Here is a 63,851-nt window from a genome sequence, read left to right on the forward strand (position 1 = left end):
AGGTATCCTGCTCGCCTTTGAAAAAACGGAAGCTCAGGCGCGCTGATTTGGAATGTGGCCCCATATGTCGTCATAAGGGGCCAGGTTACCTCCCCTTTCTCTGCCTTGCCCGGCCAGAGAATTTGGCCCGCCAATGAGACAATGAGCTACAACCGTGTGAGCGCCACATGTGTGTGTGTGTGTGTGTGTGTGTGTGTGTGTGTGTGTGTGTGTGATTACACACACTGTAAAGCAAGTGATGTACACTTCTTTGTTATTTGGATAACCGTCTCTTTGACGTCTCTGGTATTTCCACAACGAGACTGTAGTTGGGGTTACCTCAGCCATGGTTGAGAAGGAATTGGGGGAAAGGAACTTTGGCTTTGACTCCCAGAAGTACATGAACTGCGGCATGCTGCCCGCCACCCGCTGCCGCAAGGCACCACCGCCACGAAGAACCACCACCCGGCAGCAGGCAGCCGGCAGCAGGCAGCCGGCAGCAGGCAGCGCGTGGTTCAGTTTACTTCAGATTGATGTGGAAGTGGAAGAACCAGAGACGTCGGAGAACCCGACAAAGTCGTTTGTGATTCATAATATCTTCTGGAGGCGCACACAGCTTTTGGCCGTGATAATATGTACTATATGATATAGATATCTGTGTATTATATGATATTATTTAGATATAGAGCTCCAGGACTGTAACGCAAGTGTTGTAAACTTCCTTGCTATTTGGATAACCGTTCTGCTGTTGGTGTTATGGCGCATAACACGTCGGATTCTCTGACGTCTCTGGTATTTCTACAACTAGACTCGTAGTGGGTGTTACTCAGCCATGGTTGAGAAGGAATTGGGGGAAAGGAACTTTGGCTTTGACTCCCTGAAGTACATGAACCAAGACATGGAGGAGAAAGGGATTGTTGCCCGCGATTGTCTCCCGCTTGAGCCCCGCTTCCCGCTGCCTGTTGCCCGCTGCTGAGGCGGTGGTCCCTCGGGAGCGAGGCTCCGTCGGGAGAAAATCGTGTTCAACAATTGCGGCCAACAATCCCTTTCTCCTCCATTTCGTGGTTCAGTCTACTTCAGATAGATGTGAACGTGGACGAACCAGAGACGTCGGAGAACGTCTCTCGTTCTCCAGCGCAGTCTTTTGAGATTCATAATTTCGTCTGGTAGCGTACACAGCTTTTTGCCGTGATAAGACATATTATATGATATTGATACTTATGTATGATATATTATTTAGATATAGAGCTCCAGGACTCCCGCCGGAGCACCCAGAGTGCTCTAGAATATTTACAGAACACGGCCAAAGGCTGTGTGCGCCTCGCCATTGCGATACATCCACTGTAAACAGGAGCGCATGGTACCGTGGCCGCAAGCTGCTCAGGGCCACACCCCCACCCTCCACCTTGACCCACCTCACTCCTCCTCATTTGCAATAAAGCTACAGACACTGAAACGTGCGACTGGCTCATAGTAGCTTTAATTCTGCACCACGGCTTAAAGGCGGGGGGGGGCACTAATATCTATATTAAAGCCTCCATAAAGTAGCATGCCATGGGACCTTTAAGAATACCAGTTCCTCATTTCACTTTCCCTCTTTTGGTTGATAAAGTCTCACTGGAGAGTACCTTCCATAGTGGACCTCCATGTTACCTTAAGATACCTTATGTCTCAGAAATGTAAGAGAAGAGTTAAACCGTTGAAAGATATGAAAAAGTATTGTTTTTAATATTGTCATTGAAGTATGAAAACAGCTTGTTTTCAAAGAAAGGTCAGGAGAGTGTCGATTCATAACCGCCACCGCCTCAACTTCAGCTTCTGGAAACGGCTACATACATAATAACTAGGGAATAAAAACATGGTAATAACATCCACCATACAGTACCTGAGAAAGTAAAAGTCATGTTAAAATCATACATCGGACCCAAAGACTAATAAAAACCTTCAGATTTTCATGTTTCACATTTTCATACGTCAATAACCAGCGATTTTTCATAGTTGTTTCTTCATTTTCTGAAACACAGACGTCCCCTTTGATTGATTGAGAACAAAACAATCGGATTGAATACTAACATTGAAAGGCAGTTGGATATCGTATTTTGAATTCCCACTGGTGGTACAGAGCACTCTTACTACAGAGTTTACACTGGCCACATTACTTCCTCCTGCCTGACATCGCTCATAAAGACACCACGAGCGTACTGAAAACAACCCATAAACATGGGAGACGTTTTAACAGCGATAGTGGCATAACAATGATCAATTAGTTGGATTGTTTGCCAGATGACTTGATAAGGCTAATCAAAGAAAGTACAAATAAATGATTATATGAAAAAGAATAAAATACATATAATCAATAACATATATTTAAAAGAAGAACCACCATATTAAGTTGATAGAGCAACCGTTTTTAAAAAAATCTCAGACGAAGCCTAGGAAATATGGCCACCGTAAGAAAATCAATTCTTTATTCTCTGATCAGGAAATGTGCCCAATTTTTGCACAAAATACATGAAATATCAACCGTGATAGAAAACCAACAGAGCACATAACATTAGTGGTCATCAGACATTCAGAAACTAGACTGGTACTTCTCTCAAAAGTCTTTTCTCTTACTTTTGAACTGATAAATAAACATTTTATGAAGGCTGCATACGTTAAACCATATGATGAGTCCGCCCATCACAGCTTTTCTCCATCCCAGCTCGCTCAGACTGGTGTAGAACACCACACACGAGGACAATTAGAGTATTATGTATTACAGATCTAGTGTCTTTCCCAACACAAAGGTCTGCATTTTGTATAACATGTCATGTTGTGTATTTTACCTGGCCATACAACCAGTGAGACCCAAGTATTTTCCAGAACAAACCAAGCCTTACCCCAGATTTAAAATACAAAACCAAACAGATATTAGAATGTTGTCTTCAGACTGACACACTTTTAACCTCGTCAACTGGGAACCGATCACAGAAATCTCCTTCAACATAAACAGACAGCGAACAGGACCCAGCGAGACATCAGTGTAGAAAACCTCAAAAGGTAAAAAAATTATCTGCATCTAAAAAAGTGCACTTTGAAGTTACCTAGAGAAGACAGGAAAGACCATATTTGGAACGAGTAAAAATGCAAGCCTTTAATGTCAAAATGTGACATTAAATGTGTTTTTACAATAGAGGAAGTGACTGAGGCCACATGAACAGCCTGCTGTTTCTCTCTGGTGATTTAATAGATTGAGCAATAGCTGTTAGCTGTTGAGTAAGCCTCTTGCTTACTTTACAGGCAGACTGCTCTAATGACGTCAAATGACGTGTTCGTACATTAGTGTTCTTCATCTGCCACTACCTTGGCAATAATAAAGTTTGGGGAAAAGATTTTCTTCCATTTCCACCAAGTTTTTAAATGTTTGTCCAACTGACATGAGATAAAAGAAAAAGACTGACAGGTTCCATGGGCATATGAGCCACTGAAAAAAGCCAGACCTCTGCACCAATCGGAGCACTCTGACCCCAGGATGAGAGACCGGACCAATAGCTGGGGTCCTAGAGGGAAGGTGGAAGCACCGCCCACCTGTAGTGTCATCCTCCCTGGGAACCTGTCCTGAGACATGTGGTCACATGACTGGTAATGGAGTCCAGGACCGGGGGTTTGATGAGGAAGCCACGAGCGACCAGAGTACGAGTCCGTCGTACAAAAAATAATGGAGGCATCCCAACACTGTAGAGAATAAATAAAGGCACTACGGTTCTTCAATGTCTCTCTGTTCCAGAACTCCCAGATTGTCCTCGTATCAAGCTCCTAGTTCACCCACCTGAGAGAAAACCAGCCATACAAAACCAGTCACACAAACCCAGCCACACACAAAGCAGGATAAGGAGAAAGGATTGAAGAACACCAAAACAAACGAGCCCCAACGTAAACACAAGTGCAAACGATTTCCCCACAATCCTTATAAACTCCATTGGAAGCAGATATACTCATAACTCTCCCTCCCCGAGGGGAACAGCCTCCCTTCCTCCCTTCCTCCCTTCCTGCTCCGCCGCGCGTCAGGAAGTGGGATTAGACCGATTAAACAAACACACACACAGTGACACACAAGGTGACTTCACCCCCAGCCCCAGGATCTCCTCCACGGATCGCGTGTGAAGCCTTTATGTGGTGCGGTCCTGTCCTGTGTCTCAGAGTCCCGGGCCGGGAGACACAGGACAGATGTGTGTGTTTAGGCCAGAGACTGTATTTCAACCCCCAGTCTAGAGACATCGGGTTGAGATCCACCCCCAAAGAGAGGGGTTTGAGGTGGGAGGCTCCTTCTCAACACAATGTCTCTAGACTGGGGTTTGACGGGGAATGTCTGAAGGATCTCGGGGTCACGATTATTCTGATTTCCTATTATCCTGCCACTATTATTAGGACTGATTGGTATATTGTATCTAAAGAAAGGCACCCTTTGTAAGATCAAGATTTTGTTCTAACTGTAATGGTCCACCTCATAAGACTAGCATACTTATGGTATTTCTCTAAAAGAAAGGTCATCTTTGTAAGGTTGTGACACATTTCAGCTTTAGTGTGCACCCCCGACAGTCCTCGCCCCCTCCCCAATAGAGGCCCCCTCAACCTCAACCTCATTGTAATCACACGCCCTGCTCCTCGTGACTGATGGTGCTCCTGTTGAAGGGGTTGCTAGGGCTGTGATGGTTACCGCGGTGACGTGGCCCTAATCCCTGTTTTTAGACTCATTTTTGAATAAGTGATATTATATTTGACCCTAACGAACAAAAAAAATCATTGTTTACTTATCATCCATTGATTAGAGAGGGAGTAGGAGCCGGTGACTCTGGTCCCCACATGGACATAGTGGGACAAAGTAACCTTTAATTCACATTGATTCATCCAATCAACAGTTTGGAAACGGCAGCCAAGTGATGATTGGCTGTGAAGCCTGCCGGAGCCTGCGCACTCAACATTACAAACTAAAGCAATGATGAATGCTAAGCCTCATTACAGCCAGCTGATGGTATCAGCGGCAATAGCAATCGGTTCGATTAGCGTAGAGCAGGCTTAAAGGCCGTGGGCTATGGGCTATCTGATGCTCCCGGGGACACCGGATCACCGCCGCTCCTCGGAACAATACAATGTGGGCGTGTCTGCGGACGACAACATCAGGTGGGTCGTAGCGACCGTCTGAGGATGTAGCGGACTCCGTTTCGGACCAGGGGATGGTTCTGCCTTAACAACTCTCGCTGGAGTACACAGGAGAACAGCCGGCTCATTGGCTGATGGGTGGGAGGGCAGGAGCGAGTGGGGAGGGTCGAGTTGAGGAACCACAGGCCGGGAGGGAGGGAACGGGGGGTGTGGATAGGGCGGCGGGAGTGTTTGAGTGAGTGAGGACAGGTCCGTCGGGTCCGTCAAGCCAGGCTTACCAGGGATGGTAACAACCAGGTACGATGCACCTCCTTATCACGCCCGGACCGCATCAAACACGTGTAGCGATGTCAACGGTTAACCGTTAACCGGCTAACCGCCCAGAATACTTTTACCCGGTTACACATGACGGTCAATCGGTTAATCTGCATGTACACAGCCTCCGTAGCTGGCGGTCTGAGGAACAATGAAGCGCGCTATACGAAGCTAAGTGCGGGACCGTTTCCCACAGAATGCTACTCTTCAGTTCAGTAGTAGTACTGGCACTATGCTGTACCAAATTGAGAACAGGTCAGTAGTAGTACTAGCACTATGCTGTACCACACTGAGAACAGTTCAGTAGTAGTACAAGCACTATGCTGTACCACACTGAGAACAGTTCAGTAGTAGTATTAGCACTATGATGTACCACACTGAGAACAGTTCAGTAGTAGTACTAGCTCTATGCTGTACCACACGGAGAACAGTTCAGTAGTAGTATTAGCACTATGATGTACCACACTGAGAACAGTTCAGTAGTAGTATTAGCATTATGCTGCAGCTGTACCACACTGAGAACAGTTCAGTAGTAGTATTAGCACTATGCTGTACCACACTGAGAACAGTTCAGTAGTAGTATTAGCACTATGCTGTACCACACTGAGAACAGTTCAGTAGTAGTACTGGCACTATGCTGTACCAAATTGAGAACAGTTCAGTAGTAGTACTAGCACTATGCTGTACCACACTGAGAACAGTTCAGTAGTAGTACTAGCACTATGCTGTACCACATTGAGAACAGTTCAGTAGTAGTATTAGCAATATGCTGCAGCTGTACCACATTGAGAACAGTTCAGTAGTAGTATTAGCACTATGCTGTACCACACTGAGAACAGTTCAGTAGTAGTATTAGCACTATGCTGTACCACACTGAGAACAGTTCAGTAGTAGTATTAGCACTATGCTGTACCACATTAAGAACAGTTCAGTAGTAGTATTAGCACTATGCTGTACCACATAGAGAACAGGCTCCCGGCAACGCAATGCGGCCCCAAAGCTCATTTAGTCATTAGAGCGCCGAACTAAAAGGAAAGCGCAACTTTCTTGTAAGTAATATTACAAATGAAATAACTGATAACTGAGGCCACACATTCATGAACAGGACAAGAGAAGCAGAGAAGTGTGTTGACAATGAGCTTCACCTGGAGTGGCTGTTGAACAGGCTGGATGGGGGGGAGCAGTGAGCAGACTGCTCACACTGCTTTAAAATATCTAATTATCAAAGCATGCAACCTAAAAGCTGACAATTCCTTCCAAATATGGTCTTTGGTCTCGGGAAAGACCAATGGCAGAAATGGCAGAAAATGGACCCCAACTCTGACAACATGGGGTACTATAGTAACTCGTTTGGGGCATACCACAGTAAGTAACGGTACTTGGTTTAAAAGGGGGCATTAGCTCAACGTAGTGGCAACATCACCGTGGTGATATCTAGTTCCTCAGCAGCGTTCTCATTCATTAGTCTCTCTCCAGGTGAACTGCAGCCCGAGGTTTGTTATTCTGTTTTTTGATGAGGCTTCAGGACAGCGAAAGCCCCCCAGTCTGTGTGGCCGTTAGACAGTCACAGACTGCTTCCCATCGCTGCTCCTTCCAGCACCCAGGGTTCGACGGTATCTTGTGATTCTTGTGCAAGCGGTCACCAGTCTTTAAGCAGACTGGTCGGAGAACTTTGATCTGAATGGGCGTACGTTAAGGCCGTAAGGGAGGTTCTGGCCAACAAAAGCCTGGTTGTACTGAAAACTGTTTTGATCTCCCTTTTCGACCCTCTCTTCCACACACTCAGCAGTACAAAATGAATACCTACCGATTGTGAGTTCAGGCCACTTGTCGACGTTCTGATTGGTCAGGAGAAGCCGTCGCTGTCCTCGTGGTCGTGGCCGACAGTGTGCAGTGGAATGAGGCTCTCACACTGCTCACTGTCTCCAGGTAACCTGAGAAAGGGTTATCGTCACGCACGCCGTCTTGACAACAATCGTTACAGTAATCATCCGTTTCTGGGAAGGTAGCATACGTCCACAGAGTGTGTGCAGAGCTTCCTCTCAGAGGGCGGGCAGTCAAGCAAGACGTCTGATAACAGGACCAAATAATGAAGGCCATAAGCCTTAAATGAAACCTATTGTCCTTGGTACAATGTCAATTGAGGACATTGGTGTGTGTGTGTGTGTGTGTGTGTGTGTGTGTGTGTGTGTGTGTGTGTGTGTGTGTGTGTGTGTGTGTGTGTGTGTGTGTGTGTGTGTGTGTGTGTGTGCGCGTGCGTGCGTGTGTGCGTGTGTCGATCCATTGCAAGAGTAAATCATGAAGTGAACCCCTCAATTCTTAACCAATCTTTTACTATTCAATGTGTATTCAATGCTGGCTATGCAAACCATTTAAAAACAAACGGCCGTTCCTCTACCACATACAGTCGATAATTAACTAATCATGCCGCCCTAATGTGAAAGGTAATGCATCATTTGCATGTCTTCTATATGCGCTGTGGCCTGCGCGGTGTCAATGCCTCTGCCCGCAGTACCAGACAGTAGAAAGCAGAGGTACACAAACCTTCAGACGCTGTTAGCCATTGGCCACCCGCAATGTTTAACTTCTTCCACTGGGTTTTTTGATGTCGGTGCCATTGATAATTGTTTACTACTTTAACGGCACCGACAATCCAAAAACCCAGTCGGAACTAGATGGAAAAGGTGTGTCGTTCAAAACGTGACGCAGCTTTTACTTCCCGCCGTCTACAGAGTTTGTTATGTACGATCATGGTGTTATTTCCCATAGACATTCGACAAAGGGAACCGGAGCCTTGGAGGCAAGACTTATTCTTCAGAGGTCTAATCGCAACAGAGTGGGCATGCTGACCAATCACAGCAGACTGGACCAGTGAGGGGAGGGGGAGTGGGAGAGGGGCCAAAGCAACATAATAAAAATCAGTTTTTGAAAGACACTGAAATTGGTTTTGCGTAAATGAACAGTGTGAGAATAATAAGGGGCATTTCTAACACACACACATATAACCCTATTCTAGTAGTACCCCAAATGTAATCATTAACCCAAAAAAAGCATGATATGGGATCTTTAAGAAGACGTAGCATCACTGATATGGCGCTGGCGTTACCGCTCTGATGGTGGTGGTTAAGATATCGGATCGTTACCATATCCGGCGGTTAACATGATCGCAATATTCCGATATCCACCATTACGATGTTGGACGGCGCGATGTCCAACAGTCAAGGTGTCGAAAAGGTGTGGGGAGTAGAAATTACCTCTAGTGGTCATAACATCTCCTAACATCTCCCCTGCCAACAACAGGAGGAGGAGTTACAGTGGCCTGTACTGGCCTGTGAGTGGCCGGACGGTGCTTCTTAAATGATCGTCTTTGACAGATTACTTGATGGATTTACAAATTTAATTGAGTTATTTAGTCTGTAAATGTAAAACTGTAGGTTACATCTAACAAGTAGGATAGTGATTAGTTCAACCGGTGGCGTGGTGTGAGAGGTGTGTGCGAGGGGTGTGTGGATGTACAGAGCTCATTTTGGCCGTGGTTGATGTTTATGGCAGAATCAGAGGGGGTTGAGCTTCTCTGACTAATAATAACTAATAAGCCCAATTCACATCGCTCCTTATGAAGCCCATACACAACGGGGCTACGTTCCAAAAACACTTAGCCTAAAATAATATCTTTATATCTCATAGTGCTCGAATTCAAGCTGAACCAGGGGCTTCGCCCACAGTTTACTTGAAAATATTGAATAAAAAACGTATTTTCTCTAGAGTCGTTTGTGTGTTCTACTGTACAAACATGGCGGTGCAACATGGCGGCCTCCGTGGAAGAGGACCTACCTACGTAGACAAAAAGGGCTCTTTCTAAGAATACGAAAACACACCTATTCTTATTTAATGGGATTATACACTAATTAAAACAACCTAATGAATATTATATCCCATTTCTGTCCAGTCTGTTACACTAGATGTTACTAGATTCTACATGCCGCAGCTTTAACGGTTACAATGTTGTCTAGCGGTTGTGATGTGTAGCTGACGTGATGTGTAGTGGTTGTGATGTGTAGTGGTTGTGTCGGTATCGATTGTGTCGGTATCGGTTGTGAGGTCTAGCGGTTGGGAGGTCTAGCGGTTGTGAGGTCTAGCGGTAGTGATGTGTAGTGGTTGTGATGTGTAGTGGTTGCGATGTGTTGCGGTTGTGATGTGTAGTGGTTGTGATGTGAAGCGGTTGTGATGTGTAGTGGTTGTGATGGGTAGCGGTTGTGTAGCGGTTGTGAGGTCTAGCGGTTGTGAGGTCTAGTGGTTGTGAGGTCTAGCGGTTGTGATGTTTAGTGGTTGTGATGTTGAGTGGTTGTGATGTGTAGTGGTTGTGATGTGTAGTGGTTGTGATGTGTAGCGGTTGTGAGGTCTAGCGGTTGTGAGGTCTAGCGGTTGTGTCGGTAGCGGTAGGAGGTCTAGTGGTTGTGAGGTCTAGTGGTTGTGTCGGTAGCGGTAGGAGGTCTAGTGGTTGTGAGGTCTAGCGGTTGTGTCGGTAGCGGTAGGAGGTCTAGTGGTTGTGAGGTCTAGTGGTTGTGAGGTATGGCGGTTGGGAGGTCTAGCGGTTGTGATGTGTAGTGGTTGTGAGGTCTAGCGGTTGCGTCGGTAGCGGTTGTGAGGTCTAGCGGTTGTGAGGTCTAGCGGTTGGAGGACTAGCGGTTTTGTTGGTAGCGGTTGGGAGTCTAGCGGTTGTGAGGTCTAGCGGTTGGAGGACTAGCGGTTTTGTTGGTAGCGGTTGGGAGTCTAGCGGTTGGGAGGTCTAGCGGTTGGGAGGACTAGCAGTTGTGTTGGTAGCGGTTGGGAGTCTAGCGGTTGGGAGGTCTGGCGGTTGTGAGGTCTAGCGGTTGTGAGGTCTAGCGGTTGGGAGGACTAGCAGTTGTGTTGGTAGCAGTTGGGAGTCTAGCGGTTGGGAGGTCTGGCGGTTGTGAGGTCTAGCGGTTGTGAGGTCTAGCGGTTGGGAGGACTAGCAGTTGTGTTGGTAGCGGTTGGGAGTCTAGCGGTTGGGAGGTCTGGCGGTTGGGAGGTCTAGCGGTTGGGAGGTCTAGCGGTTATGTCGGTAGCGGTTGTGTCGGTAGCGGTTGGGAGGTCTAGCGGTTGTGTCGGTAGCGGTTGGGAGGTCTGGCGGTTGTGAGGTCTAGCGGTTTCCATACCTGTGGATCCGGGGCTTGCGGCAGATGAAGGCGAACAGCCTCCTCAGACCCACCATGACGGGGTCCCAGTTGTTGTAGTGGCACAGCAGGGTGGCGATGAAGAAGGAGAGGAACACGGGGACGGCCCCCATGAAGAACAGCCAGGAGAACCGCACCTGTTGGGGGAGGGGGAGGAACGGGAGGAGGGGGGTGTTTAGAAGAGCCTTGTATCCAACGTTACTCAGTGGGGACATTGGAGAGACTGGGTTAGGGTTTGAACCCTAAACCTTCTGGCTGGGAGTCGACCCCTGAACCATGGAGAGGTTTTCCTCTCTCCAAGAACCTTTCTGAACGATGCCTTTACTTTTCTCTGGATGAGATGTTTCCCCATGAGAGACGGTAATATCTAGAGCGCCCTGCTGTATTTACCTTAGAGCCCCAGAACCCCTTGGATTCACAGTCATAGATAATCCTGCCTGGTTTGAGTGTCTTCAATGACCCAGGACCCGATGAACAAAATCTAAGTCAAGATGTACAGCGGTGTAGTAGAAGATCACCTTCTGCATGCAGATGTCGGCCAGGATGGACAGCGGGATGGTGAGGCTCAGAGCCAGGGTCCCCACTAGTGATGAGGTAAGGAAACAGCCCCTGATTGGACCAACAGCACAGCGTCAACCCCCAATAAGGGAATCCAGAGTATATCATGAATAGAATAGGTACCGTCACTATCGCCCAATATTAATATATACCTTAAAATCTGCTGGGCAATCCTTAAATCTTATGTTTGAGAATAAAAATGTGATCCTAAATATTGAAATGTGTTGGAAGTTAAGCAGTAAATATTGTAGGAATATTCCTCACAAGAAATGTTAATTTTGAGGCTAATACCATGGCAGAAAACAGGCATAACAAAACAACCCCGATCTGAGTCTGCATGTGACCATGTGACCCCTGCTCGTACCACAGCCAGAGGAACTCGGACAGGACGGTCCCGATGAGGCCGTTGATCAGGATGTAGGTCCACACCAACTGGCTGGGCAGCTCGAAGGACTCAAAGCCCGTGTAGTGCAGCACCAGGAAGCCAGGCCACAGCAGCAGCAGGTTGAACAGACCCACGAACCCTGGGGAGCGATGGCTCATTGGGGTTACAACTGGCCAGGGAGCACGACAGAACAACACAAAACCAACAACACAACGTAACACAAACTGCTTACACGCAACCTATGGCGGTCACAGTGCCAAAAGACTAATCAAATGCATTGAAACGGGTGCTGGTAATGTGGGACATACAGACCTACAGACCCTATCAGAAACAATATATGGGGGCTTTTAATATGTAGCAAAGAGGATGTTGGGCCAACAGACACACAACCCCTAGGAGAGACAATACAGGGGGGCCTTTAATGTGTAGCTTTGAGGAAGCTGGGCCAACAGTCCTACAAACCGTATCAGAGATAATATATTGGGGCTTTTATTGTGTAGCATGGAGGAACTTGGGCCAACAGACCTACAAACCCTAGACGAGACCAACTCAACCAATACAGGGGGGGCTTTTAATGTGGAGACGTTGTAATGTTAGCATATCCAGGGGTTGACACTAACGGTTGCCCGCTTGCCCGGGGCAAGTAAAAAAAATGTTTGGGCAAGTTGAGATTTTTTCTGGTTGCCCGAACGGGCAAGTGGATTTTGGGTGAATGTTAATATAAAAGCTATTTATTCAAATGTTTTTAGAAACTGCAGAACAACCTTTTGTTCCGCAAAACCACACAAAATAGAAGTATTTGCAATTGATCAGCGCGCTGTCTTCTCTTCTCTCGGAAAGCGAGTTAACAGACACGCATCGCTTCAGTGCGAATATAGCCCCGCCTTCTGTTACTCACTCGCAGTGCGGTCTCTGGCAGTGATTCGCTAAAGGTTAGCCAACACAGCTAGCATCTCAAGTGCAGCACCTCCGCGAACGGTTTAGGTAGAAGTTAAATGGAGTAGTGATGGAGGAGTGCAGTTTGGAAGTACTTTGGATTGAGGCAAATTATCAAGGAAAGTCAAGAACACGGTTTTGTGTTTCATAACTGTGCGCATGCGCACAGCAATAGCGATCTTTTTCACGAAATTGGACCCTCACAAACTACTGTATATATTACATGAAAGCTGAGCCTCCACTTATTCCAACAGTCCAAACCATATCATTCTGTGACTAAAACTCGCAAATAACAACCTAAGAAGAAACGTCCCCTTTTCTTTTAACAACCAAAAATGAAGTATTACTTTTGTGATTTTTGTCCACAAAGTTGATTCTGATCGAATAAAACCACCATAAACAGATTATCCAGTAGCCTATCTGGGCCAAATTTTGCAACTTAACATGGTGTTTTCAGTCAATGAATAAGAGAAGGTTTCTTAGGAAATAGGTAAATTGCCTTCAATCAGAAAACATATTCTTCAGCGCAATCTAGTGGCCATATATTTATTTGCGAGTGTTTGGCTTGGTGCATTCGATTGCCCTGAACTTTAAATAGAGGTGTCAAGTGTCAAAATTGTAAGATATCTACCTTATTTGTGTCTCATAGTAAGACAGCGCTCCAAACTGATAACGACCAACTGATACTGATAATTATTTCAGGTGGAAATGTTATCTTCCACTTATGCTGTGTTCCATGGCTTTATTCACTTTAACCAAGTTTTATCCCCATTGAATATTTCACTTGCACAACAATCTTTCTTTTGGCCCAAAGATGACATAATCGCCCTTGCAGTTGTGGAGATATAATCTCTTTACTTTGGGTATGTTCTTTCCTGAAAAAAAACGTTTCCCCTGATATCGAAAATGGTATAGAATATCGATCTTTTTCCAGGAATAGTGTTGAAGTTAGAAAATCCAGTATATGATATCCATCCTGGCCTTAAACCAATGACAGAGCAGGGTTCTGCCCTGTTACATGACAGCAGCCTGCTTAGCAGCAGGGATCTCCGGCTGGATGAACCGACCTACCGAAGAACATGGGGATGTCCAGCTTGTCCTCTCGGTCCACCCTCCTCTTAATCATCACGATGTACACCGCGTAGAGGGCGGCCCCGGCCAGCGACCACAGAGACCCTGCAGAGAGCGCACACACGCTGCTGTTAACACAAACGGTGTGCACACCCAGCATAAACACACATTGAATAGTTGAATAGTAACAGATGCGTTAAGAATTAAACTTGCAATTATCGATTGCAAGTTCACTCTGGCAAATCGACACACACACACACACACACACACACACACACACACACACACACACACACACACACACACACACACACACACACACACACACACACACACACACACACACACACACACACACACACACACACACACCCCCCCCCCCCCCCCCCCCCCCCCCCCCTGGCTGGACCAAAGCCAATGGATGAAAGAACGCAACACTAGATGTGAAGATGAGAGGCTAACAGGGCTCTTCTAGTGATTGTTTCCCTGGAGGCCCTGGTGCAGGCGTAGAGAACATGTTTATTTTTACGATTCTGGACCTGTGCGATGGGGTGCAGTCTCCATGGTTACCTATGATGCCGTTCCCGTCGGGGATGTCCATGCTGGAGAGGCTGACCAGGGCCACTCCCCCCATGCTAGACAGAGAGGGATGTTCACCACACCATTACTGAAGACTCAACCAATTTAAAGAGACATACAAATGACTTGACTTTTTTTAACCCAACCCTAACCCTAACCCTAAAAAGATTCAATCTCTTCGTTCCTATCTTTCACAGAAAGATAGGAACGAAGCCAGTTGAAGCAGGTATGTAAAACCTGAATCCCCGGAGTAGATCCTGAATCCTCATGTCATTATAGAGTAGATCCTGAATCCTCATGTCATTATAGAGTAGAACCTGAATCCTCATGTCATTATAGGGTAGATCCTGAATCCTCATGTCATTATAGAGTAGAACCTGAATCCTCATGTCATTATAGAGTAGAACCTGAATCCTCATGTCATTATAGAGTAGAACCTGAATCCTCATGTCATTATAGAGTAGATCCTGAATCCTCATGTCATTATAGCGTAGATCCTGAATCCTCATGTCATTATAGGGTAGAACCTGAATCATCATGTCATTATAGAGTAGAACCTGAATCCTCATGTCATTATAGAGTAGAACCTGAATCCTCATGTCATTATAGAGTAGAACCTGAATCCTCATGTCATTATAGAGTAGAACCTGAATCCTCATGTCATTATAGAGTAGATCCTGAATCCTCATGTCATTATAGAGTAGAACCTGAATCCTCATGTCATTATAGAGTAGAACCTGAATCCTCATGTCATTATAGAGTAGAACCTGAATCCTCATGTCATTATAGAGTAGATCCTGAATCCTCATGTCATTACCTGAATCCTCATGTCATTATAGAGTAGATCCTGAATCCTCATGTCATTATAGAGTAGATCCTGAATCCTCATGTCATTATAGAGTAGATCCTGAATCCTCATGTCATTATAGAGTAGAACCTGAATCCTCATGTCATTATAGAGTAGAACCTGAATCCTCATGTCATTATAGAGTAGAACCTGAATCCTCATGTCATTATAGAGTAGATCCTGAATCCTCATGTCATTATAGAGTAGAACCTGAATCCTCATGTCATTATAGAGTAGAACCTGAATCCTCATGTCATTATAGAGTAGAACCTGAATCCTCATGTCATTATAGAGTAGAACCTGAATTCTCATGTTATTATAGAGTGAACCTGAATCCTCATGTCATTATAGAGTGAACCTGAATCCTCATGTCATTATAGAGTATAACCTGAATCCTCATGTCATTATAGAGTAGAACCTGAATCCTCATGTCATTATAGAGTAGAACCTGAATCCTCGTGTCATTATAGAGTAGAACCTGAATCCTCATGTCATTATAGAGTAGAACCTGAATCCTCGTGTCATTATAGAGTAGAACCTGAATCCTCGTGTCATTATAGAGTAGAACCTGAATCCTCATGTCATTATAGGGTAGATCCTGAATCCTCGTGTCATTATAGAGTAGAACCTGAATCCTCATGTCATTATAGAGTAGAACCTGAATCCTCGTGTCATTATAGAGTAGAACCTGAATCCTCATGTCATTATAGAGTAGAACCTGAATCCTCATGTCATTATAGAGTAGAACCTGAATCCTCATGTCATTATAGAGTAGAACCTGAATCCTCATGTCATTATAGAGTAGAACCTGAATCCTCATGTCATTATAGAGTAGAACCTGAATTCTCATGTTATTATAGAGTGAACCTGAATCCTCATGTCATTATAGAGTGAACCTGAATCCTCATGTCATTATAGAGTAGAACCTGAATCCTCATGTCATTATAGAGTAGAACCTGAATCCTCATGTCATTATAGAGTAGAACCTGAATCCTCATGTCATTATAGAGTAGAACCTGAATCCTCGTGTCATTATAGAGTAGAACCTGAATCCTCATGTCATTATAGAGTAGAACCTGAATCCTCGTGTCATTATAGAGTAGAACCTGAATCCTCATGTCATTATAGAGTTCAACCTGAATCCTCATGTCATTATAGAGTATGTAAAGGCTGGTACCTCAGGGCCACGGCTAACAGTTTGGACAGGGTGAAGCGGTCGCTGCTGTTACTGGGGAAAATTGCGGCCAGGATCAGCGTAAACAGACCTGGAGGAGAGCAGCAGTATTTAGGACAGGAGTGCAGATACCAGCTCTTCATTTACAGCTCAGAGGTAGAGGGTAACTCTGAATTACGCTGAGGTTGTCCCCATACACACCGTACCTGAGGAAGGGTAAATTAGTTTTGCCAATATGCCGACAAAGTTAGCACATTTCATACTTTTTAGTCGACAGTTCCGGTTCTGTGTGATCCTTTTTAATCCCAAAAAATGTATCCCGTTATACTTCCCTTGTGTCTATCATATCCATATCTTCACAAGCATTACATGAAAAACATGAAGGAAACTGCAGTTTTGCCATTGCGTTAAATATATGCTCAGCTAGTTCTTCCTCCTTTGCGGTCGAGGGGTTCGAAGGTCCCAGGGCATACTGACCTGAGGTGGAGGACAGGATGTTGACGATGGCCACCTGGGTGTCTGACAGCGCCTCCTGGTACGACAGGTTAGCCAGGAACCACTGATGCAGAACACAGACAGGAATGAGCACAGCGTCTGCTGCTGCACACCGCTCACCAAACACACATTTCTGAGGGCTATGCCAATGCTGAAAACCAATCAGTGTTACTATTTCACTCATGTCTCCCAGACAAATTAAACGAAAAATCCCTCAAAGTATACCGTGATGACCATTTAGAGCTCCCGTAAAGAACAATCCTGTGGAATCCTATTTTCTGTCCTATAGTGTCTGTGCTGCAATGCCTCCAGATTCTCTTTTAGATCCACGTGAATTTTCTGAATTGTTTATAAATCTACAAAAGTTTTTTGAACCACTTCGCAGATCCAAGAAAAGTCCTCTCAGAAAAAGAATGTGACGATAGAATATGAAACTGTTTATCCTAGCCCCCCAAAGCAGACTCCAGTCAAGGCCTATCAGAGCGCCCATGCCCACCCCCCCGGCCCCTACCACGAAGCAGAAGAAGAAGCTGATCTTGGCCACGTCGGGGACCGTCAGCTTGCCCACCGAGCGGAGCATGTTCTCGTGGTCCTTGGCGGCGGGGTAGGACATACGGGACAGCTTGGCCTCCAGGGCTTGGGTGGAGGGCAGCTGACGGACCTCCATGACGTTACTGAAACGCACCCGCTGCTTTCTAGTAGCCGCTGGAAGGAAGGATTAAGGCCTTCAGTGCCCGTCGTTCATCAGGAGAGAGACCTTGTTTTCACACACAGTTGAATAGGACTCATGGATATTAATGGCCAAGAAGAGATCACTGACGCACAGTGCATAGCACCGTTTTACCCAAATCTGCTGTGTTCTACAAATGTTATGCTTGTTACACAAATATTACAGTAGACAAACATTGTTTGGAGCTCATCAATGTACAATGTATTCTCCAAAATGTAGAAACTGGGTTAGGGAGATAGATATTGCTTCACCTTATACATTTGCATTACATTTAGGGGATTTTGCAGCCACTTTTATCCAAAGCGACGGTTCGTACACATTCACAACGACGACGGAGTCAACCACGCAGGGCGACAGCCAGCTCGTCAGGAGCAGTCAAGGTGAGGGGTCTTGCTCAGGGACACCTCAACACTGATCTAGGAGGAGCCGGGGATCGAACTAGCAACCTCCGGCTACCAGCCAACCCACTCTGCCTCCTGGGCCGACCCTACGTATGACTACATCAGGTACTCACCAGACTGGTCCAGACCGTTACAGGAGGCTGAGGAGGACGGCTCCAGGGGCCTCTCCTGGAACCTCACTGGAACGTAGAGCGGCTCGCTCTAAACAAAAGAGAAGCGTGAGAGGAAGAGGTCTAGGGTGAGGCAGCGGTGCTGCGTCTGACCACTGAGGGGGGGGGGGGGCTGTCTGACTGTCTCACCAGGGAGTGGGTCATGGTGCTTTCAGCGGTGCACGCCGCAAAGTATGCCTCGGCATCGGCAAACTGTGGACACACAAACATTGAGCAATGTCAGCTTCTTGTGTGGGAGGAAGGTGAACTGAGGACACTTATAATAATAATAATAATAATACACTAATAATCCTGTATTGTCCCAACATGACACTTCAAAGCACTGACAGACAAATTAACCTTCCTTCCAAGGAGCAAATCCGACGTTTATTTCTGGACCACTACAGCGTCATCTTCACCTCTAATTTCATTGTCTTTATGTTGTTAACATTGAGCACCACTCAACAACCCCACTCCGGGCCTTTTGGTTCCTCCTGCATCTATTAAAATGATCCACCTCACCTCCCAATCTCATTGGATGTATCCCTTCCCAATGCTGCCACGTATCGCATCCTTCTTTGAATATCAAGTATGATAAATACCAAATGAAGAACATTAAAACCTTTCATTTGCCCTGTGTGGCTTTTCCTTTTACTCGGCGCAGTGCAGCAGCGCCCCCCTGTGGCGAGTGTCTTGCCATGACTACTCACAAACGCAGTGTGAGGTCGCTGCAGTGAGCTGGTGCACTGCTGCCTCCACGGCCGCCACAGCAGGAAGCCCAGCAGGTAGAGCACGAACATGGACGTCTTGGTGAACGTGCTGAAGAAGGGCTTGTTGTACTCCTGTCGCCTGAAAATATACTGAGAGCAGGAGAAGAGAACAGCTGTCACCAGGTAGCCATCAACTTTTAAGTCATACCCACTGTTGCTCTGAAGAAGCTTGGTAGATTGGTAGAAAAAGAAACAACAATATATATCGCTGTCGGTACAGTAAAGATGGTCATATAAACAAGTGCCAAGCACTAACAATTGCTAGGTTAACCCTTTCCCCGTACACAACCAAGATAGCTAGGATTAGACGCTACACAATGCTAATTACTATTTTTAAGCGCACGAGTGTGATAAAGACTCCCATGATCATACAATCAATGATTTTGTATCTGATTATTTTGCTGAGGCTTGCAATAAGTGCCTTGGATTCCTAAATTGACAATTAACATGTGATTTGCACCAGGGGGATCTGCAACTTTTGGTAATGGGAGTGTGTGTTTGGGAGTGTGTGTTTGGGGGGGTGTGTTTGGGGGTGTGTTGGGCCTTACTGAGGTCAGCTCGGAGGAGGCCACCCAAATGACATCCACCAACAGGAGGATGGCCACTCCCAGGGCCATGCGTCTTCGCTGGGCTGCCGAGGCGCTCTGAGAGCCCATCCGGTTCATGATGAACACCCACACCATCTGGACCCTGCTACACACACACACACACACACACACACACACACACACACACACACACACACACACACACACACACACACACACACACACACACACACACACACACACACACACACACACACACGTATGAAATGCATGCTCATATTAACAGGCTGGCAACTCTCAGACACATAATAGCTTCATGTCTGATTGTCTGTGCTTTGGGCTATTTTTTGGGCTACTCATGTTAGTGAGTATTGAGTAGGGGTGTGCCAAATAATCGTCATGACGATGCATCGCGATTCTAATTTTCACGATCTACTGCATCGATTCTTTTAATTTAAAAATATGAATAATTAATTTAATAATATATTTTTTTTTTATATAGTTTTATAAAGCCTATTCACTTTTTGTGGCATCAGTTTGTCCTCTTATGTTTATGAAATGATATTGTTGTTATAATGGCAGCTACTTCCAAAAGGGGAAATGTTTGAATGTTTTCATTTCATTGGTTTAAAGGACCACTGAGGCCATCATGTAAACGGCACTGATTATCCTTATTTTGTTATTTTAAGTTTTATAGATCCTTAGCACTTCTTGTCAGTGTATCCAGTAATAGTCGTTTCAATAAATACATCTATGTATGAATTGAGTTGCTTTGAGTTATCAATTGAACACACTATCCAGATCATACACAGCCAGTAAGCCACTGGTAATGGCTTAATATTTTTTTAACAGTGTTCAGTGAAAATTCGCAATGCATCGCAATAATTCAAGTATCGCGATGCATCATGATAGAATCGCATCGTGGCATGTGAATCGTGATACGAATCGAATCGTGACTTCTTTGGCAATACCCACCCCTAGTATTGAGTAAACAAAGCAACAATAGGACAAATATAAAGTTCAATAAACTGTTTTATTAATAGAAAGTGAACATTTATATTCTAATCTAGACCATTTATAACAGCATCACACTTATAGTTATAGTGCAATGTCAAAGAAAACTAATCAAATGAATATCAAGGTATGCTTTTTTACCATTGTCTGCTTATGTAAAAAGCATGCATCTATCCAACCCCACCATGGCCTGGTACCAGTTTGAAGGAAGGTTTATGTTCTCAAAGTCATGTTATTCAGCAACATGGAAAAGTATGTTTAAGTAGTACAATACCCAAGTCTGATAGAGGAGCATGATCCTTATTATTACGATCATGATATTATTATGACAGTACCTGTCAACCAGTTAGAGAGGATACTTTTTGGGATATCTGTCAGGCCTCACAGAGGACCACAGAAGGATACAAGAGAACATATTCGGTCATCAATCCCTCCCCTCATCTGGCTGCATGCTGACATGTAAACCAGAAGCCTACAGTAGTCTGCTGGTTTCTGCAATGATTGTGTGTTGCAAAAACGCACACATGAAAGTGGTTCTACATGATAATGTTAAAAGATATGTCTACCATGTGAAAATTACTTCTGGTCATTTTTGTAACTGAAAATGTATGCATATATGGTAAAGAGTCACCTGTAATGACATAGTGATGGTAAAACAGCACCAATAAAGTGACCTGTTGTCATGTTTAATTCAAGCAGAGGCTAACACAGACACACACACTGTATAGTTATGTCACTGCCTGTCTGATTCAACTGTGATGCTGAAAGTACGTTGTGATAATAAAATTTGGACAAGGAAACGCACTAAACTAAATGCATGTAGCCAACCAGCTCAAAACAATGTTTAAACAGCATAACGCTGCGAGTGTTTCTACTGGACGATAGCTACATGCTAATGGCCAACATCGATCCGTGATCAAGTAGACATTTACCTGAGCATCTGTAGATAGATCCTATCGTATGCTTTGTTTTCTATCTTCTGGATTTATTTACCCATTGATTAATCTAGCCGCAATTATTAAGACGGAATTGTCGCCCCTCGACTGATAGTAAACATTAGCACATCAATCAGGTGACATCACTTAACTGAAACAAGGCATTCCGGGATATGTAGTTATCAGGTGACTACACTTAGCTGAAGAACGGCATTCTGGGATATGTAGTTATCTTCGAACAAGAGAGGGACACTCTTTCAAGATATGAATACAGTTAATTCATGCAAACTCAGCTTTCCTTTAAATACCATAAAAAGTATTAAGTATCGAACCTGAACACTCCAGTTGGACGGGAAATGTGGGTGTTAGGACTGTGGGACATGAGGACTGTATCTTAAAAATGTAATAGAAACTTAAGTTAATTAAAATATATATATAGGCCTATATTAAAAGCAATATACGTGCATGTATGCATATGCACATCAATCAATACAATTTAGTAAATAAACAAATAGAAAATTGTCCATGTCTGGTCGGTTGAAGTAATGTGATTAAAAATTAGTGAAATACCAAACCAACCAATGCACACACTTTTCCACTAGAAGGCGGTATCACCAAAGATTGCTTTAACACTAGAAGTTAGTCACCAATACCCTAAAGCCAAGACATGCAGGGGCAGATGAGGGCAGTAATGTTATGTTATTGTTGGATTTGTTAATGACAGGCTATGCATTGAATTACTGTTTCTTGTGTGCAATATTGTAAATTGCCCCAAAATAAATCATAGGCTGTACACATCTAGAGACAAATGCCTTTAGTCTATGAGGCTATACATCTAGAGACTGAAGCCTTTAGTTCATGAGGTTTTACATCTAGAGGCTGTACCATCTACAGACTGAAGCTTTTAATCCATGAGGCTGTACATCTACAGACTGAAGCCTTTAGTCCATGAAGCTGTTCCATCTAGAGCCTGAAGCCTTTATTCCATGAGGCTGTACATCTAGAGCCTGAAGCCTTTAGTCCATGAGGCGGTACATCTAGAGCCTGAAGCCTTTAGTCCATGAGGCTGTACATCTAGAGCCTGAAGCCTTTAGTCCATGAGGTGGTACATCTAGAGCTTGAAGCCTTTAGTCCATGAGGCGGTACATCTAGAGCCTGAAGCCTTTAGTCCATGAGGCGGTACATCTAGAGCCTGAAGCCTTTAGTCCATGAGGCGGTACATCTAGAGCCTGAAGCCTTTAGTCCATGAGGCTGTACATCTAGAGACGCGTTTAGTTCAGGGTGGGCGTGTCAACAAAATGTGAGACCAGTCCAGTAATTGCACGTGGCCGTTAAGTGGTCCACGCCAACCATGATGGGAAGGGGAGCGCTGGTCTGGCAACCTCATCCTAAGCATGAGTCTAACTCGTTTTGGTCTTTCCTTATCTTCTGCCAAAAAGCCTTTCAACTAAACAAATGGGGTCAGACGAGTATTTGACTGCCAATGCTGCAGAGACTGTAAGGAGACGCCCTGTAAGGAAACAGCCTGTAAGAGACAGCCTGTAGGACACAGCCTATAAGGAAACAGCCTGTAAGAGACAGGAGACAGCCTGTAAGGAAACAGCCTGTAAGAGACAGGAGACAGCCTGTAGGAGACAGCCTGTAAGGAAACAGCCTGTAAGAGACAGGAGACAGCCTGTAGGAGACAGCCTGTAAGGAAACAGCCTGTAAGAGACAGGAGACAGCCTGTAGGAGACAGGAGACAGCATGTAGGAGTCAGGTGACAGTCTGTATGAGACAGCCTGTAGGAGACATCCTGTAAGGAAACAGCCTGCAAGAGACAGCCTGTAAGGGGACAGCCTGTAGGAGACATCCTGTACGGAAACAGCCTGTAAGAGACAGGAGACAGCCTGTAGGAGACAGCTTGTAGGAGACAGCCTATAAGAGACAGGAGACAGCCTGTTAGAGACAGGAGACAGCCTGTAAGTGAAAGTAGACCGCCTGTAGGAGACAGGAGACAGCATGTAGGAGAGAGCATGTAGGAGACAGCCTGAAGGAGACAGCCTGAAGGAAACAGCATGTAGGAAACCGGAGACAGCATGTAGGAAACAGCCTGTAGGAGGCAGGAGACAGCCTGTATGAGACAGCCTGTAGGAGACAGGAGACAGCATGTAGGAGAGAGCATGTAGGAGACAGCCTGAAGGAGACAGCCTGAAGGAAACAGCATGTAGGAAACAGGAGACAGCATGTAGGAGACAGCCTGTAGGAGGCAGGAGACAGCCTGTATGAGACAGCCTGTAAGGGGACAGCCTGTATGAGACAGGAGACAGCCTGTAGAAGACAGCCTGTAGGAGACAGGGGACAGCCTGTAGCAGACAGCCTGTATGAGACAGGAGACAGCCTGTAGAAGACAGCCTGTATGAGACAAGGGACAGCCGGTAGGAGACAGCCTGTAGGAGGCAGGAGACAGCCTGTAAGGGGACAGCCTGTATGAGACAGGAGACAGCCTGTAGAAGACAGCCTGTATGAGACAGGGGACAGCCGGTAGGAGACAGGAGACAGCATGTAGGAGGCTCTCTGCGATCCGGTGTTCTGCCAATCTATCTCTCAAATCGTGCTCCCTAGTATTTCTGAGCATGCGCATGCTTACAGTAGGTGGAAGTGAAGTCTCAAATAAAGACATTATAATACAGTATCCAAATACGGTCCCTCTCTACAGTTTACTGTACATGGAGTGAGTCGTCGTGTAAAATAACGTGATTCTGTTGTGGGAGCATCGTCTGATAGATGCAATGGATCTACAGATCAAATAATAATAATAATAATAATACATTTAATTTAGAGGCGCCTTTCAAAACACCCAAGGTCACCTTACAGAGCATATATTCATCATACATTTTTTTTTAAAAAACAAGACATTGTGGAAAAAATAAATAAATAAATAAATAAGTAAACATAAGCAATAAGAAATAAATAAAACAAAAACAAGACAAAACAAAACAAAAAAAACAAGCTATGGTAGCTAAAATAAGCTACCAAACACATAATGTAGCATCTTCTGATAGGGTAAATGCTACCTTATGTGTTTGGTAGCGTATGGGTAGGGTACAGACAGTATTGGCACCTCGGCATGCGCGTGCGCATATTTGATAGGGAGCAGAGATTGGCTGATCACCCGCTCCGACTACAACCTACGTCACCACTGTTTACAGCTGCCAAAGGTCCAAAAGTCACGTGACTGCCCGGAAACCACCGGGTGACGTGTGGAAACATCCACTGCTCTGTTAATGACTGGTCGGAGTCTGGCTACTTTGTTTTTCAGGATCTGAAGAGTGTGTGGGGCTCTCAAGACGAATGTGCCTCTGTATTCAAACCTTAGAAGGAGGCGGCTGTGGAGGACAGCGAAAAGGGCGATGGCCTCAACGAACCCTAAGCAAGTGATCTGATATGGAGTATCTCCTCCCTGTGCTGTTTCTGATGATACAATGTAGCCATACGGGTGGTAAGTTGAACATGATTAAAAGCGCAGTACACTTGAATTGCACAGATCGATCCTAAAGTAGGGGAGCGGGGTGCGTGGTGTTGATGATAATCACAGATCGATCGCTATATTTGTTCGGGTTAATGAAGGTCCCAATGGCATGTCCATGTGCCTGTTGTCATTGGTCCTAATAACATGTCCATGTGCCTGTTGTCATTGGTCCTAATAACATGTCCATGTGCCTGTTGTCATTGGTCCTAATAACATGTCCATGTGCCTGTTGTCATTGGTCCTAATAACATGTCCATGTGCCTGTTGTCATTGGTCCTAATAACATGTCCATGTGCCTGTTGTCATTGGTCCTAATAACATGTCAATGTGCCTGCCTGTTGTCATTGGTCCTAATAACATGTCCATGTGCCTGTTGTCATCAGCGCTGGACACTCTCCCGGCTCCAATCAATGTCTCCATGGACTCTAGAAACTTCCGGCATGAGCTGACATGGGCCCCCGGGCCGGGGACCCCCCCGGGGACATACTACAGAGTGTACTCCAGGTAAACTACAGGGCCCACTTCCTAAAATTCTACAGAGTGTACACCAGGTACTGTATAATCAGAATCAGTACAATCAGTACAGAATCTTATTGTACAAGTACAATAAGAGTAAAAATGTTACTTAGGCTCGGTCCCTCAACAGTCTCATAGCAGCAAAAATACAAGATAAAGTAAATAAGGTAAGCTAAAAATATAAATAAGTAAATATACAATATGATAAATTAAGTAATAGTCAGAGAAACTAAGCCAGTGCTAATAAGTAATAATTAGTAATGAGGCGTAGTGAAGTGTAAAGTGTAAGTGTAAAGTGTTCAAATATTCCCACTTCCTATTTCTACTTCTTCACTTCACCCGTGGTCAGAGCTTGGCAGTCTCTCTTCGGAGAAAAGATAAAGTGGGGTACTTTATTTGTACCCTACTCTGTTAACACAATTGACTTTGGTGTTTTGTTTTGTACTTTAATTTAATTCGCATATTCATTCAATTTCTTTGTTAAAATGTTTTGTTTCATGTTTGAATAGGAACTGGTTTGAATGTCACATAAGTAATAGTAGCCTACCTGGCATGGGAAATTCCATGTGTGTATTTTATTAAAACTATTTTGTTGATCTTTCACTTCATGGTTTAAACGTGTCTGTCTCTGAAGGCTATGTTCTTGCGGCCGGATGGTGGCACGTTTGACTGCAGGATACATTCTGTGAATTAAAGAAAAAAAATATGGTGTGCATGTTTCTTCAAGAAAAAATCGACCATACCATTTCTTATAAACCAGGCTCAAAGTGTGAGGAGATTACTGTGAGCATATTCATTTTGTGAAAATATTCTAATTGTAGGGGTTATTTTAAATACTTTACTTTGACCATTCATACTTTAATCAAACCGTAGATACGTCATTCATACATCATACATGCGTCAATAAGGAGTCTCTTTATCCTATAGATGCAGATGAATAAGGGATTGGGTATCTTGTTCAAAGATGCTTATAGGTTTGCTATGGAGTGGACTGCTCCAGATCACTCCCCTTTAATTGAATCTTTGACAATTTACAACTTATCGTTTTTCATTCATATTGTGTTATGCATCTGATTGCCTCAAGACCTTATAACCTTAAGTTATATTGCCAATGGATCCAAACACTGATATCAAAGGATGCATCTTGTTGTTTTTCAACGTGAGACAGGATTTCCCGTAGACGTCCAAAGCCAAAGGTTTTCAAGAAGACCAGCGGTGTTCTGAAGCTGAAGAATGATCCCAAATACAAGATCTCCGTCATGGCTGTCTACAACCACTCCAACCACTCCCTGGAATCGGTGGAGTCCAAGGCCTTAGAGTTCAGCGCTTTCCAAGACAGTACGTCAAGCCGTGTTGGATGATGTTTCAGGGTCTGTGTATTGGCAAATGTTAAAGTATGTTGTGTTCCTATGTGCCATTGCTATTTGGCCAGTAAGCCGACGCTTTTATACAAAGTCAAATAATCGTTTTTTAGGTACATATACATATCCTAATCAAGTTCATCTTTCCAGCTCGTATAGATCCTCCATGGCTCAGCCTGGTGGGAGGGGATCACCGCCTGGAGCTCAACATCTCCCTTCCCAAGGCCCACAAGTCCGCCAAAATAGAAGACATCCTCAAGTTCTACGATGCCAAAGTTACGGTCACCTGGCAGAAAGCTGGAGACGACAGGGTACTTATTCCACCTTCTAACCCATATAATCCTCTCATCCCGTCACGCTGGATTTCCTTTGCTCTATCTGGTCGTTTATCTTTATTTCCTTACTTTTCTTTTGCTTATGGATGAGAAGAGAGGCTTGTGGAAGCCGCTGGCCTCTTTTCCTTCATCTCGCCTGCACAGTGGTTTTTAGGAAAGCCCTTTTCTTTCTTTGTACTTCTGCTGTGCAAACGAAAAAACAGAACCGACTAGTCGTTAAGTGTATAACTTGCAAATGTGTTTCCTTGTACTGTGTTTGAATTGGTTGCATGCAGAAACCAAATGTAGTCGTTCATTGCTTTGTTTTGAAGACCTCTTCCATGGACATGACCAATTCCAGCATGGTCCTGGGAAACCTGGAGGCCGGCATGAATTACTGCGTGAGAGTCCACCTTAGGATCCGCACCAATTCACATACCCGGCCCTCCAGGTGTGTGTATGCATCAACCAGTGACCCGGAACCCAGCATGGGTAAGTTGCCGACGGTCCTTAAAGGACGGTTCTGAGTGATCATCATAAGAGTATCTTCTACTGTGTACTGTGTCATGATAGCGTGTGTACTGTAGGCCCTAGGGTTCTAGGGATCGCCGTCCCGCTCCTCGTCCTGGTGGTGGTGGGCACGGTGGCGCTCCTTGTTGGGCTGCACTATACTGGCTACCTGTGTGGAATCAAGGCCCATGTGCCCGCCGTACTGCTGGTAAGAAATGCTATTAACACTGTCCAACCCCTGCTCCTTAATGACCGGTCTCTGTAGTGACTGTCAAGCCCCTACCTGCTCCTCAATGACCGGTCTCTGTAGTCACTGTCCAACCCCTGCTCCTTAATGACCGGTCTCTGTAGTCACCGTCCAACCCCTGCTCCTTAATGACCGGTCTCTGTGTAGTCACTGTCTAACCCCTGCTCCTTAATGACCGGTCTCTGTAGTCACTGTCTAACCCCTGCTCCTTAATGACCGGTCTCTGTAGTCACTGTCTAACCCCTGCTCCTTAATGACCGGTCTCTGTAGTCACTGTCTAACCCCTGCTCCTTAATGACCGGTCTCTGTGTAGTCACTGTCTAACCCCTGCTCCTTAATGACCGGTCTCTGTGTAGTCACTGTCTAACCCCTGCTCCTTAATGACCGGTCTCTGTAGTCACTGTCTAACCCCTGCTCCTTAATGACCGGTCTCTGTAGTCACTGTCTAACCCCTCCTCCTTAATGACCGGTCTCTGTAGTCACTGTCCAACCCCTGCTCCTTAATGACCGGTCTCTGTAGTCACTGTCTAGCCCCTACCTGCTCCTCAATGACCTGTCTCTGTAGTCACTGTCTAGCCCCTACCTGCTCCTTAATGACCTGTCTCTGTAGTCACTGTCTAACCCCTACCTGCTCCTCAATGACCTGTCTCTGTAGTCACTGTCTAGCCCCTACCTGCTCCTTAATGACCTGTCCCTGTATACCATTAGGGTTATTATCATTGGTCCTTGTGCCTCAGTCTCCCCTCTGTCTGGATGTTCAGATGGTGCTCAGCCATGTCTACCTGGTCACGCCAGAGAGGACCATCCCTGACCCGGTGTACTTCAGCCCCAAAGCGGCCAAACACGACGGGACTGGGCTGCAGGACGACGATGACGACGAAGAAGAGGACGAAGAAGATGCCGACAAAGGGGAACACATGTACTTTAACAGAGCTGCAGATCTCTCCTCGGATTCCGACTCCTCAGATGCACCTGGGGATCCCCCTGGGAGCTCTTGCGGCAGGGCCTGCCCGACATTGGGCAGCGGGTTGATGGTGGTGGAGTGGCCTTTGCCGGGGTCCCATCGTCAGCCAGATATCAGGGGCCACAGTGTTCAGGGGCCCGTTACGCTTGACAAGGACCTGCATGGGATTCAGGGTGGGGCCATGAGCCAGGGGGAGTGGAGTAAGGAGGCGCCGTCTGTGGATGAGAGGTGGAAAGAGGAGGAGGAGGAGGGTGGTGATGTAAATCTGTTCTCACTGACTCTTCTCAAGGAGGACAACTCTGGGAACATCAATCTGTGCTCAGCGATCTTTGGTGGGTTCAAAGAGGCTACTGACCATGAGACTGAGTTGGATGACGCTCCACGTGTCGCTCTACAGCCTCGACATGAGCCAGAGCCACACGGAACGCCAGGCAGACTCTCAGCACAGAGTCGTACGCCTTCAGACACTGAAGAAGTGCTGCTGTCCATCCTGGGCTCAGAGCAGCCACACAGAGGAGAGACAGAGCGAAGCAGAGAGGGCACATCCTGTAGTGACCTCATCTCTTATGGTGGCGAGATGGAAGAGGAGGAGGAGCAAGAAGAGGAATACTCCTCTGGATATATGGGCCGTTAATTTGGTGATTGTTAAGTGTGTGTGTGTGTGTGTGTGTGCGCGAGCGTGTGTGTGTGTGTGCGAGCGGGTATGCCTTGTGTTAAATGCTGACCAATGATTTGAATAAATTATGTCAATCATGGATAAAGTCTGAAAACAAAAAGAGGATGTCACTATTGTCACATGTATATTACTTCATAGACAGGGGAACTTGGTTGTTGGCTTGATGGCCGGAATTGTGGATGAATCAGATTACTTAAATCAATTATAAGTGTGCCTATAGTATAGGCGAAAAGGCAACAAAAATACCTTTCTAGTGCGTCCAACTGGAAGCAGCATGAACTATAATGTGGCTTCTCTTATAAGATGGGAGTTGTCATATTCAGTATGTTTACAAGTGTTAGAACATGTTTTGGTTAAGGTTTTATAAAATCATGAAAACAAATGATTTGTTATTATTGGTAATAATTGTTATTCGTAATAGCACTTTCGTGCTTTCTCTCTGCCTGATCCCATCTAACCCACCCAAGGCCCGCCCACTCCTGAGCACCAAATCAAAACACTGAACTACCCAGCAACACCACCTAGAACCGTATGAATATCAAAAACATAGATTAAACAAAAAATAATAAAATGTAATTATATTTATCTTTGCTTGTCACTGGCATTCAAGAAAATATAGAGAAACATTGTATGTGCATGCAAATAAAGGAAAGAATGTGCTATGTCACGTGACTTCCTGCTCCACTGCTATCATGTAGCTCACTTTTGAAGAAGTTCTCCTCCAAGTGTCACAATACAGAGTTAAAACGATCAGCATAGAAAGAAAGCAAACATTCCTTAAGAGACGGATCATCTTCAGCACGAAAGAAACTGTGCTTATCATATTTTAGCCTGTTGTTACTGTTAGCATGTAGGCAGTGACCCAAATTGTGATAATCTGTCACATGCTCCTCAGATGTTGAAATTGGCCAGTATGCTTTCCTTTTGAATCGATACCGGTGTGGATCACAGATGTCAAAATCAAAGCTAGGTAAGAGCAGCTTCATTATTTATATAATATACTCTATATATCTAGTTAAAAGACACTGCTCAGCGATCGTGTACAATTTGATCGATATGATCTCACAGCAGTTTGATGATAAAGAGAGAAAGATTTGATGAGAGAAGTACTGTACGTATCGTTAGCAAGGTTTTGCGCAAAGTAAGGTTAACTACAAGGTCCCTGTGACTGACAGGGTCGGCATGTGTCGGCACGGGGAGTCTGATCCCTTCGCTAACGCTGTGGGACTGACATGGCAGTGGGTCCAGGCTTCATCCTCTTGATGCTCGCCTGGCTCTCTCGGGTGTTCTCAGGTGAGTCCTCATACCCTCCACTTCCACTTAGCCTCCACTGCAAGTTATCAAGAACTGCTCTCTATGCTTTACCCTTAGGTAGCCCTATACATTTGGAGCTTCTGTGTGTGGAATTAAGGGCTATACGTTATTGAGCGACAGGACATTTAGGAAAGTTGCTTGTCGTTTTTTTTGGATGACATGTGAACATCAAATGCATAAACCTTTTTCCTACAATGCCAACTGAAAAGGTGTGTGTGTGTGTGTGTGTGTGTGTCCAGAAATTGTCCCTCTTCCTAAGCCGGTCAACGTGAATGTCACCTCCAGTCATTTTATTCACCTGTTGACATGGCAACCCGGTCCTGGGACGCCGAGGGGCGTGGCCTACAACGTCTCGGTGAGCCGTGAACGGTGAGTGCGTGTCATGACTCATGACGCATTTATGTGTCAATTATTCTAGTATTAAATTGGCTGATAGCTTCAGAAGAATGTGTGTGTGTGTGTGTGTGTGTGTGTGTGTGTGTGTGTGTGTGTGTGTGTGTGTGTGTGTGTGTGTGTGTGTGTGTGTGTGTGTGTGTGTGTGTGTGTGTGTGTGTGTGTGTGTGTGTGTCGATTTGCCAGAGTGAATGTGTGTGTGCGCTTCCTTATATTGTATTCAAAGTATTCATGGCATGTATGCATGTTTGTTGTGAGAGAGAATTATGTATTGATATTTTTGCCGAACTAAGCCAACTTCGGTTCTGTGGCTTAAGCCCGAAGTCAACCTGAGCCCAAGAGGGCGATCAAAGAATTTTTTTTGATTGTAATGTTTCGTAGGGAGCACCCCCAAGGAGAGTAGGTAGGGGCTCTATTGTTTTGAGGGGAGCCCCACAGAGAGGTAGAGCTCTATTTTTTTTAGCCCCACAGAGAGGTAGAACTCTATTGTTTTGAGGGGAGCCCCACAGAGAGGTAGAGCTCTATTGTTTTGAGGGGAGCCCCACAGAGAGGTAGAGCTCTATTGTTTTGAGGGGAGCCCCACAGAGAGGTAGAGCTCTATTGTTGTTGTACTTGCTTCGTTGAGGACTAAAGTCCATGAAAGCCATATTCTAGCGTCTGTCCCTACGGCAGTGTGCCTAGGGCTTCAGGTTTTTATTTAGCTTGAGTCATAGAGCACACATGGTACACACGCGTGTCCATACAGGTTTCCGTTTCCGTGGTGCCAGCCCATCCTAATCCTATTTTGAATTCCTCTCGTCATCTAAACTAAAGAAGTTGTTTTTTTTAAAATGGTATCACGTTAGACAGCAAAACTAATATTTCCATCTCCGTATATCATACTGGTAAAACCCAATGTAAACTGTTACTGTAATTTTACTGTATTGCTGACTTCCAGGCTGTTATGGAGTCTTTGTAGGTCAGCATGCTAATTAGTGAGATGAGCTTTAACATAGTTATAGTTGGTGAATAGTTATATTTGACATTGGTTGTAATGGTTGGATTTGTAGGCAATTTGTAACTGTGAAAGGGCTCCATTCCATATTATGTACTACCATGTGTGAATGTGATTAGCCATTACAAGCCATTTCAAAACCTTCCCTGCCCTGTGACTTGGCAACATGACAAACTGGAATGTCATAGATGTATGATGGAGAGATAAGACAACCAGTTGGTACAGTCCATCGGGTAGGCTGGTAGACTGTTCTAGCCACCATACATCTGGGTGAATATTAGAAAACGGCTTGTAATGGCTACTCCCATTCACTTCTGGTGGTAATATAGGGGCCTTTAAAAAGTCATCGAAGATATAACCCTACACCCCCCCCCCCCTTTCAGAGGGAGGGATTCATGCCTCCCAGTCAGATACCAGATAAACCCAGTTTAGGAATGAAGGTGTCACAGAGTCTAGGGCAGCGGTTCGCACTCTTCCTTGCGCTCCTGAACTCTTCCTTGCGCTCCTGAACATTAAAAGTAACATGTTAGTTTGGGAAACAAGTGTTTCAAGTATTAATGTCAAGTCTTGGAGATTAAAGGCGCACATCAGAATCTAGCTTCTACTTGCCCTAACCCCCCCCCCCCAAAAAAAAACACCTTCTATCACATAAAAAGTGCCACATTTTAAACGAATGTTATTAAACGTTAAGCTACAAGGTAATAATGCTCCAGAAAAAATGAATGTGACAGGGAGCAACTAAAGCAAGTCGTCCCATGTAAACACAACTGTCTGTACGGCTGGTTCAGTGGGGGCCCTGGGCTTGGATCTCTGCAACTAGACGGCCCCATCTCGGGGTAATGGCGACAATGGTCAACCCTGCTTCACAAAGACAGGATGTTGCAAATAAAGCAGGGTTTTCAGGGCCTTTGTGGTGATCTCAGGATATTACGCTGTGATCTTAATCCAGAATGTCGCCATAGTTGTTTACTCCAACACACCATGAAGGCGGCCATCATTCTGGTTCTCCAGCAGTAGTTCTACTTCCATCACTGGCATGCTCTTTCACCTGCCGTGTTCAGAGGGCTCCAGATCTAGTCCTTCCCAGTTCATGTGTATTAGACGCAGACAAGATGATTTGACGGGAGAGCATCCGGTAACGCTTTAAGTTATTTATTTATTTGCAAACTGGGTACAATGACCTGCGAACAACTTGTAACACATTTACTACTATAGTCCATATTTTCCCTATGTTGGGGGCTGCTGGTCTAGAGAACACAAGGGCAGTCCCTCTAAACTGAGCACACATTGGTCTTGTTGCATTACACAGGCTCTGTGAATGAGATGCTTTTCGTCCGTCTTTACAGGGACCTCCCCTGGGTGCCCGTAGCAGGCTGTGTCCTTGTGAAACACCCGCTGGTTTGCGACCTGACCGGAGCTTTCACTAACCCCACACATGTGTACTACAGCATGGTTGTTGCATTACTAGAGTCCCAGGCCTCCCCCGGGGCCTACTCTACCGGCTTTAAGCCCATCAAAGACGGTAAGTGGAGGCCTCGATTGGAAGGATTCTGAGTAAAAGAACAAGTAGAATTAAAACAAAAAAACGGTGCTTTGTTAGAAACCTCTTGTGCCATAGATGCAGTATAACCACCCTTCTGACGGCCATGTTATTTGAGGGTTTTCTGAATTGTTTAAAGATCACAAATTGAGACTGAAATGCATAGTGGGCAAGTAGTGGGAGGGTGGATTTATTATCATTATCCTGCCAACGCTGTTTGGGATGTCTTCATCGCTTCCCCCGTAATGCTCATCAGTCGCATTAACGAGTTGCCCCTCCAGCCAATTGCTTTTCATTATTTTCCCGCTACAAAACCAATCCTGTGGCGACGATGATGTCAGGAGTTATCTCTGCAGCCATGAGCCAACCTCCCGTTGCCCACAGGTGAGCTGGCCTCCCCGCTGCTGACGCTGGCCGCCTGTGACCACTCCCTGTGCGTGGACCTTCACCCCCCTCTGGAGCGCGTGAGGGCCCTCTACCAGGGCCTCCAGTACCAGCTCCGCGTCACCACCCGCAGCCCCGGCAGCCAGCCGGCCGAGGTGAGGGGGAGCACTGGGCCAACAGAAGGGGGGCTGGCCAAGCGCTTTCAGACTGCCACAGATTCTGTCAAATACGTCAAGGTCTCCGGACTTAGACTGTCTCTTCCTGTGTGTGTGTGTGTGTGTGTGTGTGTGTGTGTGTGTGTGTGTGTGTGTGTGTGTGTGTGTGTGTGTGTGTGTGTGTGTGTGTGTGTGTGTGTGTGTGTGTGTGTGTGTGTGTGTGTGTGTGTGTAGTCCCTGGAGCGCACCCGGTCCCTGAAGCGCCATGTTTTGAAGGACCAGGCCCCTGGACGAGAGTACTGCGTCTCGGTCCGCATCCGGGACCCCCAGACCCACAGGGAGTTCCCCTTCAGCCCGCCTACGTGCGCCTCCACCCCCACGGCGGGGGTCCGCTCTGCAGGTGGGCCCAGGGCTGTGGATGTGGCGCCCGTATGAGTACTGCCTTATGTATTAAATATCTCGTTATCCACAACCTCAAGGGGCTACAGCGGTGGCTCTAATCATTCACAATGTACACGCCGTACGTTCAAATGATGATCTACCAATAGTGAAGGAACAGTATGTACATACCAAAATATACATTATACAGTACACAAGACAGAGAAACAGACATGACGCATGGGATGTGGTTTGTTTGTGGGCTGAACGTGAATTAAAGATGTCACTTTCAGCTGCACGGTTGCCCAGGCGACCGCCACAGGAAGTGTCCCTGTCTCAGTGTCTGTATAGCGAAGTTACAGACTGCTGTTCTGCAGTGGGGGGATAATAAAAAAGTCATGAATAAATAAATTAAAACGTTTCTGAGGAAGAATAGGAAGCTTGACAGTTTATTGCAGTAATACAATGCATACAATACAGTATTTATAAAATACTATTTGATTGATATACTTCTGGTCAACCAATATTGCAGAAACCATAAACCATATGTACATACCGGAATATACATTATACAGCAGTAAATGCACGCAGTATATACATATACCAGTATATGTATGTAAACTGTACATCAGTTTACACACGCAGTAAGTGCATCAGAATATATGTTATACATTATTATATTCATGTTACTGTTTACATGCAGTGTATACTCGCGCACCTATACCATCCCTGATCTATCTCATGTGTCTATCTCATGTGTCTATCTCATGTACCTATCTCATGTGTCTATCTCATGTGTCTATCTCATGTATCTATCTCATCCGTCTATCTCATGTGTCTATCTCATCCAACTATCTCATGTGTCTATCTCATGTGTCTATCTCATGTGTCTATCTCATGTATCTATCTCATGTGTCTATCTCATCCGTCTATCTCATCCGTCTATCTCATGTGTCTATCTCATCCGTCTATCTCATGTATCTATCTCATCCATCTATCTCATGTGTCTATCTCATCCAACTATCTCATGTGTCTATCTCATGTGTCTATCTAATGTGTCTATCTCATGTGTCTATCTCATGTGTCTATCTCATCCGTCTATCTCATCCGTCTATCTCATGTGTCTATCTCATCCGTCTATCTCATGTATCTATCTCATGTGTCTATCTCCATGTGTCTATCTCATGTGTCTATCTCATGTGTCTATCTCATGTGTCTATCTCATGTATCTATCTCATGTGTCTATCTCATGTGTCTATCTCATGTGTCTATCTCATGTGTCTATCTCATGTGTCTATCTCATGTGTCTATCTCATGTGTCTATCTCATCCGTCTATCTCATGTATCTATCTCATCCGTCTATCTCATCCGTCTATCTCATGTATGTATCTCATGTGTCTATCTCCATGTGTCTATCTCATGTGTCTATCTCATGTGTCTATCTCATCCGTCTATCTCATGTATCTATCTCATGTGTCTATCTCATGTGTCTATCTCAAGTGTCTATCTCATCCATCTATCTCGTCTATCTCATGTGTCTATCTCATGTGTCTATCTCATCCATCTATCTCATATGTCTCCAGTTGTCCGTGTGCATCCAACAGTGTGAACGTGTCCCTGTTTGTGTCCTCAGATGTCCTTCTGGTGGTCTCCGTCCTTGCTCTGGTCCTGCTGGTGGTCGTCTTGTATCTGTTGGTGCAGACCGGTGTGGTCTGTTTGAAGAACCCCCTCCCCTCCGTCCTGGTACGTTCTGGCACCGTGGTAACCACGCTGTTGTCATAGTAACATTGTCATCAGCAGCAGGTGTGGTTTCTACAATCACCTTAGTGCTTTGGCCGACTGTTGTGAGTGTTTTAGCAGGTGGGGCATGGCACTATGTTGCATTTAAAATCACCTAATGTATTTTAAAACAGTTCAGATTTCACGGTGCCAGCGTAACGGCCTACAGACGGTGGGATTGTGAACAGGCCCACATGGTTGCTCTTCAGATTCACCTCCATTGTGTAAGCGTACTTCTTCACGGGTTCTTGTTTCCATCCCAAATTAGTCCAGTACAGCCTTCAGCGTGTAGACATCGACAGCACACAGGTCGTCTGCTCTTTAAAACATGGCTGGTGTGCATCGGAGTAAAGTCGTTGTTTAAGACATTCTCCAGGAGGTTTAAGATTAAATATTTCATTTATATTTGACCGATATTGCAAGCTTTTATACATTTTTTGCAAAATGTTTGACAGACAGACAATGAGGCATGTGCTGCGGTTTGTCTGTGGGCTGTATGTGAATCAAGGTGCCACTCTGCTGAACCGTTTCCTGACGACACCCACAGGGAGCCGCCCTGTCTCAGTGTCTGTCCTGGTACCAGACAGCTGTACTGCAGTGGGTCAGGTGGTTCATCGTATTGTTCCCCACAAAAACGAAGCAATCTCTGAATCGCTTTACAGTTCTTACCTATTATCTTGTATGTCAGGCTTTCAAAAAATACATTGAATTACATTAATTTAGGACTTTCAATAACCTTCGGTGTTCAGACGCAAGCAACAGCAAACGACGTCACAAAAGTTATTCAGAATCAGAATCAGAATCACTTTTATTACATCTTATTGTACAGTACACAAGAGTAAATGTATTAGGCTTGGTTCCTCAACATTCACATAGCAGCAACAGTACAAGATAAAATAAATAAATACAGATAAGAAACCATGTGAAAAGAAACAAATTAAAAAATATAAAATAAAAAATATAAAATAAGTATAAAAATAAATAAGTAAGTAGCAGCATCAATGATGATAAAAAGTAATGATGTGCAATAAAGTGTGAAGTATAGGGTGTTCAAGTGGTAGTAATAGCAGCCACAGGTAGGGTTATTGTGCAATAGATAAATGCTGTGCAAATACAATAGATGGTTAAATACCAGTCTGTTGTTGTGGAGTGCGTGTGGATGGTTGGGGGGTAGTGTGTTTCTCCAGGAGTCTGACTGCTTAATTGTTAAGAGGCTCAGGATTGACAGGTTATTGCACAAATAAATCGATTTGTAAAAGTCATATTTGATTATTTTAAATCCTTAAATTTCTAAATTTTTATTATTAGATTATTTTACTAATGACTGAGCCGTGTCGTCGTGGCTCAATCCGATTCCAGCAGGCAGAGGCGTGTCGCAACCCGCAGAGCCACTCGCAGCAGGCCGGGGCCGGAACAGCTATTACCAGAACTGGTATCGCTTCTCAATTCACTTCCTACCGCCCTCCACTGTCGCTAACACCATCCACCGCGTGGGTTCAGCGACTACTGTACACTGCTCTGAGGTCTGTGTGCAGGCGTTAGGCCACGGTGGGGGGGTCAGACAGCTGCACTGGCATCCCTGCACTGATAAGCCCCCTACCCAACGAACACCCATGCTTTTAAAATAAGATACAAATAAAAATGTTGTTTGAAAAACAACCCCTTGACATGATAACTTTCAAGTCAAGGGGTTCAGTTATTTGCAGGTATATTAAGAACACGCGTACATATATGATATTCACGTGTGTATTATTCAAATAAACATTGTTAGCCATCAAGTAATTTGTTCACAAACCAGTTCATTTGAATAATCTCCATTTGTGTTCATGTATATTGTTTTCACGGGCACTCCGGCGCCGCTGCGGGTGTAAGTAGCGTGATCAGCTTCACTTCCACTTCCTGTGAGTGCAGCTGTGTGTGGCGATGGAGAGATGAGTCACTTCCCAGCCTCATGTTTCCTCTGTGTTCAATTAGTCAAACTATTTCACAGTGCTGAGGAGAATATATGACTCACAGTCATATTGTTTCTTTTGTTTATGTTGTTTCTAACAATAATAACTTGAAAAGGGATAGTCTCTATTGATATTTTAATTTAATCTCTCTGTCTCTGTCGCTTCCCTCTCTCTGTGTCTGTCTCTCTGTGTGTGTCTGTCTTTGTATCTGTCTGCCCCTTTCTGTGTGTCTGTCTGTGTCTTATATGTGTGTCTGTGTCTCTCTGTGAGTGTGTGTGTGTGTGTGTGTGTATCTTTCTATCTGTGTGTGCCTGTGTGTCTCTCTCTCTCTGTCTGTGTCTCTGTGTGTGTCTGTGTCTGTTTGTGTCTCTGTCTCTTTCTCTCTCTCTGTCTCTGTGTTTGTCTCTCTGTGTCTCTGTGTTTGTCTGTCTGTCTGTCACTCACAGATATTCATCAATCCCCTGGTAGAGGAGAGGCTTGCAATGCCGCAGAAAGAACGCGTCTGCGCCCACATCCACCTGAGGGCCGCGGCGCCCTCTGCTGGGGGGAAGTGTGCAGCGCGGGTGGACCACAGCGTCCAAGAGGAGGGGGTCTCCACCGCTGGGAGCGCCAGATCCCTGGGAGGCTACGGGCCGCACGTGGACTCTTCCTGTTCCTCCTTCTCATCGTGCTCCTCATCGTCCTCCATCTCCACACGCCCCCTCCTGGCTCCCTCTCTTCACACGATCGCTCCTTCAGCGGCCATCGGCACACCGTGGCGTCCCTCTGAACTGCAGTCCGAGCTCCGTGCCATTGCTTTGAAAACGTTGGGCTCGGTTGCTGTGACGACGTGGGACCAGCATGCTTTGCACCTTGCTTGTAGCGCAGACCCACCGGCACCGTCGCCGGAGGCGGAGCCTGGGGTGGGCTCGGGGGAGGGCTGCAGTGACGTGAACCTCCTCTCGCTGACCTTGGGGGGTCACCTCGAAGACGCGGCCACGCTGCCACCGACGGCCGAGGAGGAGGAGGTTTCCATGGAAACGCTCATCTCTGTTGAGGATGAAGACGTGGATGTGGAGGAGCAGGACGGGTATTTGAGACGTTAGGCCGAGCTGACAAACTCTAAACTTTTATTTGAATTGGTTTTATTTCATTATGCCACAAATGCACCTTTTCTTTTTCAGTCTTTAGTGTGTTGACCTCCTACCGGTGAGCACGTAGATTAATCTGCTGGTTTGGTTAAAGCTATAGGACTAGATTTACATTCCAGGGAATAATTCCTACTCTCATTTTAACTGAATCGAAAGTCTTCAGGTAACAACTTGGTGTTCCACGTTCCTTCGGCCAAGGTTCAAAACCTTATCTTTCCAAAGTATGAGTGATTAAGCTCTGAACCCTATGCTCTGAAACCCACTAATATTGCGATGACCTTGTTATTTTCGGGGCATTTTGTAGCCACCTATGAAAGGCCATTTGTTTATCCTTATGGCGCATGTCCACCGGCGGTTGCACTTCGGCCCAGCTCAGTAGTGAAGGCGCGGTATAGATATAGGTTATCCTTTTGGACAGTAAAAACTGACTGGGCCAGCGCTGGTAGATCAGCTCTTGCTGTGGCTGAATCGTCCTCTCCGGACACCGATGCACCACGGGTCCCTCTCCGTAGCGGACGGGGGAACCCCTGCGTCCCTCTGCCTCTCACACTCCGTCTTCTGGAACTGTTCACCAAGTGGCCTTCACAGACTGGCCAACCCATTTTGAGTTGGTCAACTGTTATACTTTTGCCATTTACTTCCAATTTATTTTGTACTTAGAAATGTTTATGCCATAGCATTGTTGACTACCTAATTCTGACCGGTCAATAAGGTTTGAAGGGTGTGCTTTATTTGTTAATAACGGGACACGTCTGCCTGTCAAATCAATTCATTACATATCGGTCTGATTGGACTAGTGACCAGATGTTTCCTTGATGACTCAATACCAATATCCACAAAGCATTCTTAACTTCAGCTGCTATAGCCCAAATAGTATTATTGATGAAAGTTTGGTTAAGCTAGTTAAGTATTATTTTACAATAACGGGACGTCCCTTGGGGTCGACTCTTGACAGTCGGCAGAGTGCTGCCTGCGCTGGAACACAGTATTCGACCACAGTGGGTCCTCACACAGCGATCCTTTGGATGAAGCTGGTTTAAGAAGTGTTAATAATTATAGGATGGAAGTTTGATTTTGAATTACATTTATTGTGTTTGCTTACATTCAAAATCGTTGCATCGGAATCTGAATTGTAATCCATCCTGTCTAGATGATCACATGGTCCTCTATAAAACTGAAATGTGTTGTTACAATAATAATTCTGTCCTGTATTTTCAAAGTATTTACACACAAAAACCCAGTTTCCATACTCACTCAAATACACATGTATTTTGTACCAATTACTTATTATTCACACACATTCAAAGTACTTGTTGAAAACATTCAGTCAATGCCATAATCATTTCATGTATTTCTACTTTTATACCAGTGTAATTAATCATATCTTTCACCTTTTTCTAACCATGTCAAATTAAAGTACAATGATAACTTACTAGTGTTCAAAAGGTTTCTTTCACATGAGCCAACAAGGGATCTCACTGTTAGTTTTTTTATGAAGACGAAGTGAATCCAGCCTGCACATAGAAACAGCCTGTTACACAAGAAATCGACCAACTCATTTAAAGAAGAATACCGTCCAGGCTCGCTACGCATGTCTCCTCGGAGCGTATATCTAAGCTGTGTGTGGAGCTCAGCTTGGCAGTTCACCGACTTGTTTGTTGAAAACACCTAGGGGTGGGACTACAGGCAAAATGAAACTTAGCCCTGCTCCTGAAATCCAAGGCATGACTCCCTACCGCTCGCTGCTCAGTCCCCATACCATCAGCCTCCCTGCCTCTGCTCAGTCCCCCTACCTTCAGCCTCCCTGCCTCTGCTCGGTCCCCCTACCTTCAGCCTCCCTGCCTGCGTCCGGACTGAATACCATGGCTCCGTGGACGGCTGCGCTGCTGCTGCTGCTCCACTGCGGTAATATGGGAGGGTTATGAGTTCATGAGGCGCAACATTGGAGTCCCTCAGTCGTTGCTATTGGCTTGAATGGTGAAGATGGACTTCACCTGCGGAAGAAGGGGGGGGGGAATTCAATGAATACTTTATTTGTTTAAGAATAATTATGAATTTATAATTGCTATCTGAGTAACTTGTAAGATTTACAGTACAGATGTGTCAACTGGATTTCTAGATTTCTCTCCGTCTTTCTGTCTGTCTGTCTGTCTGTCTGTCTGTCTGTCTGTCTGTCTGTCTGTCTGTCTGTCTGTCTGTCTGTCTCTCTTTCTCTCTAGGAGTGGGCATCTCTCTCCCTGCCCCCACCAACGTGTCAATCACCTCGGTCAACTTGGAACACACTCTGCACTTCCTGCCCGGGTCTGAGACCCCAGGTCACACACACTTCAGGATTCAGGTGATGAAAGTCCGGTAGGCCTACTATACTATTATACTGTACACACTAATACTTACACATAATTATAATACACACTGCTTCATAACAGACCTGAAAACTGACGCATAATAAAACATACACACAAAGAACATCTGGATATGTATCTGTGATGGACTGGTTTAGGAACATCTGGAATGTAGGTGTGATGGACTGGTTGAGGAACATCTGGATATGTATCTGTGAAGGACTGGTTTAGGAACATCTGGAATGTAGGTGTGATGGACTGGTTGAGGAACATCTGGATATGTAGGTGTGATGGACTGGTTTAGGAACATCTGGATATGTAGCTGTGATGGACTGGTTTAGGAACATCTGGATATGTAGGTGGGATGGACTGGTTTAGGAACATCTGGATATGTAGCTGTGATGGACTGGTTTAGGAACATCTGGATATGTAGCTGTGATGGACTGGTTTAGGAACATCTGGATATGTAGCTGTGATGGACTGGTTTAGGAACATCTGGATATGTAGCTGTGAATGACTGGTTTAAGACCATGTTGATATGTAAATGTGATGGACTGGTTTAGGAACATCTGGATAGGTTTATGACACATGCTAGTTAAAGTACACTTGGTTGTGTTACCACCACTGTGGCATTCAGTAAATCGGATGTAACCTCCAAGGGATTGGATAAACACTGAATCAGCTCCAAAGCCTTCTCCCCTCTCCTCATCTGACCGATCGACCGATAAGCAGTGATATGACCCTCCCCTCAGCCGTTCCTCTCGTCTCCCAGGAGGAAGAGCGTGTGGAAGCCAGCAGCTCGTTGCTCCAGCCTGGAGCCCGGCCAGACCTGTGAGCTCAGCGGCCTCATGAAGGACCCCTGGGCCCGCTACCAGGCCCGCGCCCAGGCCTACAGCCCCGCCGGCAGCACCTCGGACTGGGCTACCTCGGGCCTCTTCCAGCCCATGACCCACTGTGAGAGCGCACGCACGCACGCACGCACGCACGCACGCACGCACGCACGCACGCACGCACGCACGCACGCACGCACGCACGCACGCACGCACGCACGCACGCACGCACGCACGCACGCACGCACGCACGCACGCACGCACGCACGCACGCACGCACGCACGCACGCACGCACGCACGCACGCACGCACGCACGCACGCACGCACGCACGCACGCACGCACGCACGCACGCACGCACGCACGCACGCACGCACGCACGCACGCACGCACGCACGCACGCACGCACGCACGCACGCACGCACGCACGCACGCACGCACGCACGCACGCACGCACGCACGCACGCACGCACGCACGCACGCACGCACGCACGCACGCACGCACGCACGCACGCACGCACGCACGCACGCACGCACGCACGCACGCACGCACGCACGCACGCACGCACGCACGCACGCACGCACGCACGCACGCACGCACGCACGCACGCACGCACGCACGCACGCACGCACGCACGCACGCACGCACGCACGCACGCACGCACGCACGCACGCACGCACGCACGCACGCACACACACACACACACACACACACACACACACACACACACACACACACACACACACACACACACACACACACACACACACACACACACACACACACACACACAACATCACACACCATCGCAAACATTAGGCTATTAAAAATATTTATTTAAATATCTAAGTTCCTTAGTGCTTAAATGGAAGTATTTTGATCTACTTCCTGACCTCCCCCTCTCTCTGCCCCCCCTCCCCCCCAGCGGCTGTGGGGCCCCCTGACGTGTCGGTGGCCGGCTGTGGGAACTGCCTGGTGCTGCAGGTCCGACCTCTGACCAGCAGGTGGCAGCAGCTGGAGCGCTACAGACACATGTTGCTGTCTGTACGCAGGACCCGGGACGGAGTACAGGTACAGGCACAGGGGGGGGGGCTCAAGGGCCCCTCTGGCCCCCAGAGAACAAGGGTTTTAATCCTTCCTCTTTTTCAGGAGAATATCTTTATTGTTGTACGGGTTTCTACTGCAGATGGTGTCGCATTAACATAATTCTTAGCTAGCTCAGCACTCCTCATTGTAACTGAATTATTGCTCGTTGACTAGTTGGTGGGGGGTTTGAGGGCCAGTGGCTGAACCCCAGCAGAGGGGCTGGGATTCAGATCATACTCTGTAATCCTTTACTAGACTGAGTTCATTAGTTTGGCCTATGAGATCTAAATATACTTTTACATTTTTCCTGACAAATGAAATTTGATCGGTGAGGTAGATCCACCCTTCTGTGGTTTGTTTTGGTTATTTTACATTTTTAGATCCTGTCGTCTATTAGCATGTTGACATCACCAGACCAACTCGCAGATGCGTAATAGCCTCAAACCTCTCTGTTCATTTGATTTCAAAGGGGCGTTATCAACGGGTGCAAACCGCCTCTGGAAGCAGTGGTTAGGCCCTCAGCCAATCAGAGCCACGGAACCTGTGACACATCAGCGGCACCATCTTAGTTGTTTATGAGGATTCCTCAACAGCGCTCCTGTGTAGGGCGTCTCTGTAGGAAACCCGCCCCGTATCAGATAGACAGTTGGGATGGATTGGCCTGACCAGGGCGAGCTCTGCAGGGAATCAGTCTGGAAATCGTACTGGAAATCGGTCTTGAAGTTAATCAGGAAGTCAGTCTGGAAACGGTCTTGAAATCAGGAAATCACCTGAAAGGAGAACCCAGAAATAGCTTTAAGGTTTTGTCCATCAGCGTTATTATAATAAGGGCTGTGAACGATGAGGTATAAACATGTTGTGTGTGTGCGTCTGCCCACTCTTAAGTTCCACATGTCTGTCGACTACGAAGAGAAGACTGTGATTGGCTACCTGGAGCCCGGGGTGGAGTACTGTGTGATGGTATCCATGGTGGCGTTCATCAAACAGAAGTCGGCCCCTGTTAAATACTGTGCCTTCACCAGCCCTCCCAGGAACAACAGCTCAGGTACCACCACAGAGGATTGGGTTCACGCTCTGTTTCTCTCAGTCCAGCCCATTGAATGCCTCTTCCCTAAGATGAAAGGACCAATCAGCGCTAGGGGGCGGGACTATAAGTCTGTGATGAAAGGACCAATCAGCGCTAGGGGGCGGACCAATCAGCGCTAGGGGGAGATCAGGGGGATCAGTCTGTGATGATATACATTGTACTTGCTGTAGTTTGGTCTGGCTTTGCGAGACTAGTGATGGTATGACAATCAGCGCTAGGGGGAGGGACTATCAGTGAAGTGGCGAACCCTTTGTTCACCCTATATATTCCTGAGGCAGAGGTAGTCCGACACACATTTCTTGGGAAGCACGCACAGAGATTGTTTAACTTGGTGTTGATTCATTTATTAAGCAATAACTCCGGTTGACTTTCCAGGAAATAACTAAACATAAAAACTCCAGACAATGTAACTGTTTGCGGCCAAAACAGGGTTCTTCGTATTGGACAAAAAGGGCTTTTCAATGTAAAATAATCTGTCAAAAATGCGTCCAATAATGCGATAATGCGATAATGCGGTCAGAAAACTTTTGGCTCTCTGCCTTCCAAACCCGAACTACAGTAATTAGCCTGCCCTATATGAGGGCCTCCAATAGGCTCCAGGTAGAGCGTGACACACCTACTTCCCCAGGTGACACAACAGACTAATCACCACGTCATCACAAAGTGCATAAATATACATATGAATGAAAGTTTGATTAATATTTCATACACTTTATAATTCATAACTCATACTTTTAGCCTTAGACTCAAAATATATTCACTTAAAAATATTAAACACAAAAGACCTCTAAATGGCTCCAACAATCAGTCTGTGATGACGGGACCAATCAGTGCTAGGGAGCATCAGTCTGTGATGAACAGGGAATAGTGCAGTCTGCCAATGGAACAAAAAAAAAGGCAATTTGATAACAAATAGAATGAACAGCGATCATAAAAGATAAATAAATCTGTACGGTAGCCTTTCCAAAGGAGAATATGTTTTCTCCGAATCCAACCGGATTCGGAGAGGGTGAAGAGAGTGAGAACGTCCCCAAGGGACCGAAGTCAAATTCCTTGTTTGTTCGCAAACCTGGCCAATAAATCTGAATCTGAATCTGAATCTGAATCTGAAGTGGTTCATTCTGATGGTCAGCCCGCGCCCATATTTGGAAATCTATTTCTGCCCATTGAAGGCCAGACTGATAATCATTAATAATCAAATCTATAATATAATAATATATAACACCCGGACAGTCTCACAATGAATCCCCTTTATTGAGTCCTAGTGCCACCACCCCCATCCTCCAGTCCTCTTCCTGGACCTCCTCTCTGCTCTCTCCTCCTCCTCTCTCCTCCTCTCTCCTCCTCCTCCTCTCTCCTCCTCCCTCCTGCTCCTCCTCTCTCCTCCTCCTTCTCTCTCCTCTCCTCTCCTCACCCTCCTCCTCCTCTCTCCTCCTCTCTCCTCCTCCTCTCTCCTCCTCCTCCTCCTCCTCTCTCCTCCTCTCTACTCTCTCCTCCCTCCTCCTCCTCCTCCTCTCTCCTCCTCTCTCCTCACCCTACTCTCTCCCTCTCCCTCCTCCTCCTCCTCTCCTCTCTCTCCTCACCCTGCTCCTCCTCTCACCTCTCCTCCTCCTTTCTCCTCCTCCTCTCCTCCTTCTCCTCACCCTGCTCCTCCTCTCTTCTCTCCTCACCCTCCTCTTCCTCTCCTCCTTCTCCTCACCCTGCTCCTCCTCTCCTCACCCTCCTCCTCCTCTCTCCTCCTCCTCCTCTCCTCACCCTGCTCCTCCTCCTCTCCTCACCCTCCTCCTCCTCTCCTCTCCCCTCCTCTCCTCCTCTCTCCTGCTCCTCCTCTCCTCACCCTGCTCCTCCTCTCTCTTCCTCCTCCTCTCCTCTCTCCTCACCCTCCTCCTCCTCTCCTCTCCCCTCCTCTCCTCCTCCTCTCTCCTCACCCTGCTCCTCCTCTCACCTCTCCTCCTCCTTCTCCTCACCCTCCTCCTCTCCTCACCCTGCTCCTCCTCTCTCCTCCTCCTCCTCTCCTCTCTCCTCACCCTCCTCCTCCTCCTCTCCTCTCCCCTCATCTCCTCCTCTCTCCTCACCCTGCTCCTCATCTCACCTCTCCTCCTCCTTTCTCCTCCTCCTCTCTCCTCCTCCTCTCCTCCTTCTCCTCTCCTCACCCTGCTCCTCCTCTCTCCTCTCCTCTCTCCTCACCCTCCTCCTCCTCTCCTCTCCCCTCATCTCCTCCTCTCTCCTCACCCTGCTCCTCATCTCACCTCTCCTCCTCCTTTCTCCTCCTCCTCTCCTCTCCTCTCTCCTCCCCTCTCCTCCTCTCCCCCCAGTCCTCCTGGTCCTGCTGGGGGCCTCCGGCCTGCTGGCCGCGGCCCTCGTTGGGTTCCTGGTCCTCCGCCGCCGCCTCCAGGCTGGGCCGCACGCCCCCGGGACCCGGGACCCCGAGGGGGTGAGGCTGGGACTATGGAAACCGCTCCTTGTTGTTGTTGTTGTTGTTGTTGTTGTTGTTGTGGTTGAGGATGTGTGAGTCGGGGATCCCCCAGTGAGGGGGGGTTCTCCATGTAGGGGGGGTTCCCCGTGGGAGGGGGGGGGGTCCCCGTGTAGGGGGGGTTCCCTGTGTGAGGGGGGGTTCCCCGTGTAGGGGGGGTTCATAGACACTGTGTGCGCTGCAGGATGCTCTTGACTCATGTCTACCAGTTGTGTGCATAGGCCTGTCACGATAACAAATTTTTCTGGGCGATTAATTGCCCCAGGAATTATTGCGATAAGCGATAATGTTGCAGTTTTTCAACTAATATAATGATAAAGTACGCCCTTTCGAAGATCAATAAACCTTTATTTTTAAAGAACACTGGAACTGGACGTCTGGAAGACATTTAAAATATCCAGAATAAATTAACAAAACAACCAAAAACAATCTATTATTAACAAAAAATCCTCTTGACTGAAAACCAAACACCACCAAAAACAATAAATAAAATTGAAACACTAAATAAAAAGGATGTAAACACGATTGCGCCAGGACTCCGCCTCCCACACAGACAATGCAACAAGTTAGTAGCCGCGTTTACATGGCACATCTGATCCGCATCTGATCCGCATAGATTTCTATGCGGCATAGATCTGTTCCTAAAATGTGTTCCGAATGTAGGCTACTGTATACATGGCAGTAACAAAAGTGTCTGTTCTGTCTCGCGCACACCTGACACATCTCTGGACCGGCGGCGACATAATGGATGTCTTATCACTATCGGGGATTTTAAATTTGATTTTAATGAAAGCAAAGCAGGAGAGAGCTTTTCTCTGCCTGCTCCTTCAATTAAGAAGGAGGAGGACAGCGCAGCAACGTCAATTTCTCGTCAGATCTTTATATTTACCTTAAGCTCCGCCGCAAACGAGGAATTTGGATGCGAGTCTGCAGCCAAGACTGGTGGGAGAGAGTGGTCTTACAGGAATTTAGTGACCAGGAATCCTCGAAGGTCCATTTGCGAAATACTGCAGCTGCCATCTCTCTAAGTTAAGAAGTATTTTAACGTTCAGCCTGCAAAAGTACTACTAGTAGCCTACTCATTTACAGTTACCTCGGACGCGCGCGGACACTACGATACGCGAACACGTCATTAATAAACACCCATGTCCCATCGCTTAGCAACCGGACACGCTTACCGGACTACTTTTACGGAGTGATAACAAAGACGTGAATCAGGCAATAAATCCACTTTCCTTGACAGCGGTGAAGTTCGGTGTGCTTAAAAGTACCGACGGAGCTCAGTGGACCAATTGCGAACTACTGCGGCTGCTCTAAGTTAAACCCCAATCTATTCGGAATACGTGCATACATGGCGATTAAAACGGGCTACACCACCTCTTCTATTCGGCATAGAATCTATGCCGAACAGATAATTGTATTCCGAATGAGGCGTATACATCATCATTATCTGTTCCGCATAGATTTCTATGCGGAACAGATAATGATCATGTGTCCATGTCAACGCGGCTACTGACACTTGACGAGGGGGTTTACTCATTGTGCCCTGTAATTATGAGCCGGAGCCCGATTTCAACCCGACATTTGTTACTTAGGCCTACCCTGCTAAATATATATAATATATATAAATATATATAATGCATAGAACGCCGGTCACTATCGGGAAAATAAGCCCCGACAGGGCGAACAGGCGACCGACGCGCAGCGAAGGTGTCTTGCTTCACCCTGAAGGGGCTTATTTTAGATAATGACCGTCGACGTTCTATACCACATCATCCCGCTTATTACAAGGCTACTTGCCAATACGAAAAAATAACTTCACATGGTGTGTCTTTTTACAATTTATTCGTTAGCAGCATTCGTTGTGTTGATCAGCAGAGAAATAGTCCTTCAAAGACGTTGACGTTGCTTAGCAAACGAAGACGCTGGGGTTGACAAGTTACCGGACTATCTATGCAAGTGAACGGAGCGTTCCACGGAATTGAGAAGACCCGTGTAATAAAGGCCTATAATATTTCTGTTTATGGCATAGATTCCATTCGCACTCTTTTTTTTAAAAAGAGTGCGATTTCCAGCGAATGGAAATTATTGCGTTCGGCAAAAAATTATCGCTCATTTTAATTTATCGCGCAATTAATTGATTTATTGCATATCGCGACAGGCCTGTGTGCACGTCCTCCACTTCCGCCCTCTCTCAGCAGCATTATATCCTCACAAGATTATGTATACCCCAAGATTATGTATATCCTGCAAGAAAATATTTATACCCCTCTAACAGGGCTGTCTGTCTGTCTGTCTGTCTATCTGTCTGTCTGTGTCTCTCTGTCTCTATCTCTGTCTGTCTGTCTGTCTGTCTGTCTGTCTGTCTGTCTGTCTGTCTGTCTGTCTGTCTGTCTGTCTGTCTGTCTGTCTGTCTGTGTCTCTCTCTCTCTCTCTCTCTCTCTCTCTCTCTCTCTCTCTCTCTCTCTCTCTCTCTCTCTCTCTCTCTCTCTCTCTCTCTCTCTCTCTCTCTCTCTCTCTCTCTCTCTCTCTCTCTCTCTGCGTCTCTGATAGTCTCTCAGCCCTCTCTGTGATGACGGAGCCCAGTGAAGCCTCCTCTTCATGTCTGGCCCTCACTGAGGGACCAATGGGCAGAAGAAGAAGGATAAAATAAAAGGACCTCTGTCCATTTATTTTATTTTATATTATATTTTAATGTTAATTGACTCTTTCAACATTTGTATAACTGTATCCATTTACTAATAAGCTGTGAGCCACTATAAATCAGTAAAGTACATCTTCTAGATCCATTACGTTTCTTTCTGTTTGTTTACTGTCATAATAAACAAACTGATAATATTTAAATCAAGGTTTCCATTCAGCTTATCTATGCCATGTGTTTATTTCAGATATATAATGACTTGAGTTCCTTTAAGTCATGAGTATGAATGCAGTTAAACATGTTGGAAGATACATCGGCTGGAAGCTCTCCTCGATTTCCTAGAAGCAGTTGATTACTGTACACAGTTTGGCTTTCCACAGGCCCCCATAGGACGACAGTTTAGTGGGCGGACCTCTTCCGGTTGGTCCACACTAGTCTCAGGTCCGCTGCCTTTGGGGTGGTCCCAACTAATCTCAAGGCAACTGCTTTTGGGGTGGTCAACACTGGACTTAGGCCAGCAGCTGCTGTTGGGCGGGTCCATGTATGAACCAGTTAGTCCAGGTCCCCACGGGCAAAGCCGACACAGCAGCAGAAGGACTTCAACAACGTCTTAAAGAACTCCTTTACTCTGGGACAAGAGTTTTATATGGGTGATTTTTATATGCCCCTAACACCAAGTCCACCGGTGTCCGGAGCTCCTGCCCCAACATGAGGGCAGCCGGCGTGCAGTGACTGGACTCCTGCACTGCCGTCCGATAGGACCACAGGACCAGGGGCTGGTGGCGGTCCCAGTCCCGCTGGTGCTGGCTGGAGAGGATGGCGAGCTGGGTGGCCAGGGTGCGTTTAAACCGCTCCACCAACCCGTCACTCTGGGAATGGAGCGGCGTTGTCCTCGTCTTGTGCACCCCCAGCCGCCGGCAGACCTCCCCAAAGACCTGGGACTCAAACTTCCGCCCCTGGTCGCTCTGGAGCTCGGCAGGGACCCTGAAACGGGGTCCCTGCCGTTTCAGGGTCCCCGGCAGGGACATCTCCACCAGCCTCTCCGCGGTGGTGGCGGCGCTCTGATCCGGCACCGCATACGCCTTGGGCCACTTGGTGAAGTAGTCCATGGCCACGAGGACGTAGCGGTTGCCGGAGTCGGTGACTGGAAACGGCCCCAGGACGTCGACCCCCAGCCGCTCCATCGGTGCTCCCACCAGGTCCTGCTGGAGCGGGGCGTGGGAGCGCTGGGCAGGCCCTTTCTGCGCCGTACAGGTGTCGCAGCAGTGGACGTGCAGCTCAACGTCCCGTTGACAGCCCGGCCAGTAGAACCGCCCCCGCAGGCTATGCAGGGTCTTGGCGTTCCCGTAGTGCCCCGGTCCCACCGAGCCGTGGACCAGCTGCAGCACCTGGGGACGAAGCACATGGGGCACCAACAGCTGCAATAAGTCATCCAGGCACACGACACAATGACTGTTCGCCAGCACCCTCTCCATCATCTGCTCGAACGTCGCCGGCACGTTGCATAGTCCGAACGGCATGACACGAAACTGCCACAGCCCCTGCCCGATGGTGAACGCAGTCTTGGGTCTGGCCTCGGGCGCCAACTCCACCTGCCAGTAGCCGCTACACAAGTCCAGGGAGCTGAACCAGCTAGACCCCCCGATGTAGTCCAGGGCGTCGTCGATCCGTGGCAGCGGGTATGAGTCCTTCCGAGTGACCTCCTTGAGGCGCCGGTAGTCGCACGCAGAACCTCCAGCTGCCATCCTTCTTCCCCACCAGGACGGCCGGAGCCGCCCATGGACTGGACGAGGGCTTGATCACCCCCCCGGCAGCCATCTCGCGGACCTTCTCCTCCGCCGCCTGTCATTTGGCCAGTGCTAATCAGTGGGGCCGCAGGCGGATGGGCCGAGCAGAGCCGGTGTCGACGGCATGCTGCACCAGGCGTGTCCGCCTACAGTCCTCATCCCGGGCCGCGAAAATGTCCCCGTACTCCTCGAGTAACAGCCTCAGCTGTCGACCCTGCTGTAGAAACACTGCCTAGAAACACTCCTCCCCGTCCTCGTCCGGCTCGTAGTCCGCCCGCCGGACGTGAGGTCGGGAGGCATCGGACGGCTGCAGGTCGGATAACTCCCGCTCCGCCCGTTCCGCCACGTCGAGAGCCACCTCGAGGTTTGGGAGCCCGGGGAGGCGGACGTGCTGACCCAGCCGCGGCGGAGCAAGTCCCTCAAGGAACAAATTAAGGGCCAGTTCCTCCTTAGCCGCAGCAGGGAAACCGGAATAACCCCGGCTGGGCGTACAGCTGTACGTCCGCTGCGTAGGCCCCCAACCGTTCCCCCTCCCGGCGGCGGCGGGTGAACAGCAACTCCCGGCTGTGGTTCATGACCACCCGCTGCCCGAAACGCCTCTCCAAGGCCCGGGTCAGGGCCTGGAGGTCCCGTTGGTCTGCTGGGGCCAGGTCCAGCAGAGCCTGCACCGCCATTCCCTCCAACGCAAGGGCAAGCTGGGAGGCGGACTCGTCCGTGCTCCAGCCGCAGTACCGTGCGGCGATCTTGAACTGCGCCAGGTAAGGCTCCAGTGGCGTCGCCCCGGAAAATTTGGGCAGCCTGGCCACCAGGTGTCGGTCGGCCGCCGCCGGTCCTGTGGCACTGCCAACGGCCGCTGGGTGGTATAGCGCTGCTGTCGCGCCGGGCCATTCCTCCACGTCCTCCTCCTTAGGACGCGCCGTCGGTAAACCCCACTCGGGAAAGGTGTTTTTCTCCAGTTCCCTGGTTCCAATAAATCGCACTTCTGACACCAATGTAGCGGCGACCAGGGCTGTAGTGGTCAAATTAGAGGTGGGTAAACTATGAATTTTTTGATCAGACCGACCTCGACACAACGCAACGCAACGCAACGCAAAGTGTTGCGACTCTGTAAGGCTAGCCTGGCTATATTCCATTATGTTATCAATTAAAGTCATATTAAATCAATCAATGACAGTCAATGAATGTGTTTGTAGTTTATTCAAGTTATTCAAATTTCAACAGTAAAGAAAAGTATGTGTAGATTAAGAACTATCTATCTATGGCATGTGTGTATGTGTGTGTATTAGTATGCATGCTTTTCACAGTAGTACCCAGAGGGCCTCCTTGTCCTCCACGTCAGGTCCTGCCTTGCAGGGGCGTGTTCTGGAGTTCATGGCTCCCCTGTGCTTCACCAGCCAGGACTTCACATACGTGTTGGATTGAACTTTGTGGTGGCTTAGTGGTGGGCCATTCAGTTGAATAAACATCAAGGACGACACTGTGACCAAGTGCAGACTGCATCTCAGGGGGCACACTATGATGCTCATTAAAGGTTGGGTACGCGATTTGCGAAACGCCAGCAGATTTTGAAAATACACAACTCAAATGGTCCTACCCCCTCTCCTTCAACGTTGACTCTGACTCCACCCATTCCAAGTACCTGGACGCGCAATCATGCACGAGCGCGAACAGAGATGGGCGAGAGCGAGCCAGGCTAGCGTAGGTTTTCGTTTAACAACATGGCACTACATTCAGCTGTAAATTGCACCCAGTACCACGGGAAGTAGGGGTTTTGGGGGTGCTGCAACACCCCCTGTCCGAGGCCCTGTCTTATCACAGAAAACGATCATTTCTAAAAACTCCAGCCAAAGTGGAGATTTCTGAAAACGCCGGTTATGTGTTGTCGTATCAATGGGGAGAAACGGGATTTTAGGTTCTGAAGCGTCACATTATGCACCAGGAAATGCTTGACGTCATGTGAGCGTCCGCTGTACCGTATTGGTCCGAATATAAACACAAACCCCATTGTAATACGACCTATATTTGGAAAAAAGATTTGAAGACCAGATCTTGATTTCATGAATAAATAAATTGTATTAATTGAAATAATATACGAAAATAAAAAGGCATAGAATAAAACACTGCATTGCCACTAAACAGTAGTGCAAATAGGCCGTACTGATGTGTACACCAAAGACTTCCTGACACTCCTCTGCCCCGCTGTGTTCGCTCTGGCTGTGGTCGCTCCGAACTGTTTCGGCCCGTGGAAAAGCGAGTCATCCTCGCTGCTGTCCAAGGCATGTTGAGACGCAGCATTTATTTAATGCTCATATGTCCTAGTGCTGAAAAAAGGTTATATGAAAAAGTGTGAGGGTAGCGGTGGTGCGCTAAACTTGTTCTGTGAGCAGCTGGATGTGAACCATGGTGTGAAGGAAGTGAACACAACGATCGATTTTCAACTGTGCACGCATGCACTGGTGTAATTGAGCTGCGCTGCTATCTATCTTTTTTTTATCAATGTGACGAGTTGCGAGTCTAGTGCAGGCCGGGTTTTTTTTCCCAGCACCCCCTGCTGAGAATACGTTCTCGCGGCTATGGTTGCACCAGATGTTATAAACATTAAACGGTCACATAAATCATTACTATTTTTAGAAAATGTATGTTTGTTTCATATAATTGTATTGGAAGTCCTGGTTTTCACTAGGGTTGCCGCGGTGTGGACATTTTCACACCGAGTAATACACTCGTCTCAACACCGGTATTACCGAGTATAAACGGTATAAACTTTGAAACTAGGTCAACCGCCACACAAGCATCGGTCTTTAGACCCTTCTCGTCCTTCAGTTGCCGCAAACGTTCAAAAGCAGCGCCTAGGATTATTCTTGATTTCAGTTTTTCTCTTTCAGCGTTTTTATTATCAATTACTCTCTGAAAAAGAGTTTTCCTTCTCTTTGCTGGTGGTGGTGGTGGTGGTGGTGGGGATGGTGGCGTCTTGTCTGCAATGGAAATTGTCTTCTACTGCTAGGTCCAAATGTGGATTAACTAGTTCCAGTAGCTACCGCAGGATAACAACAAACAGGAGCTTGCTCTGGGTCACGAGCTCTGGGTCACGAGTACTGCACGAAGGGGTCGTGCGCGGGGCGCGGGGGGGGGGGGGGAGTGCAGTACGACCGTTTGATTGACGTACTTACTGTCCAATGAAACTCGGTGGCAATGGAAATGATTGGCTGGAGTTTTTCGAGCCCTGCCCGTTCCACAGATGATTGACAAGTTTAATTTTCATGTCAGTACTTCTAACTCAGTGGCTGTAAGCGGGTTATGATAAGGATTTCAAGTAATTTTGCAAAAATGGCCAAAAAAGCGAATCACCTACACAACCTTTAAGCTGAACCCCCTCTCACACTCAGCAGTGCTAACTGGAATGAGATGGTCGATATTCAGGAGTGGTGCAAGGTTTTCTGGAATGATGCTTGAGTTATCCTTAAAATCCCTATAGCCTTCAAGAATTTTTCTGTCATCAAGTCTGAACCTTTGGGCAAGTTGTTTCTACTTGGATTCCCCATACTGCTCCTCTAGGGAACAGGCCATTTGCTGGGAAAATAACTTTAAAGAAAATAAATAATAAAATACAAATATTTATAATATATAAAATACAAATATTTATAAATATTTATATTTATAAATCGCGTCATCCGCCCGATCCACGGTTCAGCCGCGGAGTCCACGGCTGCAACCGCCAACCTCGCATCTCCAAATTGAGGCTTTAACATAGCGACCAAGCTATAGCGAAGTTGATACGCCGAAACCGGAGTTTAATATGGATAGTAAAACTCTGACTGACTTTCACTCATTTTGACGTGGGCAGTACACGCATAGCTTGACTACGCATTGGCCAATCTGAATGCTCGTAGTCACTTAATAGTTCGTCAAGTAAAATTGATTTATAAATCACAAAAACAACTCATGTGAATTGATCATCTTCAGTCTTACTTTGTACTTGAGGCCTTTTTCGGGCATCTGTTGGAGTGGGAGCACTCGAAGGTCTCTTCAAAAATCGCCTGATATCCATGGCTAATTAATGACAGGTAGGCAGGCATGATAATCCACAACGCACAGGGCCATGTGTTTACATACTTCCTGTTTACATATTTTCCTGGATCCTGATTGGTGTCGCTGCCGCAGCCGCAAGGCACTGATTGGAGGGTCACAGACCATAATAGCATAGGCCTACAGCGCAGATGAAAATGATTCAGATTACAGCGTTTATTTGTTCAACAATATGAAACCTTGTTTTAGGTGTTTAAAAATGATGCTGAATTTATTTCCGATTATTCCAACGGCAGAATACAAGGCACAGGGAACTTTGAGGTGCGTAAACGCTATTTAGAGGTGCGTAAACGCTATTTCCTAAATTCCAGAGGTGCGTAAACGGCGTTTACGTGCGTTTACCCTCCACTACAGCCCTGGCGGCGACCAAGAAGCACACAGTCAGGTTTTAACTCTACGTGTATGCGTCCCATACACCGCACGACTGCAGGCTACTTCATTCCACACACAAACGCATGAGAAAACTGCACACCCAATGAACAAACATGACATAGTCAGTGATGGTGGCGACAACGATAAACACACATGTTAGCATTCAACAACACACAACTAAATAACACCCCGGACCCATTAACCCTATGGGAGAAATTAACCATTACTTTTATATTAACTCTGAGTATTATCAGGCCTATATACATCAGGCATATACATTAATGGTGGAAAGTAGAGAAACCACCTCTGGACAGGGACGCTGGAAGTAATTCACAGTTGGGGGGGCTGAGAGACGTTCCGATGACGGGGGGGGGGGGGGGGGGGGGGGTGTTTGAAACCATCACTTCAGTGATGGTTTCATTCCGTCTATACGAGCAGGTGTGCGCCTTTTGTGAATCAAATCATGCTTGTGACATTTATAGTCACAAGTAAAATGACAATAGTATAATAATAGTCTGATATATTTATGTATTTATTTATTTCCACGGTTTTTTTTTGCATTTCACATTCAGCCTCTCGCCACCAGGGGGGGCTGCAGCCCCCCCAGCCCCCCCACTTCCAGCGTCCATGCCTCTGGACTCAGAGCAAGGGCCTCATAAGGCCACAAGGAGTCTGGGGCCCAGGCTACTGACATCCTCCCATTATTTAGATTAACTACAGGAGATGAACGCATACCTAAAGGAATGTAAGGCTGACCGTCCATGCCATATAAGGCCATTTTGAGCATATACCAGGACGGTCATATTACATGCAAAACAGCTCACTTTGAATGGATAAGGGAGAGCGGGATCGGAGCTCCCGTTAGTGCTTTGCAAACCATTCGGCTTTCCTGTTGCTTGTTTGTGGGTAGCAATGAAGTCTGTCAATACTTGTTCCGGACTCCCCGATTCCTTATATTTGTAGTTAGTTGAAGTGATAAGATAATTCGGATATAAAGTGCTACAACAACTCCACTTAACCTAGTAACAAACAAAAGACTTCAAAAACCCCTTTCATCAACTGAAAACACTTAACTGCCAGGATCCCCTACGCGACCCACAATATCATACGTTATATAGGCCACGCCTGCACTGTATGTAAACAGAGGGCAGGACCCGAAACAGGCAGAAACCCTAGAGGCAGCTCATCTCCTAGACGAGCAGCCAAATGTCTCTCCATAGTAGTTACCATACCGAAACTTTACCAAATAAAGTGAGTAAGCGATCCTGATTCGATAACCTTTTCTGAAAGAACGCAACAATTTGGTGACCCCGACGTGATTCTGAGGAAGGACCAGGGTCAAGGACTTGTCGGAGACGAGTGACGGGCTGAGGCTCTCCATCCCTACCACAGGCCCATAGTACCAGGTGAGCAGAACCTATGAGGACCAGGTCGAGAGATCCCAGTCTCCGGCGCCCGAACAACACCAGTAGCCCCCAAACCAACCAGAGCGGATCCCGTTCCCACCAGCCAAACGGAATGGCACCCCTGCTGACAGATGCAGATGGGAGAGGAACCTACACACCGTGGGGCCATCGGGACATGGCCGCTCTGGCCACCCAACTGCCACCACTCACGGCGGGAGCATCGGCCTGGATCAGGAAGTTCGAGCCAGAGACCGGCAGGGCACATGACTCCAGGCAAGCTATCAAACTGGAGAAATTGCCCGGGCTGAAGAACTAGCTGACAGAACCGTCTTCAATACATAACCGGAACCTCTTCTGGAGGAGCCTCAGGGAACTCTACCCAGCCGACAAAGTTGGAATCTCCGGCCTGACAGAGAGTCCATCTTTGCGTACATAGAGAGGGCCAAAGGGATGTGGACGGACAATAATGATCGCCACCCACGCAGCAGCAGGCTAGCGATCAAGGTTTCCCAGGTGGCAATCCTACAGGGATTGCCACCTGGGGTCCAGAAGGGACTAAGAACAGTGGTAGCGCTGTCCACTAAACCATGGACAGAGTGGGTACAACAGCTTGATCACCTCTTCCGTTTTGATGAAGAGAGGCGGTTAGTCGAGGATGATGATGACAAAGAACTGAAGAAACAACTCTTGAAGATGCAGATTAAGGAGCAAGTAGAGATGTACCTGCTGCTTAAAAAAGCTAAAGACACCCAGGAACCCCTGAACATGATGCCCTTAGCAACCCAGTCATCAACATTCCCCACACCTCGAGCCCCGGCAACAACAGCACCAGCTCCCGTGGCCACACCATACGCAGTGTACCTGGCACCGGCGTATCAGGGGACCCCGCCACCTGGATGGCTACAGCCGGGATACCAACCCACCAATTACCCTGGGTACGTGATGGCCGCCACGCTGCAACAATATCAGCAGCAACAATACCAACAGCCACAATAGCAGCAGCCACAGTACCAGAACCAGGGATACAGAGGAAGAGGCAGACGAGGGCCACGAACACCCACTGGGGGAGGTTTTTATTGCAAGCAACTCGGACTATGGGTCAAAAACGGCCCCAAGTTGGCCCAACAGAGCTTCCCACCAGTACTACCAGCTTCAGAATCCCCACCAGGGTCCACCCCCACCGGGCGCCCCCATGAACCACATACGATTATAGAGGTGCCTAGCTGAGGAAGAGGCCGAGGAGGGCCACGAGCATCCACTAACTGATGTTGTTATTGCAAGCGACCTGGTCGCTTGCAGAAAATGCCCCAAAATGGCCCAACAGTACCAGGAATACCAGCTTAAGAAGTTGGAAAAGAAACAGGAGAGCTCAGAGAAAATTGCAGAGGTGAGAGACAGTCATAGGGTGACAGGCAGAGAGAGGGATAAGTGCCCAGCCCAGAGGTAATAAATCGGGGGATAGCACCCCCTGTACAGTGTTGGGGGTAACGCGTTACAGAAACGATATTACTGTTTTGGGTAACGAAGTAACGCGTTGCATTTAAAATATCGGTAACTACACTACTTTACTAGACTATAGTAACGCGCTTTCCTGCGTTACCCAATCCGTGCTTGCCTGCGTGTAAAGTTCTGATCTGTTGTAGTGCGCGCATGCGTGTGTCTGCAGCGTCTGCCTGTGTCTGCAGCGCCTGCTTGCCTCGGCACGTTGCCATAGCGATCGATTGGAGTGACGTAGCTGCTTGTGCGAAGGAGTGTTCAAGTGTTGGAGCGCAGAAGCAGGTGACACAGAAAGACCGGCTGGTTGCAGGGTTCATCGTGAAACATGCTTCCCCTGTTGACCATTGAATCGCCCAGATTTAGAAAAAGACTAGATAAAATACCCGCGACTCGAAAGCCAACATCCGACAGGAAGACATTTTCCCATTACCTGAACAAGGCAAGGCAAGGCAAGGCAACTTTATTTATATAGCACTTTTCATACACAAGGCAGACTCAAAGTGCTTCACATGTAAACATTGTCATACAATAAAATAAAATAATAGATAAGTAAAAGAAAACATATGCAAGAAATGAGTAAAATAGAAAGTGCAATGTATTTAAGAGAAAATTAAATCAAAAGTTAAAAAGGCTTTTTAGTAAGTAAAATTGAAAGTGCAATGTATTTAATATCAGATCAACAGTCTCTCTGGAACCCAAGTCGGGACTACAACCCGACCTAAAGGAACTTGGTCCTTTCTCTGGAACTCCAATCCAGATTCTAGGACTCTAACCCAGACAGAACTTGGACACAAACTCAGGACTCTAACCCTTATACAAACTCAGGACTCTGACCCTTATACAAACAAACTCAGGACTCTAACCCTTATACAAATACAAACTCAGGACTCTAACCATTATACAAATACAAACTCAGGACTCTAACCCTTACACAAATACAAACTCAGGACTCTAACCCTTATACAAACAAACAAACTCAGGACTCTAACCGTTATACAACCTTTCTCTCTGGTATCAGATCATGTATTTCTCTGGTAAAAATAGAAAATAAAGGGAAAGTTAAAAAGGCATTTTTGTAAAATAAAGGTAAAGTATTTAAGATTTAGCAGAAAGCTAAAGCAAACATAAAAGTCTTCAATCTTGTTTTAAAGGTGCTCAGAGTTGGGGCAAGTCTTAAATCCTCAGGGAGTTTATTCCAGCTATTTGTTGCATAGTAACTAAATCCTGCTTTCCCATGTTTCGTGTTTACTCTGGGGATAATTAACAGATTGGTCTCAGAAGATCTTAGTGTTCTAGAAGGCTTATGTAGTGGAAGCATATCAGTTAAATATTTTGGGCCTAAACCATGTAGGGATTTATAGGTTAGCAACATGATTTTAAAATCAATTCTCTGACCTACAGGAAGCCAATGTAACGATTTAAGAATTGGTGTAATATGTTCACATTTTTTGGTCTTTGTTAAAACTCTAGCAGCAGCATTCTGAACAAGCTGAAGCTTCCTTAGAGTTTGTTTTGGGAGACCTGTAAGGAGACCATTGCAGTAATCAAGCTTACTAGTGATAAAGGCATGTACAAGTTTTTGTAAGTCTTTGGTGGACATGAGCCCTCTAAGTCTTGCTACATTTTTAAGGTGATAATATGCAGATTTTGTAACTGATTTGATGTGACTTTCGAAATGTAAATCAGAATCCATGATAACCCCTAGATTTCTGGCTTTGATTGAGGTTTTCAGGGACAGAGAGTGAAGATGTTGGGTTACTTTAAGCCTTTCCGTTTTAGCACCAAATACAATTATCTCTGTTTTATCCTCATTTAGCTGAAGGAAATTTCGGCACATCCAGTCTTTCCCTTGCTCAATGCACTGGCACAGCAGATCTATGGGCCGATAGTCATTTGGTGATAGCGATACATAGATTTGCGTGTCATCAGCATAGCAATGATGGTCAATATTGTTATTATGCATGATTTGCCCTAGTGGGAGCATGTAGATGTTGAATAAAGAGGGTCCTAAGATCGAACCTTGTGGGACTCCACACATCACGTTGGTTGATTCTGATACAAAGTCGCCAATGGAAACAAAGTAGTTCCTATTTTGTAGGTAGGATCTGAACCAATTTAAGACTGTGCCTGAAAGCCCCACCCAGTTTTCTAACCTGTCCAAAAGTATTGTATGGTCTACAGTGTCGAATGCAGTAATAAGCATGCATTCGACGGTATGCATGCGTCGGTATAAACAAGTGTTATACCAACATGGAATCGAAGCTCAAAATAATTTTCGAGTCCTCCCTGGATCATGTGTCCACCACCGCGGACATTTGGTCCGCCAACAAAAAAAATGTAACTTAGGAATGACGTTGCACTGGATAGACAGCATTACTTTAAAACTTGAGAAGGCTGCTCTTGCCTGCAAGAGGGTTAGAGGAAGATACACTAACGATGTCATAGCTTGCGAAATAGATCAGGTTCAGTCAGCCTTTGGACCACATAAAGTAACAGCACGTGTCGCCGCCGCTTAAGTACATTTCTGTTTTAATTGTATGGGATAAAGTGACCTTTTTATATTTTTCTTTGACCACTTAATTTTTGTTCTCATGTTTCCCAAAGCCTGTGTTTTGAAACTTGTGTGTTGCTACTGATTGACCTCACCATAGCCTACTTTATCCTGTTGTTTGTGGATTTTACAGTGAGGCATTTCTTTTTTGCAGACAGGGATATCGTCCTTTCATCTTTCATCTTTTCTATTAATTAATTTTTAATTAATTTTATTGTATGACAATGTTTATATTTGAAGCACTTTGAGTCTGCCTTGTGTATGAAAAGTGCGTCATAAATAAAGTTGCCTTGCCTTTCATATGGTTTATATGCTATTTTATATAGATTTTTACATTAAACACTAAGTGATAATAGGGCTATGATGTTTGTCCATGCATCTACAGTAAATTAAGAAACGGGAAAGTAAAGTAATAAGTAGTGAAGTTACTTTTCAAATGCAGGAACTAGTAAAGTAATCTCATTACAATTTACAGAAGTAACTAGCAAGAAGTAACTAATTACTTTTTTTGAGTAGCTACCCCAACACTGCCCCTGTATAAGTAGAAATTAGAAGATCACAGGAGAGAAAAGCACCGTACCAAACAGTCTTTCAGGACTTTACCCTACTCTGATAAAGGGACACCAAGGTCAGGACGTCCCATGGGGATCACAGCATTTACGGATTATTATCTAGACTCCTTTTTAAAGTTTAAAGTTGGTCCAGGTCCAGGGGTCAACCAGCACTGGGGATTCTTTTCAAGAGTCCACCTCACCAAACTGAGGAAAGCTGGAGGACTCTGCAGGAGCGTGGTAGTTAATGCACAGTCGAACACACCTGACAAGGTTTAAGTACCAAAATGACAACACAAATAAAATATTTCCTGAGGGATTATGGTAATAACAGACATTATATTTATAGTGATCATAACATTTAGAGATAATAACAGACATCATATTAAAGTTCGACTAAATAAGTAAGATCAAATCTCATCCAAATTTCTAATTCATGTTAGCCACAGTGAAAAAGCAGGGGTTGAGAGAAAATGGAAGAGGAAAGAACCACGTGTGTGTGAGCCTGTCCTGTGTACGCCAGGGCCGCCGAGATAAGGGAGGTTACTCCCCTATACTCAGAGTGGGGGAATACACGAGGTGGTACTGAAAACATACTTTATTATAATTGATTACAATTAGATTTGTGTCAACCATTTGCTAACTTATGATAGATGTTCAGATATTAACATTATGGCTAATTTGTTTTTCTTTAGGTTCAGTGCTTGTTTTGTTTATTGTATGTCAGTGTACCGTTATTACCCAAATGTATGAGCATAATTATTATAAGTTCGGATGACTCTTTATTCTACCCAGTTTAGACAGTTTTGATTGGCGTGGCTCAGAATTCCCCCCACACACTTGATGTCAGAAATGGGATCGCGGCTCTTCTCGAGGAACTCCGAGCCACACGGCGACTGACAGTGGGGCTCGTGGGGAACTCCGGGAGAGTGGGCGATCACGGGTTCTTACAGTGAGAATTCACCGTCATTATTAGAAAATGGAAATATTGTATAGATTTGATGTTGACCAATGAAAAACTAGATAAATATAATGACGCTGTTTTTGTAATGGTGTAGACAGGTGCGTGGATAAAGCTTATGGAGCCGCAGGGTCGGTTAGGATCCGGCCTAAGTATGCACCCACACGGAGGGATGTGTTATGCATAGAAGTGAATCTAAGTGTGGACAACATCAAATACGAGCGATAGGTAGAGTTAAAGAAGATTAGGTCATCCAATTGAAATAGGTATGTCAGACAATTGGGTAGAATAATGAAGGGAATTGGGATTATGAGTAACGGTTAACACATAGCCTAAGTGAGTCGCAGTGGCGGCTGGTGAATTTTATTATAGGGGGGGCAGAAAGTTTGTAAACCAAACCCCTGTAGGGGGGTCTGTGGCCCTCCTCCCCCAGAAGATTTTTTTGTGTTTTTCATATAAAAACGAAGCATTCTGGTGCATCCTGACAAAATAATAAAGACAAAATAGAACATTTCCTTACAAAGACGAATGGAGCCGGGGAACTAAGTTTTTACTGAATTTATTTGCCTTGTAGAATTCAGCAAGATTAAAAATGCAAACACATCAATAATAATTGGGAATTACCGGTATACACAAGTTAACATTCTTTCTCTGTCTCTATCTGTATGTGTGTTTGTGAGAGAGTGAGAGTGAGAGAATGTGATTCTAAAAAGGGTGAGTGTGTTACGGACAATCTATTGTGTTGGTAACTTCACTCATAAATCTATTTACAGTTAAGTATGCATTTAGACAAATACGATAAAATATCAATATAATATTTGCCACCTTTTATGTGTG

General features: G+C 46.3%; 4 protein-coding genes across 5 annotated transcripts; 3 read left to right on the forward strand and 1 right to left on the reverse strand.

The window, feature by feature from the left end:
- Positions 1-469: 469 nt before the first annotated feature.
- LOC130369698 (solute carrier family 35 member F5-like) lies at positions 470-21,373 on the reverse strand. 2 transcript variants are annotated; one of them, XM_056575193.1, is made up of 15 exons: positions 21,224-21,373; positions 19,278-19,419; positions 18,670-18,819; positions 18,110-18,172; positions 17,924-18,011; positions 17,191-17,384; positions 16,662-16,743; positions 16,188-16,275; positions 14,155-14,219; positions 13,585-13,689; positions 11,557-11,716; positions 11,153-11,243; positions 10,617-10,771; positions 7,244-7,370; positions 470-3,790 (listed from the first exon to the last, which is right to left on the reverse strand). In XM_056575193.1, exons 1-14 carry the CDS (start codon positions 21,229-21,231, stop codon positions 7,283-7,285), a joined length of 1,479 nt encoding a protein of 492 aa, XP_056431168.1. In that variant the 5' UTR covers positions 21,232-21,373; the 3' UTR covers positions 470-3,790; positions 7,244-7,282. The 2 variants fall into 2 exon arrangements, with proteins under 2 accessions (XP_056431168.1, XP_056431167.1); XM_056575192.1 differs by having other exon boundaries at positions 471-3,790; positions 19,278-19,422.
- A 3,060-nt stretch (positions 21,374-24,433) lies between these two features.
- On the forward strand, positions 24,434-29,677 carry LOC130369914 (interferon lambda receptor 1-like). Its single transcript, XM_056575521.1, has 7 exons — positions 24,434-24,707; positions 25,121-25,241; positions 26,422-26,591; positions 26,765-26,925; positions 27,261-27,420; positions 27,516-27,646; positions 28,447-29,677. Exons 1-7 carry the CDS (start codon positions 24,653-24,655, stop codon positions 29,281-29,283), a joined length of 1,635 nt encoding a protein of 544 aa, XP_056431496.1. The 5' UTR covers positions 24,434-24,652; the 3' UTR covers positions 29,284-29,677.
- A 308-nt stretch (positions 29,678-29,985) lies between these two features.
- Positions 29,986-40,975, forward strand: LOC130369915 (interferon alpha/beta receptor 2-like). The gene is made up of 8 exons (XM_056575524.1): positions 29,986-30,295; positions 30,501-30,618; positions 30,879-31,008; positions 33,373-33,548; positions 33,951-34,105; positions 34,340-34,505; positions 36,117-36,226; positions 38,661-40,975. Exons 2-8 carry the CDS (start codon positions 30,558-30,560, stop codon positions 39,297-39,299), a joined length of 1,437 nt encoding a protein of 478 aa, XP_056431499.1. The 5' UTR covers positions 29,986-30,295; positions 30,501-30,557; the 3' UTR covers positions 39,300-40,975.
- Positions 40,976-41,172: 197 nt separating this feature from the next.
- LOC130370009 (interferon alpha/beta receptor 2-like) lies at positions 41,173-50,185 on the forward strand. The gene is made up of 7 exons (XM_056575633.1): positions 41,173-41,249; positions 41,564-41,696; positions 42,462-42,640; positions 43,442-43,587; positions 44,488-44,647; positions 47,005-47,123; positions 49,716-50,185. The coding sequence occupies exons 1-7, from the start codon at positions 41,207-41,209 to the stop codon at positions 49,749-49,751; spliced, it is 816 nt and encodes a 271-aa protein (XP_056431608.1). The 5' UTR covers positions 41,173-41,206; the 3' UTR covers positions 49,752-50,185.
- Positions 50,186-63,851: the final 13,666 nt, after the last annotated feature.

The sequence above is a fragment of the Gadus chalcogrammus genome, chromosome 17, assembly GCF_026213295.1.
Source record: "Gadus chalcogrammus isolate NIFS_2021 chromosome 17, NIFS_Gcha_1.0, whole genome shotgun sequence".
Taxonomy (NCBI): Eukaryota; Metazoa; Chordata; class Actinopteri; order Gadiformes; family Gadidae; genus Gadus; species Gadus chalcogrammus.

Excerpts from the sequence above, each read along its gene's own strand:
- LOC130369698 (XM_056575192.1), bottom strand. Across the intron at positions 18,012-18,109 it reads GCACCATGACCCACTCCCTG|AGCGAGCCGCTCTACGTTCC; the intron begins GTGAGACAGTCA and ends TCTTTTGTTTAG. Across the intron at positions 16,744-17,190 it reads GCTTCTTCTTCTGCTTCGTG|TGGTTCCTGGCTAACCTGTC; the intron begins GTAGGGGCCGGG and ends GTTCTGCATCAG.
- LOC130369914 (XM_056575521.1), top strand. The coding sequence starts at position 24,653 with ATGGAGTATCTCCTCCCTGTGCTGTTTCTGATGATACAATGTAGCCAT. Across the intron at positions 24,708-25,120 it reads ACAATGTAGCCATACGGGTG|CGCTGGACACTCTCCCGGCT; the intron begins GTAAGTTGAACA and ends TGTTGTCATCAG. Across the intron at positions 27,421-27,515 it reads TGACCCGGAACCCAGCATGG|GCCCTAGGGTTCTAGGGATC; the intron begins GTAAGTTGCCGA and ends TGTGTACTGTAG.
- LOC130369915 (XM_056575524.1), top strand. The coding sequence starts at position 30,558 with ATGGCAGTGGGTCCAGGCTTCATCCTCTTGATGCTCGCCTGGCTCTCT. Across the intron at positions 31,009-33,372 it reads GTCTCGGTGAGCCGTGAACG|GGACCTCCCCTGGGTGCCCG; the intron begins GTGAGTGCGTGT and ends CCGTCTTTACAG. Across the intron at positions 34,106-34,339 it reads CCGGCAGCCAGCCGGCCGAG|TCCCTGGAGCGCACCCGGTC; the intron begins GTGAGGGGGAGC and ends GTGTGTGTGTAG.
- LOC130370009 (XM_056575633.1), top strand. The coding sequence starts at position 41,207 with ATGGCTCCGTGGACGGCTGCGCTGCTGCTGCTGCTCCACTGCG. Across the intron at positions 41,697-42,461 it reads ATTCAGGTGATGAAAGTCCG|GAAGAGCGTGTGGAAGCCAG; the intron begins GTAGGCCTACTA and ends GTCTCCCAGGAG. Across the intron at positions 47,124-49,715 it reads GGACCCGGGACCCCGAGGGG|TCTCTCAGCCCTCTCTGTGA; the intron begins GTGAGGCTGGGA and ends CGTCTCTGATAG.